At 35.5% G+C, this 72,089-nt stretch overlaps 3 protein-coding genes across 3 annotated transcripts; all 3 read right to left on the bottom strand.

The window, feature by feature from the left end:
• Nucleotides 1-16,205: 16,205 nt before the first annotated feature.
• Nucleotides 16,206-46,664, bottom strand: DEFB114 (defensin beta 114). The gene is made up of 2 exons (XM_047103027.1): nucleotides 46,655-46,664; nucleotides 16,206-16,387 (listed from the first exon to the last, which is right to left on the bottom strand). Exons 1-2 carry the CDS (start codon nucleotides 46,662-46,664, stop codon nucleotides 16,206-16,208), a joined length of 192 nt encoding a protein of 63 aa, XP_046958983.1.
• Nucleotides 46,665-46,754: 90 nt separating this feature from the next.
• On the bottom strand, nucleotides 46,755-47,773 carry DEFB113 (defensin beta 113). The gene is made up of 2 exons (XM_047103026.1): nucleotides 47,716-47,773; nucleotides 46,755-46,981 (listed from the first exon to the last, which is right to left on the bottom strand). Exons 1-2 carry the CDS (start codon nucleotides 47,771-47,773, stop codon nucleotides 46,755-46,757), a joined length of 285 nt encoding a protein of 94 aa, XP_046958982.1.
• An 18,142-nt stretch (nucleotides 47,774-65,915) lies between these two features.
• Nucleotides 65,916-66,068, bottom strand: LOC124529162 (beta-defensin 110-like). The gene has a single exon (XM_047103025.1). It carries the CDS (start codon nucleotides 66,066-66,068, stop codon nucleotides 65,916-65,918), a length of 153 nt encoding a protein of 50 aa, XP_046958981.1.
• Between the last annotated feature and the right edge of the window lie 6,021 nt (nucleotides 66,069-72,089).

Genomic DNA, 72,089 nt, shown 5'->3' with positions numbered 1-72,089 from the left:
AGAATTAAAAGCTCATTTTCCCAAAATATTAATGACCTAGAATAAATGTACTTACAAAGGGAGAAGGTAAAGAAGTAGCCCTGTCATTTAGTTAACAAATGATCATAAAAAATATAGGAGAAGTCAGTTGATGGGAGACAAGGAAAGAGAGAAGAGGTAATTATTTTGATAGAGTTGAGTTTAAGGAATCTATAGAATTTCCCTAAGAGATATCCAATAGGCATATGTGTGCCTTGAGCTAAAGAAAAAAATGAGAGTTAGAAATATAAATTTGGGCATCATTTCAGGTGGTTGAAATAGTGGTTGTAAGTATGATTGCTCCAGAGATTATTTAGAAAAAGGGGACTGAGCATGTACTTCTAGGAACCTTAGAAGTATTTTCTGTTGTGACACACCAGGCCTAAATAATTTAATTATATTTGGGAATAAAATGATAGGAAATAAGAAGAGACTTATTTTTGAAACTTTTCAATGATCTTTATAATTATTATCATATTTATCTAAAGGCTTCAGTTTGCAAAAACATTTTGACTTTAAAAATTTGAAAATATAAATATAGCTACTGTAGTAGTTCATCTTTTAGGCTTACTGATCTTTCTTCATTCTTCATGTGCCTTTGAGTTTTATCACTAAGTTATCCCGGTCTGGCTGTAGAACCCATAGAATTTGTATCACCATGTCAGGTTGTCTCATGCTTCTGGGTCATATGAACAGTGTGTACTAGCCCAAGCTTCCTCCCTTACCCAGGTCATAGATAAGAAACAAAACAGAAACTGAAATGTTGAATTATCCCAGTGCTGTCTCCTTGCCTTAAGAATTGTTTCTTGAGACTTCTCAAACCCACCCACATTTCTCTTTTTTATGTTTTTACATGTGGATAGGTTTCTGATGACTACAATGTGATCTCTGTTCACATATACACCATTTATGCAAGGGCAAGTTTGGAGCATTAAACAATTATAGTATTGTTGAAATGATTAAGGTTGTAATGATTACCATTATTTTTAAGCATTATAATTTTGAGTTTTACTTGGATTATCTCATTTAACCCTCACGTCAAACTTAATTCAGTGGATGCTATTATTATTTTATAGATAAGGACATTGGGGCTGAGAGAGTTGGTAATGATTTTTGTTCAAATAATATAGCTAAAAACATAGTGAAACTGGAACTCAAAACTCAGGCAATCTAACTTCAAAACATGAAGATTTCAGGGTGCCTGTGTAGCTCAGTCAATTAAGTGCCTGACTGTTAATTTTGGCTCAGGTCATGATCTGACAATGTGTGGGATCAAGTCCTGCATTGGGCTCCATGCTGACAGCACAGAACCTGCTTGGGATTCTCTCTCCCCCTTTCTCTCTGCCCCTCCTCTGCTCACTCTCTCCTTCTCCTTCTCCCCCTCCTCCTCCTTCTTCATCTTCTCTTTCTCTCTCTTAAAATAAATAAACTTAAAAAAAAAGGCCTCATCATTGTGATACACTCTTCTCCCACCTTCCTCCCTGACCTAAATTCCTTAATCTTAGAGGAACCTCTTGCTTATTAACCAATATTTTCCACCATTTTGGAAACAAAATGAAAGTATTATTTCCTCATTCAATGTTTAAGTCATTAGCAGATATATACAGGGACAGCAGTTTCACTCATTGTGTAATTTTATTCATTAAAATGCTGAGAATGGGGATACCTGGGTGGCTCAGTCAGTTCAGTGTGTCCTACCCTTGATTTTGGCTCAGGTCATGATCCCAGAGTATTGGGATGGAGCCCTGCGTCAGACTCCATGCTGGACGTGAGGCCTGCTTGGGATTCTTTCTCTCCCTCTCTCTCTTCCCCTCTCCCCCACTCATGCTCTCCCTTTCTCTATGTCTAAAGTTAAAAAATAAAATAAAGTAAAATAAAATAAAATAAAATACTGAGAATAAATTAGGATCAGAAGAATACCAGAAGAAACTGTGCTTTTATTATCAAGCTAATTTTTTTCTACTTTTCATAATAAGTATGCTTATTTCCAGACATGGTTGCACTTTTTATACAGAGAAGATATGCCAGGATAAGACAATAATATTCATATCTTCATTAGATACTTCAGTCTGTTCATACCCTGGCTGGTTAAGGAGTCTGAACCTTCTTCCTGTGAGAAAAGGTGATGGAGAACTTGTGCAAGGTTTCAAGTAAGATTTTAGCACTTGTCTTATGTCATGTTAGCTCTCAAATTGGCCAGGTCCACACAAAAAGCAAATATTCTGTGGCTGTACCCTGGTAAACTAGAAGAGACAAAAAGAAGCAGAACAATAAGCTCTTTTTCTTTCACAATATAAAGAGGATGTCTTCTTATTTATGTACTTCTAAGTTAACACTGAAAAGTACAAACATAGTCTAATAATACACCATGAGAGTTTCTCTTGCAATCTTATTAGTATTTGTTTTATTTGATATCTGTACTATAATTTGGAAATTAAACATTTGCTAGAGTGTCTCAAGCCTGATCTACTACCCCTGTTAGAGCAAGTCTTTATTTCTCTTACACCTGGATCATTTCAACAGTCTTTCATCACATTTCCCTGTGTCTATACTTTCTAAGCATTTTCCATCCCATGGAATTAATAAAACCCTATCCCATATTAAAGCAAAGGCTTAATTGAAGGATTGAGCTGATGTTAGGACTCTTTGCTTGCAGTGAATCAGGTCCCTTAATCCATGACCTGATGGAGGTCCTATTTATTCCATTTCTTTGATCTCTTCCAACTCCTCTCTCATTTGTAGAATTGTTCCTATCAGCTTGGATATCTTTGAATTGAAGATTCCTGATAATATTATTTTTGTTATTTAGCATTCTTCCACCAATTAATAGAGAATTGATATCCAAAATGATCACCTGTTTTGGGGCGCCTGGGTGACTCAGTCAGTTAAGTGTCTGACTTCGGCTCAGGTCATGATCTCACAGTTGGTGGGCTCGAGCCCTCTGTTGGGCTCTGTGCTGACAGCTCGGAGCTTTGAACTGGCTTTGGATTCTCTCTCTCTCTCTCTCCCCCCTTCCCCCACTTGTGTGCTGTCTCTCTGTCTCTTAAAAATAAATAAATGGAAGAAAAATTAAAAAAAACAAATGATGACCCATTTCTAGAGAACCACCCTATACACCTGTATCTCCCGCTATTGTCAGATCTTCAGGAGAAAAACTAGTTCTTCAGATGATGCCATGTGACCAAGAAAGCAACACATACTGTACAAGAGTGGTTAGTAATTCAGTTTCATTTATTACTAATCCTTACACCCACTGTGCTTTATTTTCAGGAATGCTGATTTTTATTTCAGACTTCTACATACAACATTTGGCATTTAGTTTTCTGCAGAAACCAACTGGTTTTTCAAAATCATGGCATTCCTGTCTACATTTGCCTCTCTTGACAAAGCAACTATAGGTGTCTTTCACGGGACATTTCACTGTTAAAAGGGGGAAGAAAAAGGCACAGAAACCATTGAGTCATTGTATATGTTTTAGGGACCCAAACTTGGTATAAATCAATTGTTGACATGAAAATCACTAAAGCGTCTGCATATGCTAAGTTTTCACCCTGGAGTAGGCATTTAAGAAGTCATTTATTTTACTATTTTTCTGGTGATGACAGTTTTGTGGATTCTGCTTCATTCAGTTCTCGCTCCAACTTTTGACTTGATCCACTGGTGGCTAAAGCTTAGTTTTCCATAAGAATTCTAAATAGATATTGTTGGATCCAGAACAGCTTTGGAACAAATATCATATATCCCTGTGGCTATCTACCCACCTACTTGTTTTTTGTTTTTTTTTCCCCTCTGATTCAAATGAAATAAGCACGTAAATTATTTTTGACTTTAGGATTAAACAGTGGGAACACCAACTCATGTTGTTGTTGTTGTTGTTGTTGTTGTTATTGTTTACCCCCATCCAGCTACCAAACACTTCCCAGCACGCATGTCATGCGTGTGGTATCTTTTTAAATTATTATCATTTATTTAAACTCACATTAGTTAACATACACTGTATTCTTGGCTTCATAAACTCATGTTTAAATTGCTATTTTGCTTTTATATTTAGGACTCTTTTTTATGGGGAGAATGAAGACGTTGAGATAAGGATTCTTTGAAAACACACACAAAGATCTGAGGTTAGTCAGGGGGTGCTGAGAGCACTAGTGGTGCCATATCCCAACCAGCCTTAGACATGCAGTGAAGGGAGTGAAACTGGCCAGCGTCTCCTCATGTTTCCTTTACTCAGAGTCCCCTTCTCTATAAAGTCCTCAGGCCAGCACTATCGCAACATATCCCAACTAATGAACCTATTGAAATCATGGGCAGAAGACAATATTTCACCTTTTCAAGAAATGTTTGTATTTTAAAATGGGTCCCTAAGCGAAGGAGATTCTCAAAGTAAAAGCATGAAATATAATGGTGAATTATCTGCCATCAACAGAGAAGGTATGTGAACACTGTTCTTCATCTTTCCCTAAAATCCTATCATATATAGGACCCATCTATGGTAGACTTGGTGGTAATGATAACCCAATATATTTATGCCCTCTGATATCAGTGAAGTTATATTAACTTCCCTCTGTTACTTTGGGTAATTATACTTTGGGGGAAAAAGTTGAAACCATATTATATTGATTTTTGCCCCATATTTGAGTCCATGTGATATCACTGTTCCACCGTATAAATTAATGACGTCTTCTTATTTGTATTGTCTAGAGAGATGTTATTTATTGCCTTTGATGCCAGAGGGAAAAGACATTATCTCACCAGTTTAAAAATGCATCCTCAAATTACACTGTCCTATATGAGGGGTGTGAAACATGTATGTCGACTTAATTGGAATTTACAAATAACAGAATATGACAGCTGTCAAGCATCAGTATGAGAAAAAGAATGGCATTATTTAAGTGGGAATTATAAATTAGCATTTCCCCACTAGTAACAAAAACAACAAATAGCTTCTCACTAGATAATAGCTATTGCATCATCTAAAATTCATATTTATGTACAAGAAGGAATTGCAAATGTTTCAACTTTTTGATGAAACCATGCATACATGCAAGTCTCCTTGGTTTCTGAAGATACTGAAAATGTCATGAAGGTTTTCACATTTTTTTTTCAAAAGCAAGTGACATGTGGGACACATGTAAATCAAGATAACATAACTGGAGGTAATATTTTATTATCCAAATGTGGTCGGTCGCCCTATATACTAGTCTTCTCTATTTTAAGAAAATCTCAGTTTGGTGTTAGTAAAATTAAAACCTTGTTTTAAGTCTTGAGTTTAGGAAGTTGTGATACAATAATAATCCTCGTGATTTTTATCTGAGAAAATTTATTTTAATTATAAGAGAATTCAAATGATTTGAATCTTTTATCCAAAATACTTAGGTATTTGAGTTTTTAAATTTCCTCCAAGCTAGACTGACTTATTGCTAGAACACTTGGTTTCATCTGTGTTCTGTGGGATGGAGTTGGAGTTCAAATAGTAATCTATTGAAGGTCTAGGCCACTTCTAAATCAGAAGTTTCTAGAGGTTTGTTTTGTTTTTGAGTGGAATTATTTTTTAAGGGATGTGTGTTTTCTAGTGTTAAATAACTTTCCTATCTTGAGTAGTCTGAAATGTGACAAAGAAACTCTTTCAATGATCTATATCAAGACACATCCATTTGGCTGCTAATCTAACCTGGGTGATGAGGGCAATGGTTTACAAATGAGGGTACATAACCTAAGAACATGAAATCCAACAGGGTAAATATTGCCTCCATTGTCTTTTACAATACTTGTCAGAGAAAAATTTCTTCTCCCAAAATGAGACACCAAGAGCCTACTTTCCTTTTAAGATGTTTCAATACAATGTAAAAGTAATTATAATATGTAAGAAAAACATAATATATACCATAGTCTACATTAAGTACTTTGCATATTTATATATTATTAATTCTCATGATAATGCTATGAGGAAGCTTAATTGCTATACTTAATTCACAGATGCAGAAACTGAGGCTGAAGGAGTTTAAACAAACTGATAGATTCATGTAACCATTTTGGTGGCAGAAACCAAATCTGACCCCAGGTATCAATAACTCCAAAGGCTATGTTCATTTCATCACCTGATTAATATTAGTTGTTATCTAATTGGACCTGTGGTAATAGAGCCATTAAATTGTTTTTGACTTGTTTTAAATTGTTAAAAACACAAAATGTTTTAAAATGAGAATTCTCAAATAAACCACACAACATGATATAGCCAAATCTATCATTTGGTGTAAGTTAGTGGAAAACCTATTGTTACTATACTATACACAGCATCCCATTATTTCTCAAGGATCCAGATGATTATAATTTAATATCCTATCTAACTTGGCTTTCTGGACAGCCAGCTCACACTGAGAACAAAGCATTTGATCAAGTCCTTAAACTGTCTCCCACAATAATATGACTCACCAGGAGCCTTACTTTTTAGTAAGATCACAAGTCCTTTCTTTGTGATTCACTCCCAGGACCATCACACACCACTCTCTTAGCAGTCACTTCTTTATCTCTAGTTGACATCAACCAAGACTTCCCTCTCCAGAAAGATATTTCACCCCCTCAATTAACACTTCTATTTTACCTAGTGGCAATAGGGCCAGAAGGAAAAATAAAATCAAGAGGACAGGAATCTTCATGACTGAAGAGAATCATTCAAATCAATAGTTCTGGAGTCTTTCAGTAAGAGGCAGCTAGAGAGTATATCTTTTTATATTTCTTTCCCTGTAGAGATATGAATCTACTCATTTCTGTTCATCAAAAGTTAACACTCTTGTTTAGTGGTGCCTGGGACAAAAGTGCTGGACATTGCTTTGCTTTTAGCTTGGGAATGTAAAGGGATTATGACATTCGCAGCAGATTATTATGACTTTTGAATAACTAGTTATGTATCTAATAACTAGTTATCTAAGAAATTCCTTACCACCAGGAATTTCCTACAAGAGAACTGAAAATAATAAGTATGAGAATTTACTCTTTGCTTTTCTGTTTCTGTTTCTTAAAAAGCTATGTAAAGTAAATTACTACTTTACTAAATTTACTAAATTACTAATTTATTACTTTTCCCTTTTCCCCTGAGATCTATGGTCATTATTAAAACCCTTTTCATCATTACTAAAACAAACCTTTGCTGTATATTATATGCAATGTAGGTCTTGGAGACACAATAAATATAAGAGAATTTCATAGTGAATATATACATACACACACACACACACACACACACACACGCACACAGCCAAATAATGTGTGTAAATATGCAAGGTGCCATATAATGACACCACTAATAAATAGTAAGTCATTTTAATGAGAATACATTATTTGGATGATGTCTCTAAGAAGATATTATAGTTATGGTTATATAAAGGAGATGTTTAGCAAAAGATACAAGTCAAAATTTGCTTTACTTTGCTTTGAGCGTTCTTTTGTATAAGATCTGGAAGCAATAGGATTATTGGAAATGTGGTTACAATGAAACATTAAAGAGGAGTGATAACAAAATGCCTAATTTAAGGCATTTGACTTATCTACTCTTAAAGGGTAAGGAAAGTTTCTCTATAAACGATAAAAAATGTAATAAACCTCCTTATGCTTAATTGCTGAACCAAAGAACTTGGAACTCTGCAAGATTATTCAGTGGCTATTATATAGGATATAGGAAACTGTTGAATTCCCAAGACCAGTCTCTGTTTGCAACAAATTTGCAAAAATGAAACCAGGTCCTCTGAACTATCCTTACTATTAGGGTAGATTCAAAGCCTTAATAATTATTCAAAATGAAAGTGGATAGTTTCAGATCTTATGTGACTTTTAGTCCAAAGAATGCTATTAAAGTTTTGGTGCTTGTTCAAGCCTCGTGTTTTTAGGACATATTCCTCATTCTCAGCGTATTAGTTATTAAGAAGGCTACCCACGTTGCTCTAGGGATTACAGAAATGGAAAAAATGAGAAACTAGCTTGAAAGTTAAAAGCCCTGCATTTTTCAATAGCTCCCCCTATTTCAGTCTCCTTTCCTGGACCCTAGCCTCTTTTGCATCTGGAAAGTGTACTTTTCTAGAAGTTAGAGTAACTTAGTTCTTTTCTATATGCAGCTGACTTCCTAAGAAACATTTTGATCAATTCACCTATCTGGGCTTCACATCCATTTTCACTGAATAATAAGGACTAACATTTGTGATTATTTACCATGTACTCTCTGTTTTGAACACTTTGTACACATCAACTTGTTAAATCCTTATAGCATTCTATGAGGATGTAGGTAAAAATATTTCCAACTAATAGATGTGGAAACTCAGACATAAGGAGATCATGTAATTTTCCCAGTTTAGTATAGTTAATAAATGGTAGAGAGGAGAATTGAACTGAGGATGTTGACTACCAGAGTCCCATCTCTTGACCACTTTATACAGTGTTTAATGAAAGGTGTGTGTGACAAAATTTTCTTGAAATCTTCCCAGGAGAAATGTTCTTTTGCTCTGATATATTTCATTGCTTATGACATAAGACATTGATAAAAAATGGTTGTAAATGTAAAATACTAGAAAACTATATGTGATGTTATTATGATGAAGTCATCAAGATAGATAATCCTGCTAATATGGTTTCCAATAAATAATTTTATAATTTCTAGAATAAATCTGTAGAGATCATTGACTATCTTAAGCAATCAGATCACATATCACTTAAGCTGGTATTCATAATGTAAAACATTGTGCTCATCTAATAATTTAATTACTAGTCCATCAAATGTGCTGAATAAAACTGCAATAACAAAGTCTCTTTGTTCTTCAAAAGAAGAAATTTTTTAAGAACCCGGGGAAGTGAGACTCTGTGTGATATCAGAGTTGTAGCATTGATTTCTGATAGTAGAACAGATAAGATCAAGGGGATCTTATAAAGATAAAGTAACCTAAAAAGGAGCATAAAGAAGGATGTACTTTATACTATAAAGTTACAGCAATAAAAATAAGATGGTGTTTCTTAAAAATATAGGCGAATTGATCAATAGGCCCATATATATATTCAAAAGTTTAGTTTTTCATAAATATAGCATCTCAAATCAATGTAGAAAATATGGCATATTCACAAATGATATTAGCAAACTATTAGAAAAAAATAAATTATATACTTCTAGTGCAATTATTTTACTTATTATTTATTTACTTTATTTTACTTAAAGCAAAAATAATCAAATGTGAGATATATCTGTTTCTGTGTGTACATGTATGTATATACCTATAAATGTATTTAAAATATATCAAAATATATATAGAAACATTTTATAATCTGGTTGCAGAGAAGGCCTTTCTAAGCAATAAAAAACTTAGCTACACAAACTCTAATAAAATCAGCCATATACAAATTTATGATTTCTTTATGAATGAAAAACAAGCAAATTTTGCACAAAATATTTGCCACATATTATAGCCAAAGGGTTGATATAAATATGGACATAAATAACAGCTGCAAAATTATTTTAAAAATATGAATAGCACTAAAGAAAACTAAGAGATTGGGGGGGGGCGCCTGGGTGGCTCAGTCAGTTAAGCATCTGACTTCGGCTCAGGTCATGATCCTAGGGTTTGTGAGTTCGAACCCCATGTCGGGCTGTGTGCCAGCTCAGAGTCTGGAGCCTGCTTTGGATTCTGTGTCTCCCTTTCTCTCTGCCCCTCCTCTGCTCACGCTTTCTCTCTCTCTCTCAAAAATAAATAAACATTAAAAAAATTTAAAGAAAACTGAGATATGGTTATGAAAAAGGAAGTCACAGGAGAAGAATATAAATATGATAAACATTTCCAAAAAAGTTAACTCCTAGGATTTAAGAAGATATAAATGAAGACAATTATGAATATTTGTAGACCATTGCATACTGCTTTTTTGTTTTTGTTGTTTTTTAAAGAGCAATCATGAGTTGTGGGCCCATTGTGGAAAAACAGGTAGGTAAGCCTGGCTGTGTATAAATATTAAAAATTCACATACACTTTGGCCCATGAATTACAAAACTTCCCATTCCTTCTGCTTATAGTGTGCATAAAATTGTGCATGAAATTGTATGTGCACAGGTGTCCAATGTAACAATGAGAAATTGGAATAATTGAGCATAACTAGGGAAATTATTAAAAATAAACTCATGACAGTTTCATGCCATGATGAACTATGAAGTCATTACAAGGAAATGAATGTCTGTAGAAAGAGAATCATTTGTAATATCTCCAGTAGTTTGTGAACTTGGGCATATCAAGATAAATTGAAGCCTTTTATAAATTTCTATGAATATCTCTGTATCCATAACATGTCCACCACATGCACCAGGGGATATTTAGATTACCTCTGGACTATTTTGTGTTTCCAGTCTTTCTAGGCAGTTTAAAAGTGATGTGGGGTGAGGGGGGAAAGCAGGTTTCAAAAAGATGCTCCTTGCTTTTCTTAAGATCTCAGATGCTCCCCTGCAAGTAAGTAGTGATTGTACTGAATGTAAAGAAAGAATAAGAAAATGTATTTAATGGTGATACCAAATATGGTGAAGATAGGTATAAACATAACAGATAACAAGTTTTTTCTATCACATTTCATTGCATTAGCATGTAGTATCACACTGATACTCCATCAAGGAAAGACCTTTGCCTGGACCCTGCTATACAGGGCATACTGCCTCACTATGTCTGTACTTTGGAGTAGCTTCCTAGAATTTCTCTGTGTCCCCTGACCATTCAAAGCTGGCAGAGCCATCTGAATGAGGGCCGCTACACCCGGGCTGGACCTGAGTTTTCTGGTTCTGTTTCTTTCTTTAGGCAGTCTCTTGACTCTCCAGGTTCCCCCACAATGTCTAGTATTGAACAGATGTCTTAGGGAGCTCTGGGTTTCAGACCTAAAAGTCATCCTAGGTCCCCCATGTGAGGTTCTGGTTAAGCAAAAGGTCTTGACAGGCAGATTGATTCTGCTGATCCACATGATATAATTGATAATTATTTGTTTTTAAGCCACTAAGTTTGGGGTGATTGCATGGCATTAGATAAATACTAAAAGACTCCTGCTCATTCTCCTATATTCTCAAAATTCTTTATGATATTTTGAGTTTGGATTGAAAGCAGAATTTTCAAGTAGAAATTTTCCAAAGGAAGCTACAAAAAGATCGTGGAGAGCATTAGAGGAAGTAGGATTGTGGGTGGGGGGTTATGAACCGAACTAAAGAAAGCACAGAGAACCCAAAACTAAATCTTGGAGAACATCTATGGATAGAGTGCTGGATGATGAAGGAAAATTACAACAATGATGGAGGAAAATGTCCTGTCAAACTATATAAAGAAATAATTCACACAAACCAAAAAGGAGATCTTTAAGTCACAAAGATTTAGGAAATCTCAAATGAATCACATATAATATGAAAATAATGACATATAAAATACAATTGAATATAACAAATTTTTTTTCTAAATACTTTGAAAAATTATATCAAGAGTAACAGCTACGATACATGACGTTAAAGGAATGTGGTTATACTGGTAGAGAATGTGGGACAAGGAATTTTAGGTTTCAGCTATAAAGGAATTTTCCAATCTAAGATAAATCAAATGTAAAACTGGAAGGATTTTTATGTGGGGTTCTGAACAGTGAATACAAATTCATGTTTAAAAGTACAGAGGGGAGACTCGTACTTTTGAGCAATGTTACATGTCAGAGCATCTGCAGAGGACTTTTTAACAAACTTAGAATGTAGTACATTTATAATTCCCCTTTCTACAGAACTCGGCAGAGAATATGGTTTTTCATATTTTTACAGCTAACAAAGCTGAAGTCCTTGGAAACCAAATAGCTTATCCAATTTAGCACAGCTCTTGAGTGGCAAATTGAAATCTCTACACTTTCAAAGCCATTTGTGTCTTCCTTCTGTTACACCACTATGAAGACTCCATTGAGAAAAATCAAAAGGAGCTGTCACTCTAAAACACAATTAGTGTCCAACAATTTTGTTGAGTGAATGAATGAAAAAAGCAACCTAGCAAGTTCAGTAGAAATCAGCAAGGGAGGAGATTGAGAACTACACTGCCCATAGAGTAGCCACTTCCCACAATGAGGCCAGGGAGAATTTAAAATGTAATTAGTTCCAACTTAAATGTGCGATCAGTGTAAAAATGCACACTGGATTTTGAGTTCTTAATACAAAAAAAGAACATAAAATATTTCATTATTTTTAATATTTATTATCTTTTTATTTATTTTTATTATTTGTTTGTTTGCTTATTTTACAGAGATGGATAGAGAGAACGCACAAGTGGGAGAGAGCGGCTGAGGGAGAGAGAGTCTTAAGTAGGCTCTATGCGTGGGGCTTGATTCCACTACCTCGGCATTATGACTTAAGCCGAAATGAAGAGTCAGATACTCAACTGTCTGAGCCACCCAGGAGCCCTATATTGATTATATCTTTAAAGATATTTTAGGGGCGCCTGGGTGGCTCAGTCAGTTAAGCCTCCGACTTCGGCTCAGGTCATGATCTTGCAGTTGATGAGTTTGAGCCCTGCATTGGGCTCTGTGCTGACAGCTCAGGCCCTGGAGCTGCCTTGGATTCTGTGTTTCCCTCTCTCTCTCTGCCCCTCCCCCAATCATGCTCTGTCTCTCTCTATCTCAAAAATAAATAAACGTTAAAAAAATTTAAAGATATTTTAGATATATTGGGATAAAAGTAATTTCACTAGTTTTTTTCCAATGTAATCACCAGAAAATTTAGTTACATATATGGCTTGTGTATGTGGCTCATATCATATTTCTATTGTACAGCTTTTATATAGACTATACAGGTAAAACAGTGATATGGGACCATGGAAGAAACCTTCTTTTGCACATGGAAGAATTGACAAGACACCAAGAAGATAAAAGATGTGAAAGCATAGGGTGCCTGAGTGTTTCAGTCGGTTAGACATCTGACTTCCGCCCAGGTCATGATCTTGCGGTTTGTAGATTCAAGCCCCAAGCAAGCTGGCAGCTTGGAGCCTGGAGCCTGCTTCAGATTCTGTCTCCCTCTCTCTGCCCCTCCCCCGCTCACACTCTGTCTCTCTCTCAAAATAATAAGTAAACATCAAAAGAAAAATAAAAGGTGTGAAAGCATAGAACCGGCCATCTAGATATCTAGGCTTAATAGTAGCAGGAACATATTCAGCCAGTATTGCTTCCATCTCACATCAACTTGATATTTCTTTTCCCAGATTTACTGAGATATGTTTGAAAAATTACAGTGTACAAGCGAAGGTATAAAATGTGATGATTTGATACACATATATATTGTGAAGTGATTAGGTTAGACCTCTATCCATCTATAGTTACTGTTTGTCTTATTTATTTATTTATTTTGGTGGTGAGACCATTCAGTATCTACTACTGTTTTAGCAACTTGCAAGTATATAATACAGTATTGTTAACTGTAGTCACCATACTGTACACTGGAACCCAGAATTTATTCATCTTATGACTGGAAGTTTGTACATTTTGACAAACATCTCCCATTTCTCCCACCTCCTAGCCCCTGACAACCACGATTCTGTTTCTATTAGTTTGGATTTTTTAGATTCTACATACAAGTGAGATGATACAGTGTTTGTCTTTCTCTGTCTGACTTATCTCACTTAGCACAATGCCCTCAAGATCCATCCATGTTGTTGCAAATGTCCAGATTTCCTTCTTTCTCATGGCTGAATAATATTGTATTGTGTATATATATATGTATATAGCATGATCAGCTCTCCATGGTTTCCTATTGCCCTTTAGAGAACACCTAGCTTCTTTCTCGCAGTCCTCAAGTCCTCCCAGTCTAGCCTCAAGCCACTTCCAGTTGCTTTTCTTATTCCAGATTTGCTGTAATTTTCAGGTTCTTGTGTACTTCCTCAACTCTGTGGCATTGAATGTGCCTTTCCCCTCTCCTTGCCACTTTCTCTTGTGCAGCCACAACATTGGGCTCACTTCTTTTCATCTTTCAGGCCTCCTTTTGTCCCAGAGACTATCTTTGTCCCCATTCTATCTCCTACTCAGATAGGAACCCCATGATTCATCAACTTCCTTCTCCAGTTTCTCAGTCCCTAGCTTTCCTGCTTCTGCTACATGTTAGTGTTCAATGCCTTCACTCCCTGCTATGGTATAAGAATCACACAGGACCCTCAGCCCCCAGCAAAGGTCTGACGCACACACACACACACACACACACACACACACACACACACACACAGTCTTTATCCATCTTCTTTATCCTTTTATTCATAGATAAATACCTAAGTTGTTTCTATATCTTAGCTATTGTGAATAATGTTGCAATGAACATGGGAGTGCAGATACCTCTTTGAGATCCTATTTTTATTCACTTTGGATATAGACCCAGAAGTGGAATTGCTGGGTCATATGGTAGTTCTACTTTTAATTTCCTGGGGAACCTCTACATTGTTTTTCATGGTATCTATACCAATTTCCATACCCATTAGCAGTGCACAGGGCTCTCTTTTCCCCTTGCCAGGACTTGTTGTCACTTGCCTTTTTAATACTAGCCACTTCAAAGGGTGTAAGGTGATAGATTTCTCATTGTGGTTTTTATTTGAATTTCCCTGAAGATGAATAATGTTGAGCAAGTTCTCATGTATCTGTTGGCCATTTGCATGCTTTCTTTGAGAGACGATCTATTCAGTGTTTCTGCCCATTTTTAAATCAAGTTGTTTTTTGAAATTGAGCTGCATAATTTCTTAAATATTTTGCATATTAACCCCTGATATAGATGGTTTGCAAATATTTTCTCTCATTCTATACATTGTCACTTCATTTTGTTGATCTCCACTAGAGTCTTTTGTATTGTTGAAAAATTTTTTTCAATTATAAATATTGAGAAAAAAAAAAAAAAACTCCTGACCCCATTTTGGTCTCTAGCTACCAGTTCTTTTCCTTTGTTCAATTTATTTCCAAACTCTTTAAAATAATTTTTTATATTTTCTCTTAAATTTCCATCCTCTCATTCTCTCTTGAACCAGGTTTTTGCCTCTTCCACTCTCCTGTGATTGCTCTAGCAATGGTTTTCAAAGACTTCCACGTGCTCAATCATTTGGATATTTCTTTGTCTTTATTTTAGTTGCCTTTCTAGAGATAGTTGATTCATGCTTTAAGAGGCATTTTAAGACACTATATTACCTAGTTGTCCCCTAAATATGTTTGGGAACTTGGTAGAATATTGATAAAGGGTTGACATGTTTTTATCCGCAACTTTTATCATTACAGAGACTATTTGTGCTGTCTAGTAATTACATTGTGGATGAAATAACAGATTTTATGCATTTTCCCACCCCATTCAGGACTAAGTACAAAAATGCCCAGTTAAGGTTTTATAAGTCTAGATTCTAGCCAAAGTTCACATTGTATTGGAACGCAGTTAAATAGTATTAGTATTACATAGTATTCAATGAATATGCCTTTGTGAATGAGCAGAACTTGGAGAGAAGAAAGGAATGACCAATGAGTATCACCGTAGTCTACTGTGGCTTAAGCATTCATTTTGTGCTTAGGTTTTCTGTTCCTCAATGTCAATAACATGATGATGACGTTTAGACAATTGATAAGTCTATGGGTATTAATTTTCATGAATCAGATTTCTACTAAGGTCATGGTTAAGTTGGTAAATGTTCAATTGTATAAGTTTAGGTGACTCGTGACAGATCAAAAGTGGTTGTATAAAACTTGTACCCATGGGGCGCCTGGGTGGCGCAGTCGGTTAAAGCGTCCGACTTCAGCCAGGTCACGATCTCGCGGTCCGTGAGTTCGAGCCCCGCGTCAGGCTCTGGGCTGATGGCTCGGAGCCTGGAGCCTGTTTCCGATTCTGTGTCTCCCTCTGTCTCTGCCCCTCCCCCGTTCATGCTCTGTCTCTCTCTGTCCCAAAAATAAATAAAAAAGAAACGTTGAAAAAAAAAATTTTAAAACTTGTATCCATATGTTAGAAAATTAACACCAGATATATCTCTATCATAAACCTCTAGCTTAGAGAAAATAAGAAAGGTCCTACCTCATTCCACGGAATATGTAATTAACATCTAGAGAGGAAGATATCAATATTGGCTTATGTGTTTATTTATTACAGAAATTCAAATTATATTCCTATACCTCTCTGCACTGGTGTATGAACTTCTTTGGTCACAGGTACATCTTCAAGATTAGTCTTCTTCAAACAATCTCTCAATGCAGCAAATTTTACTTGGTGAGAGACATATATCAATTTGCTTTTCATATTTAAAGCAGCGTCTTCTACAGTAACCAAAATTTTGTGAGCACCGATTAGGATCCACCAAGGTACATGTGGCTACAGTAAAAGAAGAGTAACTGAAATTACTGATCTCTTATTTAAGAACATATTATTTCTGATTACAAAGAGGTACTATGTGTACATTGCAACAAACTTAGGAAAATGTCAAAAAATAAGAAAACACTAAAATATTATACATTCCCATATATATATAATACTTAAATATGTTTTAAATTAATCTATATTACATTTTTATGTTATATATTATTCTTCTCAACAAGATTTAAAATTTTTAGAACAACATAATATTCCCTGGAAATATATGACAATTCATCCAATTTTTTTCAATTAGGTCATATTTAAATTTTTAATATTTTAGGATTATGATAAGAAGCAAAATTTTAGTACATATTTTAATATTCACATGACACATATTTAAGATAATTGTGGAAGAGTTAGATCCACACCAACAATATATGTAAATTTTTCCCCCAAATAAAATGGTATCCACTGCAATTTTAGTTTTTATGCTACTGGTATTTGTTTTGAACACTTTTTATTTTTTAATTGTTCATATAATTTTCTTGTTATGTTGTTATATAATTTTTTTAAAAAGAATTCATATGAGTTCTTTTTAAAAAAATTTTAAAGACTTTATTTTTTAGAGCAGTTTTAGATTTATAACAAAATTGAGAGGAAGGTACAGAGATTTCCTATGTACTCCCTGCCCCCATATATGCATAATCTTCCCCATTATCAACATCGTTCACCAGAAGGGTACATTTTTTAGCAAGGATGAACCTACACTGGAAAGTTGGAAACTTTCAAGTTGGAAAGAACTGATGTCTTGAAAATGTTGAGTCTTCCTATCCATAAACATGCTTTTTTTCCTCTATTCATCTAATTATTTGATTCCATTTATTATCATTTTCTAATTTTCTTCATATAGATCATTACATATTTTATTAGACTTATACCTAAGTATTTCATTTTGGGGGGTGTTAATAAATGGTATTGTTTTTAATTTCAAATTCCACTTGCTCATTGTTGTGTATAGGAAAGCAATTGACTTTATATGTTAACCTTGTATCCTATGATCTTACCATAATCACTTATTAGTTCTATCAATTTTTGCTTCATAACTTTATTCTCTGTTATTAGTCACACACTCATTAAGAATTGTTTTGTCTTTTTGAAGAATTACCAAGAGCTCTTCATATTTTAAGGGTAATAACTTTTACCCATTATTTGCAAAACAATTTTTTTCTATAGTTGTTTTTATTTTGTTAATTGTGTTTTTAGATAACAACAGTTTTATTATAAGACAATGCATGCTCATTTTTTAAAATGTAAGACTCTTATAATTAAACATACAGAAATATACAGAGCAGTTAATGTAGTATTCCACCTTCACTATAAGATATTCTTGCATGAAATCTTTTCATTTTTCTATTTTATTTATTATAGTATTTTCTCTTTAAATCAATAATAATTATCAGAAATGTAGTTAACTTGATTTCTCCTAAATCATTAATAATTATCCCCTATTGTTTTTTGAAATATTCTCTTCATGCCTTGAGATGATTTCATGATATTCTTAGTGCTGCTGTACTCTAAATTCTCACAAACTCTAGGCCTATTTTGAACTATTTATTCTATTTGGTAAGCAGATGTGGATACTTGGAACAAAAACAAATAGCTAATCAAGATATATATAGAAAAAATGTGATTTATTATATTTTATTTCTTTATATAGAAATTAAGAAAAAAGTAAAATAAAACTTGCAGAACAGCGCCCAAACACAAATACTCAATGAAGAGTGCTATTGAAAATTAAGCCCTTGGGGCGCCTGGGTGGCGCAGTCGGTTAAGCGTCCGACTTCAGCCAGGTCACGATCTCGCGGTCCGTGAGTTCGAGCCCCGCGTCGGGCTCTGTGCTGACTGCTCAGAGCCTGGAGCCTGTTTCCGATTCTGTGTCTCCCTCTCTCTCTGCCCCTCCCCCGTTCATGCGCTGTCTCTCTCTGTCCCAAAAGTAAATAAACGTTGAAAAAAAAAAAAAAAAGAAAATTAAGCCCTTATGTAAACATCATCCAGATCAGAAAGTAGAACATTGGTGTCATCACTTTGTGCTCCCTTTCAATCATATTCCATTCTACTCTTTCATTTTCAAAATAAACCATTATCTTGACATAATATTTTGTCTAAGTTTGCCGATTTTAAAACTTTATGTGAATGCAATGGCACAGTATATACATCTTCATGTCTGATTTCCTTTGCTGAAGATTTGTTTTTGAGATTCATCTATGTTTTATGTAATTAGTTGTTTCAAATTTATTGTAATGTAGTGGTTTTTGTATATTATTTTGTATAATTATCTCTATTTATTGACCTGATCATATATTTTCTCCTGTAATCTGTTCATGTGGTGACATTGATTTTAGAATTCTGTACTAATCTTGCAATCCATGAATTTCAAGCAACTTTTCTGATATTGCTGGGTTTTGATTCTAGTTATTTTTTAAAAGATTTCTGCATCCATATTCATGAGTGAAGTTGGCCTTTAATTTTCTTTCTCAGGATGTCCTTATCAGTTTTACACCAGGTAATGTGTATCTCACAAAATGAGTTAGAAGAATCCCTTCATTTTATATTCTCTGAAATAGTTTGTATATAATCAGTTACATTTCTTTTTTAAAGTTTGGTAGAATTCAACAGTGAAGCCATCTGTATCAAATATTTTCTTTGTAGGAAGTTTAATTATTATGGGCCCTATTCCATTAATGAGTTTAGAAGTATTTATATTTTCTTTTTCTTTTTTTGGTCAGATTAATTTTGCTGTATTCTTCAGAAATTAGCCATTACAAATAAATTTTTGAATGCATTATCATAGAGTTGTCCATAATATCGTTACAATATAATTTTGCTACCTGTAGCAATGCATTAATATCTCTGATAAAGTTCATTTTTGCCTCCTCTCTTTTTTTTCAGTTTTGGTAAAGCTTTACTGATTTCTTTTTAAGAGAATTTTTAAGTTCTACTCTCTTAGCAACTTTCTTTTTTTTTTTTTAGCAACTTTCAAATATACAATACTATAATTAACTACGGTCACCTTGCTGTAAAGTCCTATGACTTATTCATTTTTAAAGCTTTATTAATTTTACTAGTCTTTCCAAAAACAAAAGTTAGTTTTTATGATTTTGTCTAGTGTCTGCTGATGTCTTATTATATCCTTATAACTTTGGGTTTAATTTGATTTTCTATTTCTAACTTCTTGAATTAAATTTCATTTATATTTTTAAAATTAATTCTTTTTAGATATATGAATATAATGGTAAAAATTTCCTGTAAACACTACTGTTGCTTTATTCCGTGAGCTTTGTGTTATCTCATTTTTATTACCATTAGATAAAATATCTTTAGTACTCATTGATATTTCTTATTTGAATTAGGTCAAGTTTTGTTAGTCTTCATGTTTATATCTTCTTTATTCTTACATTTATGTTGTTGCTTTTCTCTTAAAAAATTTTTTTAATGTCCATTCATTTTTTGAAGACATAGAGAGACAGAGCATGAGCAGGGGAGGGGGAGAGAGAGAGGGAGACACAGAGTCCCAAGCAGGCTCCAAGCTCTGAGCTGTCAGCACATAGCCTGATGTGGGGCTGGAACCCACAAACCATGAGATCATGACCTGAGCTGAAGCTGGACACTTAACAGACTGAGCCACCCAGGCGACCCCATTTTTCCCTTTGTTCCACGTAACTGAGGAAAGTGTGTTATTATCGCCCATTGTTCTAATGTTCTCTGTTTTTTTATATTTCTATCTTTTTTCTTACATATTTCAAGCCAAAGTCATTTGTTGCATTAAATTTATGGTTGCAATATTATCCTGTTGAATTGAATCTTTTATTACCATGAATGTCTCTAGGAATGCATTTTTTTTCTTACTGTCTACTTCATATAATATTAATATAGCTACTTCACCATGCTTTTGTTGGGTTTTTACATCTTTTCCTATCCTTTAGATTTTATAATTTTAAGTTTATTTATTTTTTTTGGAGACAGAGACAGTGTGAGCAGGGGAGGGTCAAAGAGAAAGGGAGAGAAAGAGAATCCCAAGCAGGTTCTGCACTGCCAGCACAGAGCTCGACACAGGGCTCGAACTCACAAAACTGTGAAATCATGACCTGAGCCAAAATGGAGAGTCGGACCTTAGTCACTGAGCCACCCAGGTGCCCCTAGATTTTTATAATTTCTATTTTTTCATATATTAGATATTTCTCATGTAAACTATTCACTATATTCAAAACTATATTCACTATATTCAAAAGATTCACTTTTGTTTTTTAACTGCACATTAATATTTATAATAGCAATATAATGGGTAAAATATATTCTGCTATGTTTTCTGTCTTCTTTTGTATTTATTGGTTACTTTTTGTAATTCCATCTTCTCATTTACTATGTGTAGTTATATTATCTTTTATTATTATTTTACTGTTTATGCTAGAAGTTTCAAATTATCAAAGTCTTATAAAAAAAATTGTTTTTCTGTGTTTCTAAGTTCCATACAGAAAATCATTCTTTCTGGCCAAATAGTGCTTTTAAGAATTCCCTTAATATAGGAGTTCTGATTTTGAAATCTGTTTTTATTGGACTGAAAATAACCTTATGTTACCTTCACTCCTGAACAGTATTTTCATTTGATACAGAATTCTAGATTGCAGTTATTTTCTTTCAGGACTCTGAAGATTTCACTGCATTGTCTTTTGACTTCTTTCCCTATTGTCTTTTTTGAGAAGTCAGCTTCCAATTTAACATATGATTCTTTGAAAGTGATCTGTTGTTTTCTTCAAATTTTGCTTTACTTTATTGTTTTAGGGTTTTGTTTTTGTTTTTGCAGTTAACTATGCTTTTTCTTTCTTCCTTCCAACCTTCCTTCTTTATTTTCTCCCTGCCTTCTTTCCTACTTTCCTTCATCTTTCCCTCCCTTCCTCACTTTTTCCCCCTATTTTCAACCTCTTGTTTCATTCAGGATATTTTCTTCTGGTTCATCTTTCATCGTCATTAAATATCTCACCAATTATGCATAAACTACTATTCAACACACTCATTACATATTTCATTTTGCTTTACATATTTCTCAGTTCGGGAATTTTATTTTTATTCTTTGTTATAGTGTTCACTTCTATGCCAAGTTTTTACTTTGTTTTTATTTATTTAAACAAAAACACAGTTATTTTAAAGTCTGGGTCTGGTAACTTCATCATCTGGATCCCTTGTTCATCTGTTCTCTTGTGCTGATGAAGCATCAGAACTGATTTTTGATAGGATAGTCCTGTTTTCACTTGTTCCTGATTACTTTTGTCACATACATTGTTTTTAAGTTTATTTATTTTGAGAGAGAGCGAGAGAGAGAGAGAGAGCAAGCAGCGAGGTCAGAGAGAGAGGGAGAGAGAGAATCCCAAGCAGGCTCTGCCCTGTCAGCATAGAGTCAGACATGGAGATCGAACCCACGAACTGTGAAATCATGACCTGAGCCAAAATCAAGAGCTGGCTGTTTAACCAACTGAGCCACCCAGGCGACCCTGTCACATACATTTTTAATGAATAATCAAGAAAATAGCTTGAGATCTAGAATGATATTATCTTTCTCCGGAAATGACTTATTATTGTTCCATTTAGTATTGTTCCAGGGCTACCAGCCAACCTTCCTGGATAATCTTAAACCATTTATGGAACTTAAGATAATGTAAAACTGGGCATTCGTTCCTGGGATGACTGGACAGTTGGACTAACGTCCTGTTAACTTAGACCTAGCTTGTAGTTTTTTGGGTTCCTCAGCCAAAACATACAAGTATTTCCATAGTTCTCCCTCCTTCACAGACTGAATTATAATTTTTGCCCCAAAGGTAGCACAAGGCTATCAGATTTCTGCTCTTCAACTTCTTTCTTGCCTTTTTAAGAATAGATAGATGCTTCTAGGGAGAAGAGCTGTTTCAGAGGTTGATCTCAACACAATCTCTTCACTGTAACTTTTAATTGACCAGTTTACTCTGTAATGCCTTTAACCAATTGTTTTATGGTATTTTTTCTTTTTGTCCATATATCCCCCTCAGTACATAGGAGAGGTTATATGAAAAAATTGTTATAATTTTATAGTGTGCTTTAACATCAAGTTGCTATGTGAAACAGACTAAGATTTTATAGTGTGTTGTAACAACAGGTAGAGCAAACAAACCACTATTCTTGTTTTTCAAAATCTTTGTATGGTGCATATGGATAGTTCTAACTGCAGAGTGAAGATGAGCTGGTTGCCATGGACTTTAAGCTTGAATTTGAATGCTGGTATTTGTTAGTTGTGTAACTTTGGGTAAGCTCTAAGAGCCTTAGTTGCATCATCTCTAAAATAGAGACAATGGTACCTCATTCACAGAGTCTTTGTGAAACATAATGAGTTAACATGTAAACAAGTTTACAACAGTGCTTGGAACATAATAGTTTCTCACAGATTAAGAACTGTTATTAATTAATGGTGAACAAAAGACTATAGTTGAAGCTAAATCATTGTTAACTACAACTTTTAGACCAGGCAGTGTGCTCTTTCTGGAGGTAAAGCAAAACACTGAGGCAAAGAGATAAATACACAGGTATGAAAAAAAAGAGCGAGAGAGAGAGAGTGGAAGAGAGAGAGAGAGAGGTTAATTAAGTACCATAATAGAGAAATATATTGGGTCCAATGTGTGAACAGGTTAAGTGTTTGCTTTTGTCATGGTTGTTATATCATAAAAAAGTGATATGAAAATGTAGACCCTAAAAAATTAGTAAGGGTTATTCAAATGAACAGAAGCAGTATAAAAAGGACATGAAACAGGCAGACAAAGTAGTATGATTCTCATCCTAGAGTTGAAAGAGAATATGATATGCTTAGGTTCAAAAACTAATAATAACACAAATAGTTTTCATTCATTGAAACCTACTATGTGTCAGGTATTTTTTTAAATATGTTTTACATGTGATCTCATTTAATTACTCTAAAACTTTGAGGTAGATGCTGTTCAGATACGAAACCTGAGGCTTTTGGGTCACCTGGATGGCTCGAGTTGGTTGAGCGTCCAACTCTTGATTTAGGCTCAAGTCATGATCCCAGGGTCATGAGATCGAGACCCTGTCTGGCTCCAGAACATGCCCCTCTTACCCTGCTCTCTCTCTCTCAAATAAAAAAACAAACAAACAAACAAACAAACAACCTCAGGCTTTCAGTGACCAAATAAATTGCCGACGTTTGCTGCAAAACTAATACATGCTTAACCCAGCTTTCAACATTTTAAATATTTAATCCATGGCCTCTACAAAAAAAGTTGGAAACTGGGGCTCCTGGGTGGCTCAGTCAGTTGAATGTCTGACTTTGGCTCAGGTCATGATCTTGCTATCTGTGAGTTCTAGCCCTGCATCGGGCTCTGTGCTGACAGCTCAGAGCCTGGAGCCTGCTTCAGATTCTGTGTCTCCCTCTCTCTGCCCCTCCCCAACTCGTGCTCTGTCTCTCTCTCTCTCTCTCTGTCAAAAATAAATAAACATTAAAAAAAAAAAAGTTGGAAACTGACATACCGGATATTGTCTCAAACTAGATACTCATGGTAGACTTGGCTGCCTCTAGGACCCTTAATTATTTTATGATTATAGAGGAACCTGAAGATGTGAAAATTGGAGGTTGACTACAGAATGACAAAATGGAATTCTATTAAGATGAATATGTGTACACATACAAAGAATCATTAGTAATAAATACTTGTTAATATACTGTACATATGTTTAACAAATGGGTTTCCAGACTTCACCTGAATGTAGGAAAAATTTTACCTTAGACAAATTTAAATAAAATAATTTTAGCCTCTTTATGTTGAATTATTTGTCAATTCCCTGGACTTTGATGTCTTAACTCAAAGTTAGGTTAGTGGGTATTTTATATCACTTTCTGTTCCCCATCTCTTACCCACCTGTATTCAGGTCTTAGAATTAAATCCTTGTTTTCTTTTGTATTCCTCAAATATTGTTAGTTTGGCAAGAGTTACTTAAATCTTTTCTTATGGTTAGTGCCTGGATCTCTACTATTGAAGAGACTTCATATCAGTTAATAGTACCCTCATATGAATGTATTAATATTTGTGTTTGATTTGTTCCTTGGTTTATTCAAGAAAGTATAATTCTTTAAGTCAGGTGGGTAAAAATATAGAAAGGAATTATGACTAATTTGCAAATTACCTTAACTAATGTAAATTAATTAATTAAACTAATCATTGCCACAAAAGAAGCATTAACATGGGATTTGTCATACATCATATTTCTGGATTAGTGGGGAAGATATTTAGTTATCTGTGAAATCCTAGCCAATTGAAGAAGGTTATTTATTTTAACGAGCTCCACTTTTCTTCCAACATTTTATCATAATTCTCAAGTAACCAAATCAACTTGATTTTAAATTTAATAAACTCTAGGGGCAACTGGGTGGCTCAGTTGGTTAAGCATCTGACTTCAGCTCAGGTCATGATCTTGCAGTTTCACGTGAGTTTGAGCCCCAAGTCAGGCTCTGTGCTGTGAGCTCAGAGCCTGGAGCCTGCTTCAGATTCTGTGTCTCCCCCTCTCTCTCCCCCTCCCTTGCTTACATTCTGTCTCTCTGTCTCTCTCTCAAAAATAAATAATCGTGAACATTTTAAAAATAAAAAAATAATAATAATTGTAATAAACTCTAAGAGCACTGGGACTGATACTGTCTTCTCATAAACATTTCAACACAGGTGAATGTCTCTCCTCCACTATTTTAGACTCAGCTTCCCATTCACCACGCAATATATCATAAAGTTTCCAAGGCCACCATGTTTCTGCCATTCAAGATCCATTTTGACACATCTTAACAACTGGCTCTACAGGGAAACCATCTTGTATTTCTTCTCCTCAACTATTTCCTCTCCCCCTTTTTTGTTTTTTTACTTCTTTTTTTCCCATTTCTCGAAATACTGCAATATGATATTCAAAGTGGTAAATATTTTTCTTACGTTATCTCTGAATCTTTGCAAAACCTTATAAAATTAATTATCTTACCATCCATTGTACAGTTAAAAGAATTAAAGCTTCTCCACGATCACAAAGGAGCCTCAGGTCCTTAATATAAACTCTGATCTATTTGATGGCAAACTCACTCTATAAATCACTATAGTACGCTGTTTTCACTATCTCTGTGGATTATATTACTCTTGTACTAAAACACTGCTTAAAATACTGTTCATTCTGTTTTAACCATCGTCAGCATTGTCGTCTATCAATTTTCTGTAATTCACTTTCCAGCATGGTATCGCTCTGCTTGGATCAAACACTCATCTTACATCTTCACAAAGTATCCACTTAGATTGAACAGTTTTTATAGCTTCTTTAGAGACTTGAAGGTTTTGCCAATAGCCAAACCACACCATTGTGCAATTGGTACTATTACTCTATGAACTCTTTCAAAGCCACTCGCTCTGATACCTTGTATTACTTTTCCTATTTTTTATTCTAGCAAGGGCCAAATATATAGCATTCTGTCCATTTCAGTAGATGTTATAATTTAGTATCTGTTTGAATGATCAAAAAGTAAAGGAAAGTTTGTGGTCATATTCCTAGACCAAGAGTCTTCATTGCATTATTTAAAGCTTTCTGCAAAGCTCAGCAAATGTTGAGTTTGATGGTATAGATCCTGTACATCCGAACCCTTTACATCTGAAGTCCAGCTATCTTCCCATGTGACCTCACTGCTTTTCACTAAATAATCTATTCAGCTTTTACATTAACCTCAGTGCCTTCTATAGAAAACCTGATGAAATATAAGGAACAAATATGCTAGGATCTTGCACTCCAGTATTTATATTCTACTTATCACATATAGTATAATAAGTGTGACCTTGAAAACCTCTGATGTAATTTTCCTCTTCTTAAAAAGAGGCAATAAGAGGTATCTGATAATGTTATCTGGAAGGTCAGATTAGATATCTACATGAGAAGTTATGAAATGGGGTTTGGCACATTCTAGACACTCGTATTTAATTATCTGCCCTTTCTTTCTCTCATCTTCCAGAGTCTAAATACAAGAGTCTTATCCCTAATTTCAAAGCTCTTCATCAGAGAATTCAGGACATTTTCCCAAACCTCTACAATTGCTAGGCCATAATCCCACCATTCTTGCTATTTAAAGCATACTTATATAAATCTTCTAAATCAAGCAATTTATTGAGTTATCTGAATTTAATCAACTATATTTTTAAGTATGCCTAGAGAATTACTGAGTCGTTCTTTTATTTCTGTTTCCTTAGTGTCCAGCATTGTGCTCAGATTACTAGCCACTCATTGTTACGTGGTTATTGCTTGACACGCTAGCCCCATGCACCTCAACATCCTCCCTAATCATATTTGAGGTCCTTACTTCCTCAGTCCCCTTTCATTACTAATAATAAGTATAATAGTAACAACCATAATAATTATAATAGTACCCAAATTGATAGACTAATTTTTAGTTTGTAGGACTAGTTACGGGTACATTATTGCACTAAATCCTAACTGCAGTCTTTTGAGGTACATACAATTAACAAGTACATTTTACAGCAGACATTTTATTCTTAAAAAATTGTGGTTGTTATTGATTCTGCTTACATTTTCTGTTTTATTGTTAAAAACTTCGGTAAATCACTTAAATTCTCTGAGTGGCAAGGTTCACAAGCTATTAAGTAGGAAGCTAGTAATAAAATCTAAATCTTCTAAGTTTGGGGTGCCGGGATGGCTCAGTCAGTTAAGCGTCTGACTCTTGATTTGGGCTCAGGTCATGATCCCTTGGTTGGTGGGTTCAAGCCCCTCACTGGGCTCTGTGCTGACAGTGTGGAGCCTGCTTGGGATTCTTTCTCCCCCTCTCCTGTCTCTGCCCTTCCCAGCTCTCTCTCTCTCTCAAAATAAATAAATAAACTTTCAAGTAAAATAAATCTAAGTTTGAATTAAATTCTCTTTCTGTTACGTGTTGTACCTTTTGAAGTTCCAACTTTCTAGGTCCAAATACGAATACTTCTGCATATCAATTTACATCTTCGTTGTTAGAGAGCCTGGATTACCTCAGAGGATACACCTCTCAAGAAAATCATATAATCACCATGAAGCACTTTATTGCACTACGTATTTTGATTATTTTTAATTGATCCATAAAGCCAATGATGGAGTGCCTGGGTAGCTCAGTCAGTTAAGCAGCTGACTCTTGTTTTCAGTTCAGGTCAGGATCTCATGGTTGGTGAGTTAAAGTCCTGCGTCAGGCTCTGCACTGACAGTGCAAAGCTGCTTGGGATATTATCTCTCTCCTCTTTCGGTCCCTTTCCCACTCATGCTTGCTCTCTCTCTCTCTCTCTCTCCCTCAAAATAAATAAATAAACATTTAAAAAAATAAAGCCATTGCTTAATTTCTTTACTAATGCATTAACTAACTCAACAAGGATTTTTTTGCAGTACTATGCCTTTATTTGACATTTTATTCCTGCTGCGCTTCATTGCCCAGAGTATTCTGAGACTGTAGCCTGGATCAATTTGTAGATTCTGTTATTAATATCACAAGAGATATATTCTGTTATTCTCAATCATTCATCTTCCCTGGGTCCAATTTATTATGAAGCCTTCACTTCTGAAGTTTGCAAATAAATTTTTAAAATTATATTTAAAAAAATAATGTAAATATCTAAAAGAAATCAAGGCCAAAGGATCTACCTGAATCATTTCATTTTATCTACATATTAATTTTCAAATTGAGTTGAGTACATTAGTATAACACTATTCTATATGAGTAAACTGAAATTCAACATAATCAAGAGACTTCTTGAATTGACAAGATTGTTAAGAAACTGCATTTTCTACTTCATAATCTGGTGTTTCTATTTTTAGCTGTAAGCTCTATGTTACATATAAACAAACATCTATTTTACCTGGTAGAATGAAGGTCACATAACACAGAAAATGGAGGAAATAGTAAAAGATCTTCATTCTGCAGAAAGAAGTTGCTGAAAGATTTGGTAACAAAATCTAGAGACTAGCTTTCCAAAAAGCCAAAAGACATTTACTATTTATAGTTTTCTAACGGAAGAAACACTCTTTATCCGGAAATTGTTTTAATTTGGTGTACTTGTCTTTGCACCATTGACTAGGGCTGTGGGTAGAATTACCCAAATTGAGAATACTTGAGATTATTGATCTTTAGAGAGGAATCTTTATGTGGAAGCAGCCTGTACACATGACATCCTTGTATCGATGGTGATCAGTTAAACATCAACATAAAGGACATGCATGGAGTGGGTTTAAGAGAAATACCTACCATTTTAGATGTAAAACAACTGAACATTACCATGTTGGTTAAACTCCTGATTACTTTTCAAAATATATTCTAGTCTCTAATTCGGTATACAATATCATCAATATGTCCATATATCCCAAATTCTGACTTATATTCAGTTATCCCATTGATTTCCCTAAACTATTAATTTACCAAATAACAGATAGGAGGCCTCACTTTTGTCATTAATTTTCGCTATATTCTTTTCAGATGCAACTTGAATATTTAGGGAGCTCTGCTTTTTCCTAGAAAAGCCCAATTAGTCTCCATTATTTTAAGTTTTTTTTATCATAGTAATATAGGTACACAATAAGGATTGAAAAAAAAGATCTTGTAATGAATAGAAATAATTTCCTATTCAATCTCCTTATTTTAGATCTTCTTATTAACATAAGAATTAGGACCCAGCTTAATACTTTGTCCTTGCCTGCCAACTACAGAATGTATCTTTTGGTTTCCCCCAAGAAAAATGTGGATTCAGATCACTTACACTCCTGTGCTGTTCTGTTCCTCAAATATTTGAAAGTTATATTAATTTTTGAAAGTTCTTTAGTTTATCTTCAAATATTTAAACACTTTTTTCCCACCAACGTTAGCCACAACATTCAACTTTCTCTATTTAAAAAAATGATATTAGTTCCCTTGCCAGTTCCTCCAACCTTCCTCCCTACTTTGCACATCTCATTCACCTGTTGTTATACATTGCCTTTTACCTTTGTCTGGGATAATGTTTGCATTCTGAATGGAGGCACTTAAGCTTTATATTGAAATACTGTGTTACAATAAGCAGTATGGATTTTATTGCCTTTTTAATGCACCTAATGTGGCAACACTGTGCTAACCAAAGACAAATGTTGTTGGTTTCAAAGTTAAGTGAATTATTACCATTATTTTACTATTTGTCTTCTTGTTTTCTTTTATTATTATCTCTCTCATTTTTTTTCTCAAATGTTTTCAAGTATTACAGTTTTCATTGTTTAACTTTTGGTTCTGACACTTTGGAAAAATTTTTTTTCCTGTAGTTTTCTTTTAGATGTGAATAAAAAATATAAATAATGGTCAGTCCTCATCCTCAAGTTTATCCCAGTATGAAAGGCTCTTCCTGTGCCTTCTTTGTTCTAAGAGTTTCTGAACCTGTTTAACTGCACTGAATCTACTGTTATTTGTATCTCCTGTATTCTTCTTTTGTTTTTTCTCTCCATCCAGGAATGTTCTTTAAAAAAAAAAAAGATAGGAAATGCAGGAATTTCCATGCAAGGAAATATTTCTATTCTGCCCTCATATGTGATTATTTGGATGTAAAATCTATGTTCAAAATCATGTGAAGTCATTAGCCACTTCTATTATACAGTCTTCCTGATGAGAAATCCAAAATTAGGTTAGCTCCTTTTAAATGGTTTGATTTTTTGTTCTTTCATGACACTTTTTAGGACATTCTCTTTATAATTTGTAACCCAAATTTTATAGTCACACATTTCCTGGTGTGAACTTCTTTTTTTATGAGTTAGATCTAGAACCAGTGAGCCTGTATCTTTAAATCTAGGAATTGTTCTCTTCTCTTTTTATATTTTTTTCCTCTGATGAACACTTTCTCTCCTTATTTGTATATTTATTTTCTCGCTTTAGGGGATTTCTTTTGGTCAAATGCTGAAATATCCCTCTCTAGTTTTGTCTTTACTATCTTATTTTTATGTCTACTTATGTTGCCATTTTATGATTTAAATATCTTTCACTTTTTGGTGTTACTATTTTTTTTAGCAATCATATTTAAGATGTAAGTGCCCTTATCTGTTTCTCTGTTCTTTTGCCATAGAAGCTGTGTTTTTGTTTTGTTGATGTAAGGGCTTTTTGAATCCCTCTCCAAATATATTTAAAAGAGTTTTTTGTTTGTGTTATTCTTTTTTCCTTGAACTATTTTCTCAGTATCTAGAGGTCTGTTTGGTGTTGTTACCTTAGTTACTCATGCCATAGCTTTTACATATTGTTGTAAAACCAGTTCTAGGATGAAGAAATGCGATACCTTGTGGATGTAGATTGGAAAGTTTCCTTTAAAGTGAGCAGAAGGGCTTAGAACTCTCAATGTCTTGGGGGGGGGGGAAGTTCCTTTTTACTGGGACACAAATTTCTATACTAAAAATCTTAGATTTCTCCACATGATTTCTTTATTGGTCATGGTTTTATTTAAACAAAACTAAAAACTCCATTAGGGAAGAACTGTATTTCTCTTGTTTGACACTGAATCTCCAATATGTAGGAATCTTTTTATTAGAGTAGATATAATCCAGATGAATTTCTTTGGCATCTTTGTAAAAAATCAGTTGATTACATATATTGAGTTTGTTTCAACATTTTACATTCTGATTCATTCTGATTCATTCTCTCCTCTATGTCAACACCAAATTCTCTTTTTGAATCTTTATAGTAAAACTTGAAATCAAGTAGTGTCATCTCTACAACTTAGTTCTCAATCTTCAATTCCTGGTTATTTTTGGTCTGGTAAATTTTCACACAAATTTTTAAGTAAGATTGTCAATACCTATTTTAAAAGCCAGCTGGTATTTTGGTTGGGATTTTATTGAATCTGTAGTCCCATATGATGAGATTTAGCATTTTAACATTTCTAATGCTTGATCAATATATATCTCTTCATTATTTACTTCTCTCTTTTTTCTTAAGTTTTCATTTAAACATTTAACTAGTTAGTTAACTAGTATAATATCAGTTTCAGGAGTAGAATTTAGTGATTCATCACTTACATATAACACCCAGGGCTCATCATAAAAAATTCCCTCATTAATACCCATCACCCATTTAGCCCATCCCCCCACCACCTCCCTCCAGCAATCCTCAGTTTGTTCTCTATAGTCAAGAGTCACTTATGGTTTGCCTCCCTCTCTTCTTCTTTTCCCAAACCCTAAGGTTCATCTGTACTGTTTCTTAAATTCCACATATGAGTAAAATCATATGGTATTTGTCTACTCTGACTGACCTATTTCATTTAGCATAATACACTCTAGCTCCATTCAAATCATTGCAAATGACAAGATTTCATTCTTTCTGATGACTGGGTAATATTCCATTCCAATATTCCATTCCACACATATATACATATATACACACACATGCACATTCCACATCTTTATCCATTCAACAGTTGATGGACAGATTGGCTATTGTTGATAATGTGGTTATAAACATCAGGGTGCATGTATCCTATAGAATCTATATTTTTGTATGCTTTGGTTAAATACCTAGTAGTATAATTGCTGGGTTGTAGGGTAGTTCTATTTGTAACTTTTTGAAGAAACTCCATACTGTTTTTCAGAGTGGCTGCACCAGTTTGCATTCCCACCTTTCATTGTTTACTTCTTCAATTCCTCTCAGCAATGTATTTGTCAGTGTATAGGGAAGTAATGCATATATTCTTTGTTTTGAATACTTTCATATGTAGTATTTTTGAGTCCTTTCTTTTTTTTCTTAAAATATTTGGGTTAGTTTTTTTTTATTATTCAAATCCAAGTTAGTTAATATATAGTGTAATAATGGTTTCAGGAGAAGAATTTTGTATTAATCACTTACATATGATACCCAGTGTTCATCCCAACAAGTGCCCTCTTTAATGACCATCACTCATGTAGACTATCTCCCACCCACATCCTTCCAGCAAACCTCAGTTTGTTCTCTATAGTTAATAGTCACTTATGGTTTGCTTTTCTCTATGTTTTTATCTTAATTTTCCCTCTCTTCCCCTATGTTCATCCATTATGTTTCTTAAATTCCACCTGAGGGAAATCATATAGTTGTCTTTCTCCAACAGACTTAGTTCACTTAGCATAATACATTCTAGTTCCATCCACATTGTTGCAAATGGCAAGATTCCATTCTTTTTGATTGCCTAGTAATATTCCATTATATTTATCTCACATCTTCTTTATCCATTCATCAGTTAATGGACATTTGGCCTCTTCCCATATTTTGGCTACTGTTGATAGTGCTGCTGTAAACATTGGGGTGCAAGGTTCCCCTTCAAATCAGCATTTTTGTAATCTTTGGATAAATACCTAGTAGTATAATTGTTGGGTCACAGATTAGCTCTATTGTTTATTTTCTGAGTAACCTCTGTACTGTTTTCCAGAGTGGCCGTACCAGTTTAAATTCCCACCAACAGTGCAAAAATGTTCATCTTTTTCTGCATCCTTGCCAATATCTGTTCTTTTCTGAGTTGTTATTTTTAGCCGTTCTGACAAGTGTGAGGTGGTAGTTCATTAAGGTTTTGATTTGTATTTCCCTGATGATGAGTGATATTGAGCATCTTTTCGTGTGTCTGTTAGCCATCTGGATGTCTTCTTTGTAAATGTGTCTATGCATGTCTTTGCCCATTTCTTCACTAGATCATTTGTTTTTTGGGTGTTGAGTTTGATAAGTTCTTTATAGATTTTCGATACTAACCCTTTATCTGATACGTAAGTTGGAAATATCTTCTCCCATTCGTCAGTTGCCTTTTAGCTTTGTTGATTGTTTCCTTTACAGTGCAGAAGTTTTTTTTATCTTGATAAGGTCCCAATAGTTCATTTTTGCTTTTATGTCCCTTGGCTCAAGAGACATGTCTAGTAGGAAGTTGCTGTGGTCAAGGTCAAACAGGTTGTTGCCTGTTTTCTCTTCTAGGATTTTGATGGTTTCTTTTCTTACATTTAGGTCTTTCATCCATTTTGAGTTTATTTTTGTATATGGTGTAAGAAAGTAGCCCAGGTTCATTCTTCTGTGTGTTGCTGTCCAGTTTTCCTAACACCATTTGCTGAAAAAGACTGTCTTTTTCCATTGGATATTCTTTCCTGCTTTGTCAAAGATTAGTTGGCCATACATTTGTCAGTCCATTTCTCGATTCTCTATTCTGTTCCATTGGTCTATGTGTCTGTTTTTGTGCCAATACCACACTGTCTTAATGATTATGGCTTTGTAATGCAGGTTAAAGTCTGGGATTGTGATGCCTCCAGCTGTGGTTTTCTTTTTCAACCTTACTTTGGCTATTCAGGGTCTTTTGTGGTTCCATACAAATGTTGGAATTGTTTGACTATGTGAAGAATGCTGGTGTTATTTTGATAGGAATTACACTGAATGTGCAGATTGCTTTGGGCAGTATCAACATTTTAACAATATTTATTCTTTCAATTTGTGAGCATGGAATGTTTTTCCATTTCTTTGTATCTTCTTCAATTTCATTCATAAGCTTTCTATAGTTTTCAGCATACAGATATTTTACCTCTTTGGTTAGGAATTTAGGAGGCAAGCTGTCAGTTTTTCCCCATTGAGGGTGATACTAGCTGTTGAGTCTTTTGTATATGACCTTTATGATGTTGAGGTATACTCCTTCTATCCTTACTTTCTTGAGTGTTTTTATCAAGAAAGGTTGCTGTATTTTGTCAAATGCTTTTCCTGCTTCTATTGAGAAGGTCATGTGGTTCTTATCCTTTCTTTTATTAATGTGATGTATCACATTGATTGATTTGCAGATATTGAACCACCCATGCAGCCCAGGAATACATCCCATTTGATAGTGGTGAATAATTCATTTAATGTATTTTTGGATTCAATTTGCTATTATCTTGTTGATGATTTTTGCATCCATGTTCATCAGGGAAACTGGTCTGTAATTCTCCTTTTTAGTGGGTTCTTTGTCTGGTAATGCTGGCCTCATAGAATGAGTATGGAAGTTTTCCTTCCATTTCTATTTTTTTTTTGGAACAGCTTAAAAACGGATATTAACTCTTCCATGTTTGGTAGAATTCCCCTGGGAAGCCAGCTAGCCCTAGACTCTTGTTGGCTGGGAGAATTTTGATTACTGATTCCATTTCTTTACTGGTTATGGATCTGTTCAAATTTTCTATTTCTTCTTGTTTCAGTTTTGGTAGTTTATGTGTTTCTAGGAATTTGTCCATTTCTTCAAGATTGCCCAATTTTTTGGCATATAATTGTTCATAATATTCTCTTATTATTGTTTTGTATTTCTGTGGTGTTGGTTGTGATTTCTACTCTTTCCTTCATGATTTTATTTATTTGGGTCCTTTCCTTTCTCTTTTTGATTATTCTGGTTAGGGGCTATCAGTTTTGTTAATTCTTTCAAAGAACCTGCTCCTTGTCCTTGTTTCATTGATCCATTCTTTTTTTTCCTTTTTGCTATCATTGATTTCTGCTCTAATGTTTATTATTTCCCTTTTTTAGTTGTTTTGGGACTTTATTTTCTGTTCAATTTCCAGCTCCTTTAGATGTAAGCCTAGCTTGTGTATTTGAGACCTTTCTTCCTTCTTTAGGAAGGCTTGGATTGCTGTATACTTCCCTCTTATGATCACTTTGCTGCATCCCAAAGATTTTGGACTGTCGTGTTGTCATTTTCATTAGTTTCCATGTACTTTTTAATTTCCTCTTTAAAATCTTGGTTAACCCATTCATTCTTTTTTTTTTAATATGAAATTTATTGTCAAATTGGTTTCCATACAACACCCAGTGCTCATACCAACAGGTGCCCTCCTCAATACCCATCACCCACTCACCCCTCCTTCCCAGCCCCCCCCCCCCCCATCAACCCTCAGTTTATTCTCAGTTTTCAAGAGTCTCTTATGGTTTGGCTCTCTCCCTCTCTAACTTTTTTTTTCCTTCCCCTCCCCCATGGTCTTCTATTAAGTTTCTCAGGATCTACATAAGAGTGAAAACATGTGGTATCTGTCTTTCTCTGTAAGATTTATTTCACCTAGCATAACACGCTCCAGTACCATCCAGGTTACTACCAAAGGCCATATTTCATTCTTTCTCGTTGCCAAGTAGTATTCCATTGTGTATATAAACCACAATTTCTTTATCCATTCATCGGTTGATGGACATTTGGCTCTTGCCAATTTGGCTATTGTTGAAAGTGCTGCTATAAATGTTGGGGTACAAGTGCCCCTATGCATAAGCACTCCTGTATCCCTTGGGTAAATTCCTAGCAGTGCTATTACTGGGTCATAGGGTAGATATATTTTTCAGTTTTTGAGGAACCTCCACACTGTTTTCCAGAGTTCTGTGCCAGTTTGCATTCCCACCAACAGTGCAAGAGGGTTCCCATTTCTCCACATCCTCTCCAGCAACTGTAGTCTCCTGATTTGTTCATTTTAGCCACTCTGACTGGTGTGAGGTGGTATTTCAGTGTAGTTTTGATTCGTATTTCCCTGATGAAGAGTGACATTGAGCATCTTTTCATGTGTCTGTTGGCTGGCCATCTATCTGGATGTCTTCTTTAGAGAAGTGTCTATTCATGTTTTCTGCCCATTTCTTCACTAGATTATTTGTTTTTCAGGTGTGGAGTTTGGTGAGTTCTTTATAGATTTTGGATACTAGCCCTTCGATATGTCATTTGCAAATATCTTTTCCCATTCCATCGGTTGCCTTTTAGTTTTGTTGATTGTTTCCTTTGCAGTGCAGAAGCTTTTTATCTTCATGAGGTCCCAATAGTTCATTTTTGCTTTTAATTCCCTTGCCTTTGGAGATGTGTCAAGTAAGAAATTGTTGTGGGTGAGGTCAGAGAGGTTTTTTCCTGCTTTCTCCTCTAGGGTTTTAATGGTTTCCTGTCTCACATTCAGGTCCTTTATCAATTTTGAGTTTATTTTTGTGAGTGGTGTAAGCAAGTGGTCTAGTTTCATTCTTCTGCATGTTGCTGCCCAGGTCTCCCAGCACCATTTGTTAAAGAGACTGTCTTTTTTCCATTGGGTGTTCTTCCCTGCTTTGTCAAAGATTAGTTGGACATACTTTTGTGGGTCCAATTCTGGAGTCTCTATTCTATTCTATTGGTCTAGGTGTCTGTTTTTGTGCCAATACCATGTTGTCTTGATGATTACAGCTTTGTAGAAGAGGCTAAAGTCTGGGATTGTATTGCCTTCCGCTTTGGTTTTCTTTTTCAACATTACTTTGGCTATTTGGGGTCTTTTGTGATTCCATACAAATTTTAGGATTGCTTGTTCTAGCTTCGAGAAAAATGCTGGTGCAATTTTGATTGGGATTGCATTGAATGTGTAGATAGCTTTGGGTAGTATTGACATTTTGACAATATTTATTCTTCCAATCCATGAGCATGGAATGTTTTTCCATTTCTTTATATCTTCTTCAATTTCCTTCATAAGCTTTCTATAGTTTTCAGCATACAGATCTTTTACATCTTTGGTTAGGTTTATTCCTAGGTATTTTATGATTCTTGGTGCAGTTGTGAATGGGATCAGTTTCTTTATTTGTCTTTCTGTTGCTTCATTATTTGTATATAAGAATGCAACTAATTTCTGTACATTAATTTTGTATCCTGCGACTTTGCTGAATTCATGTATCAGTTCTAGCAGACTTTTGGTGGAGTCTATCAGGTTTTCCATGTATAATATGTCATCTGCAAAAAGTGAAAGCTTGACTTCATCTCTGCCAATTTTGATGCCTTTGATTTCCTTTTGTTGTCTGATTGCTGATGCTAGAACTTCCAACACTATGTTAAACAATAGCAGTGAGAGTGGACATCCCTGTGGTGTTCCTGATCTCAGGGGGAAAGCTCTCAATTTTTCCCCATTGAGGATGATATTAGCTGTGAGCTTTTCATAAATGGCTTTTATGATGTTTAAGTGTATTCCTTCTATCCCGACTTTCTCGAGGGTTTTTATTAAGAAAGAATGCTGAATTTTGTCAAATGCTTTTTCTGCATCAATTGACAGGATCATATGGTTCTTTTCTTTTCTTTTCTTTTCTTAGTGTGATGTGTCACATTGATTGATTTGCGAATGTTGAACCAGCCCTACAGCCCAGGAATGAATCCCACTTGATCATGGTGTATAATTCTTTTTATATGGTGTTGAATTCGACCTGCTAGTATCTTGTAGAGAATTTTTGCATCCATATTCATCAGGGATATTGGCCTGTAGTTCTCTTTTTTTTTTTTTGCTGGATCTCTCTCAGATTTGGGAATCAAAGTAATGCTGGCTTCATAGAATGAGTCTGGAAGCTTTCCTTCCCTTCTATTTTTTGGAACAGCTTGAGATGGATAGGTATTATCTCTGCTTTAAATGTCCGGTAGAATTTCCTAGGGAAGCCATCTGGTCCTGGACTCATTTGTTGGAAGATTTTTGATAACTGATTCAATTTCTTTGCTCGTTATGGGTCTGTTCAAGTTTTCTATTTCTTCCTGTTTGAGCTTTGTAACTGTGTGGGTGCTTAGGAATTTGTCCATTTCTTCCAGGTTGTCCAGTTTGTTGGCATATAATTTTTCATAGTATTCCCTGATAATTGCTTGTATTTCTGAGGGATTGGTTGTAATAATTCCATTTTCATTCATGATATTATCTATTTGGGCCCTCTCCCTTTTCTTTTTGAGAAGCCTGGCTAGAGGTTTATTAATTTTGTTTATTTTTTCAAAAAACTAACTCTTGGTTTCATTGATCTGCTCTACAGTTTTTTTTTTTTTGTTTTTTGTTTTTTGTTTTTTTAGATTCTATGTTGTTTATTTCTGCTCTGATCTTTATTATTTCTCTTCTTCGGCTGGGTTTGGGGTGTCTTTGCTGTTCTGCTTCTATTTCCTTTAGGTATGCTGTTAGATTTTGTATTTGGGATTTTTCTTGTTTCTTGTTTCTTGTTTCATTGATTGCAATGTATTTTCCTCTCAGGACTGCCTTTGCTGCATCTCAAAGCGTTTGGATTGTTATATTTTCATTTTCATTTGTTTCCATATATTTTTTAATTTCTTCCCTGATTGCCTGGTTGACCCATTCATTCTTTAGTAGGGTGTTCTTTAATCTCCATGCTTTTGGAGGGTTTTCCAGACTTTTTTCTGTGGTTGATTTCAAGTTTCATGGCATTGTTGTCTGAAAGTGTGTATGGTATGATCTAAATTCTTTTATACTTATGCAGGGCTGATTTGTGACCCAGTATGTGATCTATCTTGGAGAATGTTCCATATGCACTTGAGAAGAAAGTATATTCTGTTGCTTTGGGATGCAGAGTTCTAAATATATCTGTCAAGTCCATCTGATCCAATGTATCATTCAGGACCCTTGTTTCTTTATTGATCCTGTGTGTAGATGATCTATCCATTGTTGTAAGTGGGGTATTAAAGTCCCCTGCAATTATCACGTTCTTATCAATAAGGTTGTTTATGTTTGTGATTAATTGTTTTGTATATTTGGGAGCTTCCGTATTCGGTGCATAGACATTTATAATTGTTATCTCTTCCTGATGGATAGACCCTGTAATTATTATATAATGCCCTTCTTCATCTCTTGTTATAGCCTTTAATTTAAAGTCTAGTTTGTCTGATATAAGTATGGCTACTCCAACTCTCTTTTGACTTCCAGTAGCATGATAGATAGCTTTCCATCTCCTCACTTTCAATCTGAAAGTATCCTCAGGTCTAAAACGAGTCTCTCGTAGACAGCAAATAGATGGGTCTTGTTTTTGTATCCATTCTGATACCCTATGTCTGTTGGTTGGAGCATTTAGTCCATTTACATTCAGTGTTATTATTGAAAGATATGATTTTAGAGTCATTGTGATGTCTGTAGGTTTCACGCTTATAGTGATGTCTCTGGTACTTTTTTGTCCTTGCAACATTTCACTCACAGAATTCCCCTTAGGATCTCTTGTAGAGCTGGTTTAGTGGTGATGAATTCCTTCAGTTTTTGTTTGTTTGGGAAGACCTTTATCTCTCCTTCTATTCTGAATGACAGACTTGCTGGATAAAGGATTCTCGGCTGCATATTTTTTCTGTTCATCACATTGAGAATTTCCTGCCATTCCTTTCTGGCCTGCCAAGTTTCAGTAGACAATCCGTCATGAGTCTTATCACTCTCCCTTTATAAGTTAGGGCACATTTATCCCTTGCTGCTTTCAGAATTTTCTCTTTATCCTTGTATTTTGCCAGTTTCACTGTGTTACGTCGTGCAGAAGACAGATTCATGTTACGTCTGAAGGGAGTTCTCTGTGCCTCTTGGATTTCAATGCCTTTTTCCTTCCACAGATCAGGGAAGTTCTCAGCTATGATTTGTTCAAGTACACCTTCAGCCCCTTTCTCTCTCTTCTTCTGGAATTCCTATGATATGGATATTGTTCCGTTTGATTGCATCACTTAGTTCTCTAATTCTCCCCTCATACTCCTGGGTTTTTTTATCTCTCTTTTTCTCAGCTTCCTCTTTTTCCATAATTTTATCTTCTAATTCACCTATTCTCTCCTCTGCCTCTTCAATCTGTGCTATGGCTGCCTCCATTTTATTTTGCACCTCATTTATAGCATTTTTTAACTCCTCATGACTATTTCTTGGTCCCTTGATCTCTGTAGCAATAGATTCTCTAAGGTCCTCTATGCTTTTTTCAAGCCCAGCGATTAATTTTATGACTATTATTCTAAATTCTTGTTCCATTATATTGCTTAAATCGTTTTTGATCAATTCGTTACCTGTCACTACTTCCTGGAGTTTCTTTTGAGGAGAATTCTTCTATTTCATCATCTTGGGTAGTCCCTGTGGTGGCTCCAAACTGCAGGGCACTTCCCCTGTGCTGTCTGGAGTAACTTGTGTTGGTGGGCAAGGCTGCAGTCAGACCTGATGTCTGCCTCCAGCCCACCACTGGGGCCACAGTCAGACTGGTTTGTACCTTATCTTCCCCTCTCCCAGGAGCAGGACTCACTGTGGAGTGGTGTGGCCCCTGTCTGAGCTGCTTGCACACTGCCAGGCTTGTGGTGCTGCTTTAATGGGATTTGGCCATTTATGTATTAGTGGATCCGCAAGGTGCACAGGGGCAGGAGGGGTAGGCTTAGCTCTCTTTGGTATCGGTGATCCCCTGTGGGAGGGAGGCAGACCCGTCGGAGGGATGGATCCACAGAAGCAGAGCGTTGGGTGTTTGCACAGTGCAAGCAAGTTCAAAACACATTCATTTTTTAGTAGGATGTTCTTTAATCTCCAAATACATATGGTCCTTCCAAACTTTTCTTGTGGTTTGTTTCAAGTTTCATAGTGTTGTGGTCTGAAAATATGCATGGTATGATATCAATCTTTTTGTACTTGTTTAGGGCTGACTTGTGACCCAGTGTGTGATCTATTCTGGAGATTGTTTCATGTGCACTTGAGAAGAATGTGTATTCTTCTGCTTGAAGATGAAGTATTCTGAATATATCTGTTAAGTTCATCCTGTCCAGTGTGTTATTTAAAGCCTTTGTTTCCTTGTTGATTTTCTGTTTAGATGATCTGTCCCATTGTTATAAGTGGGGTGTTAAAGTCCCCTACTATTATGGTATTATTATTAATGAGTTTCTTTATGTTTGTGAGTAATTGATTTATATATTTGGGTGCTCCAAATTGAAGGAATAAATATTTACAGTGATTAGATCTTCTTGGTGGATTGATTCCTTAATTTTGGTATAATGCCCTTCTTCCTCGTTTGTTACAGTCTTTGTTTTAAAATGTAGACATAAATATGGCTACTCCAGCTTTCTTTTGACATCCATTAGCATGATAAATGGTTCTCCATCTCCTTACTTTCAATCTGCAGGTGTCTTTAGGTCAAGTATGTATTTCTAGTTTACAGCAATGTAATTTTGATATTTTTCTGTATCAAAGGTATTACTTATTAGTTTACCTTCATTTTTAGATTCCTTAGATTTACTGTATAGACATTTACTGTATAGAATCATGTCAAGTGAAAATAAGTTTGTTTGTTTTTAATTTATAATCTACATGCCTTTGTTTATTTTTCCTGTTGTACTTTCTAAGATTCTCTTACAACTTGGAATTCAGATGGTGAAAGTGATTATTTTTACCTTGTCCTTGATTTTAGAGGAAATGCATTCAATCCCATCTTTGACCATAAGAATGATGATAGCTGTAGGTGTTTCATAGATGTCTTTTTCAGGTTGGGAATGTTCTCTTCTATTTCTGGTTGCCAAGACTTTTTATCATAAATGGTTATGACATTTATTCTAAGTATTTGTTTGAATCTTTTGAAATAATGATTTTGTTTTTTACTTTTGCAATATACAGGATTATGCTAACTTATTTTTTAGCGTAAAACTAAATTTACATTTTATTTGATAATATTATGTTTAGAATATTTGTAGTTTCCTTGAAATTTCTTTCTTTTTTTTTTTTCTTCAAGTTTTGATATGGGTGATGCTGGTTTCCTAACACCATTTGAGAAATGTTCTCCCTTATACTATCATACAAATGACTTGTTTATAATGAGTATATAATGTATATACTTTCATTATTAAATGTTTAGAAGAATTCAGCAGTGAAGCCATATATATCTGATATTTTGTATGTGGGAAGTTTTGTAAATATACATTATTAAAAATGGATATAGAATTATTCAAGTTGCAAATTTTTTCTTAAGTGACTCTTGGTGGTTTACATCATTTGAGGAATTATTCCTTTCCATAACAGTTACCAGAATACTGGTATAGTGTTGTTTATTAGAGTCTCTTACTCTTATGTTAATATCTTTTACATCTGCTGTGATTTCTCCTCTTCATTCTTGATATTGGTCATTTGTGCATTTTCTCTGTCCCTTTTTTTTTTATCGATGTGGCTAGAGATTTCTAAAAATCAATTTTTATCTTTTTAAAAAACTAGCTTTTGTTTTTATTTATATTCTCCTACTGGTTTTCCATTTTATATTTAAATAATTGATGATCTTATTTTATTATTTCCCTCCTTTTGCTGAGTAAAAATAAGGGTTTCATTGAGGTATGTAGTTTATAAAATTGTTTTTAATTTGCCTTTCTTTTTTTAAAATTATTTTTTTCTTTTCCTAAATCCTTAAAATGGAAGCTTAAATCATCGATTTAAAACATTTCTTATTTTTTAATATAACCATTAAAAATACTCTGGTTATAATCTTGGGCTCTCTTTTTGTCTATATCTCTTTGTGTATGTCAGTGTCTCTGTCTCTCGTTCCCTCCATTTCTCTCTCTCTCTCTCTCTCATCACTTGTACAGGGGAAGCAAGGTGCTATGTTGGGATAATCTTTATGGAATGGCCCAGATGATGTGGTTCGAATCCATGACTCTATTTAATAACTTGTGAAAAACTGAAGCTCTATGTTCAATAGCTCTCAAGAATGAAATGTGGGACACTTGGGTGTCTCAGTTGGTTAGGCATCTGACTTCTGGCTCGGGTCATGATCTCATGGTTCGAGTTCCACACCAGGCTCTGGGCTAACATCTTGGAGCCTGGAGCCTGCTTCAGATTCTGTCTTCCTGTCTCTGTGCCTTTCCCCACTCACATTCTCTCTCTCTTTCTCTGTCTCTCTCTCTCTCAAAAATAAATAAACATTAAACAAAATTATTAAAAAAAAGAATTAAGCCTGGAAACAGCCACATGAGTGAGCTTAGAAGCAGATCCTTTGACCCCCGTGAAGTATTGAGATGTCTATAGCTACAGTTATCTGCTTCAGTGCAATCTCAACAAAGATCTTGGGACAGCAGCACCATGCTAAGCTGTTTCTGGAATCCGACTCATAGAGTCTATGAGATAATAAAGGTTTTAAGGTTTTACCTCTTGCAGTAATTTGTTATGCAGAAAAAAAATCAATGTAATATCCTGTCTTATATTCTCTGTCTTTTAATTGTCACATTTACATTTAATGTGCACACTTATTGAAATTATAATATGGTTGTGTTTAAAATTGCCACATTGTTGGGGCACCTGGGTGGCTCAGTCACTTGAGTGTCCAGCTCTTGATTTCAGCTCAGGTCATGATCTCACATTTCATGAGTATGAACCCTGCTCAAACAACCCTACTGTAAGCACAGAGACTGCCAGGGATTCTCTTTCTCCCCTTCTCTCTCTTCCCTTCTCTTCCCTCTCAAAAATAAACTTTAAGGCAAACAAACAAAAAACTGCCACCTTGTTATTTGTTTTCTGTTTTTTCTCCCTGCCTTTGTTCTCTTTCCCTTTCTTTATCTGTATATTTTTTATGATTACATTTTATCTACCCCATTGGTTACATATATTTTTGTTCTTCTTCAGGGTTTATAATATAGCTCTCTAACTTTCATTATAATGTAAGTCTTATAATTCTATACTAATATTTCCTCTTTCCCATAATTCATAATGTGGGCTATTCTCATTCTTTGTGCAATGCAATCAAGTGCACAATATATTATTACTTTTCTTTTAAGCAGTAAATTATCTTTAATAGAGATTAAATACTGAGGGAAAGAATATTTTACATTTACCCACAAATGTACAAATTCCATGGTCAGTTGATTCCTTTTTGTAGATCCAAATTTCTGTCTTGCATACTCTACTGTTACTGAAAGAATGCTGTATATTTCTCAAGAAAGGTCTTCTGACCTTTACCATGTTGTAGCATGACTTCATACTTCATTCCATTTTTTGCCAAAATAATATTCCATTGTATGGGTTTTCTACACAAGTTTATCTATCAGTTTATAAATATTTGGGTTGTTTTCACCTTTTGGCTGTTATGAATAATGCTGCCATGAACATTTGTGTGCAAGTTTTTGCATTACATTTTTAATTTCTCTTGCATATATGTCTGAGAGTAGGATTGCAGAATCAAATGTAAACTCCAGCCTTAACTGTTTCAGGAACTGGCGGAATATTTTCCCAAGTGTTTGCGCCAATTTACATCCACACTAGCAGTGTATGAGAGTTCCAATTTCTTCATATCATACCCAACATTTGTTTATGTGTTTTATGTTCATTATACCTCTTTTAACGGGTGGGAAGTGGTAACTCATTGTGGTGCTGATTTCCATTTCCTTGATGGCTATTAAGGTTAAACACCTTTCCATATGCCTGTTGAACATTTGTATATCCTCTTTGGATATACCTTGGAGAAATGTCTATTCAACTCCGCTGTCCATTTTATAATTGGATTAGAGTGTTTTTATTATTGAGTTGTAGATACTCTATATATTCACAGCTACGTTGATCAGAAGGCTGCAGATTGTCAAGGCTACTTGTGGAGCTGAGGAGAGTTGGAAAGTAATGAATGGGACAGTTTAACTGCCACAAAGTTAGCTGTTTGTATTGAGATTCAGAATGTTTTATTTTGTTTTGTTTTGGTTTGGTTTCTTTTTAAGTTTTTTAACGTTTATTGATGTTTAAGAGACAGAAAGTTACAGAGCATGAGCAGGGGAAGAGTAGAGAGAGAAGGAGACACAGAATCTGAAGCAGGCTCCAGGCTCTGAGCTGTCAGCACAGAGCCCAACACAGCGCTCGAACCCAAGAACTGCAAGGTCATGACCTGAGCAGAAGTTGGCTGCTTAGCCAACTGAGCCACCCAGGTGCCCCTGTGTTGGTTTTTGTTTTGTTTTGTTTTGTTTTGTTTTGGTTTTTGTTTTTTTAAATAAATTCTCCTTGGATTTTTGCAAATCTGTGGTTAATTTGGATAGCTCTCGAAAAATTGGTTTCTTGCCACTGGTTTGCTGCTTTATGAAGGGAAAGAATTCTGAATCTTTCTATCCCATAATTTCAGAAATCTTGCCTATGCTTCATTATGTATTTTTTCTTTTTTAAAAACTTTTATAGTTTAGAAGTTATACACACTTCTAGTTAGTATTACTGTGCTACCCTGAAACTTTATGGTTTAAAACAGAAACCATTTTATTATGTTCATTGATTCTGTGGATCAAAAGTTAACACAGAGCATAGTAGGTGTGTGTGACCTCTTTTCTTCTCTATCTGAGACCTCATCTGGGAAGATATGAAGGCTGGGAGTGAGTTCTCTTTGGCTAGCTTCTCCTTCTTACCCTCTTATGGAATCCAACTCCATCCAATCCAATTTAATGTTTATTGGATTTTATGCAATTCCTTTAAATGCTATTCTTTAGGATTTTGGCTTTTTTTTCTGCTTCTTCTTATCAATCTGTAATCGTCTTTTGGGTGATTTTTATCTCATTGCTTCAGTTAATGGCTCCTGAAATCTATATTTGAAGCACATTTTTCTTTACCAAACTTCACACCTGTATATGGCCAAAAAGTCTAAGCTCAACATGTCATAAATGTTCCTTTCCAAATCGATGTCTTTAGCTCTATTTCCTAATGAATGATCACATTGTTCAGCAGTTTCTCCAAGTAAGAAAACTCGGAATTATCCTCTCGTCTTAATCCCCAAGTTCATTGGACTTCTTTCATTTTCTTTAAATCAGAATTCTCACTTAAATTTTTATATTTTTCCAGGTATGTGCTGTAGCTATAGGTAAAAAATACACTCAGTGGAGACTTTAAATTCTACACATCAAGTATTTGTTGATGGAAATCTTTACAATTCATAAGAAAGTCATGTCAGCATTAATTCAATATTATGGTAGAATTAATGTGGAAAGTGGAAAACCAGAAATACAATGAGTTCACTGAAGATGGGGACAGGATAGAAGTATTAAATACTGAATTATAAGATGAAGAAGTTGGAGAAAATTCTTAAGAACCAGAAGAGAAGATCTTGAAATGGCTGCCTATGTTCAGAATTAATTATGATACAAGGTTAGCTCTAGAATTAGAAATGGTTTTTCTTTGTTTTCTTCAGAGATTTTTTTATTCTTCCAAACTTTTTTTAACACTTTATAGCAAGAAAAAAAATGCTTTAACAATGTTTTTAACTTCCTTTTATTCTCATCACATTTTATTCCTATTGAGTTTTGTTTGATTGTTCTTACTCATAATTATACTACTAATACTGTCTTTTATGTGTTAAGGTATTTATGACTTTGTGTAGAGACTCAAGCACATTTTTGCTGAAATTATGAAAAAGTAGCATAAATCATGACTGATGACTGACACCTAAAAGATCATGGGAAATAACTAGGCTACTGCACAGGGTAAATAAACACGCCAGAGATAAATAGAAGTATGAAAGATGCAAGGCATTTGTCATGTGGGTAGAGAAGAACTTAAGCCAGTTTTAAAAAACAGGCTACCCCTCTTTATTCCTCTTGTACTAGCTAACATTGAACTTACCAGCTGCCATGATATAGTTGTGTAATCCAGAAGGCCAAAAGACACTCACGTGAAAATAGATTCAAAAAAGTAAGAAAGTTCATTTTTATTAATAGTGGTGTTACAATTTAATTTTGTGTGGTATAGTGGACTTATCATTTACTCTGTATGAACTAGTAGTGATGTGTTTAGTGACTGGCTTTTGGTAGTCCCGTACAACACAGCAGGGCTCAGTATTGCAGTAATTATATATGTATTCCCAACTGTTGCATGAAGTCTTGCAGGCACCACGGACAAGGTAACATTCTCTTTTTCTGTCTACATCTTCTTTTGTTTTTTTCTGTGAAACTAGGAAAAAGTATATATGATCATAAATACAAATTTACTCCCCTTGCATAGATAACTGGATAGATAAATAAAGCTGTTTCAAGTATAGAATGAAACCATCTGCTTTCTAAAATCATGTCCAGGCAACTGTATTAAAAAGATAGATTTTATCCCCTACACATTTTTACAATATGAATATTTATCCAACAATATTTCTTTTGCCTAGCTTTTAAAAAATAGAATATCATTAAATATCTAATCTGCACATGCTTCCTCAAGAGTAAAGTGAAAAGGATGTCGAAAAAATAATCTACCTGTTTTGTGTTCTAAATAGCCATCCACCTCCAACATCCCTTCTCCCCCACAAGTTACTGGACCAGTTGTAGAAAGCTTAATTTTGACAACAGCTATAGTATTAGTTCATTAAATTACATTTAAAAAGAGAAGGCAGTAGGAAGTGTGTAAGAAGTTATAGTCTCATCAAACAAAATAACAAACAGATTTAATTCTTAATTCTACATCTTGGGAATTTTTCTTTTTTCTTTTTCTTTTCTTTTTTTTTTTTTTTGCCTTTATCCTCTCAACCGTCAGTTCCACTCATTTCTTCTTTCATGCAAAAGAGAGTCAATTGCATTTTAAGTTCATGTGGAATCTCCTAACAATTTACTTGTTTTTTTTTTCTTTTCTTGCCAGAGTAAAGCATTTATAAAAAAGCATTTTGTTCTTCCCTCCTTTTCCCTATTAGCAAATATTACCTGATGGACCACAAGACACAGTGAAGACAAAGGTCAGGAAAATACAAAGTATCTTCATTGTTGATATTGTTACTTCGGTGAAGTTGAGGTAGACGTCAAAATGTCTGAAGGTTGTGCTATTCTTTGATAAAAGATAGATGAACTCTTGTTTTTATAGCCTTCTCAGGGTGATTACCATTCTGATTAATGCTGCCTTTCAAGATTGAGCACATATTCATGTATTGTGTAATAGCAACAAACAGAATAGTGGACTTAGATCTGTTATGACCTCAACGAGCCAAATGTGAACTCATTTTCAATTATACAAGAAATAGTAGGGTGAAAGTCATTTTAATTTTTTTAAATGTTTTTTTTTTTTTTTTTTTTTTTTAGTTTGAGAGAGACAGAGCAGGGGAGGGGCAGAGAGACAGGAAGGGAGAAAATCCCAAGCAGGCTTTGTGCTGTCAGTGCAAAACCTGACATGGAGCTCGATCTCACAACCGTGAGATCATGACCTGAGCTGAAATCAAGAGTTGGCTACTTAACTGACTGAGTCACCGAGGTGCCCCTAAATTTTTTATTTGAAAGCATATAATCAACCTTACCTATATTTTCAGTCACATGCTTTTTTGAGTGTCTATTATGTGCCAGGCATACAGTGTTCTAGCATTTTATATAGATTACGTAAGTAGCTTAATCTTCATGACAAATTCTATGACATAGGAACTTCTTGTTTTCCAGTTAAGGCACAAAGGGGTTATGTAAGTGCTTCAAATCAGACACGCAGTGGCTGGTAAAGCAGAGGTGGACTCCAAGCTAATGTGATGCCAGAGTCTATGCTCTCACTTTTTCCACTCTCATAACTGAGTAAGTAAAAGGGTGTTTATCATGTGAAGTTATTCTCTGTATACATGGCCTACCCCAGACAGTTTCTGGGATGCAATTTTTCTATAGAAAGAAAATATTTCTATAACACAGTTTTAGCACTATTAACATTAAAAATTACCATAGTGATTCTATAAGAATAATAATTCCTTACATGTAGTAACTTATTCATAGGGCTTCATCATTCACAGGGGAAAGCAGTGTGCTAAAAGTTCAAAGAGCCCTGGATTTAGAGGCAGAAATAATCCTGGCTCCTGGCTCTTCTGTTTACTAGCTATAGATTTGAGACCAATATTCACTAACTGAACCTCAAGATTCTCTCTTTGAAGCCTGGATTGGTAAAACCAGTTATACTTAGAGGTTTAAGGTAAGAATTAAATATGCGCTTTATAAGATAATTTACATATACATATAAATACTTTGGCTGGATGTGAAAATCCAAAAAGATATATCCTTACAATTTAATGATTTATGTTCTAACTCTTTCTGTCATTGGGGAAAAACAAATTAGTCTATAGTCTATAATCTGGGTTTTAAAAGTAATCTAGTTTGTTAATTCTCTGCTTCATTTCTTATCAAAAGGTGCTTATATATTTACGGACACATCATGGAAAATCTATTTTCTTAATATCTTCTTACTAAACACACCAAAAAAGACACCTTATTTATTTATTTATTTATTTATTTATTTATTTATTTATCTTCAATTAGTGAGTGTTTTTCTATTTTTTAATAATTCATTTCTTTTTTTAATTTACATCCAAGTTAGTACAACAATAGTGTAACAATGATTTCAAGAGTAGATTCCTTAATGCCCCTTACCCATAGCCCATCCCCCCTCCCATAACTCCTCCAGCAACACTGTTTGTTCTACATATTTAGGAGTCTCATATTTTGTCCCCCTCCCTGTTTTTGTATTATTTTTGCTTCCCTTCCCTTATGTTCATCTGTTTTGCATATTAAAGTAATCATATGAGTGAAGTCATATGATATTTGTCTTTCTCTGACTGACTAATTTCACTTAGACTAAAACCCTCCAGTTCCATCCATGTAGTTGCAAATGGCAAGATTTCCTTCTCAAAAAAGGACACTTTAAACTGCTGGAGATTTACTAGGACCTATTGTATATAAGCAGAACTAACTAACAGATGTGAAAAATAGAATAAAAAAAATAATGAAATATGGAAACACATTAGCATAGTGATGGCATGAATAAGAAGATGACCTAGCTCATACATTATAGCTGTGTCCATTCCATCCGTCTAAAGTAAGCCACTCCTATCAGGCTGGACATCAGCCAAACTCTTATAGATTGGATAGTCTTCTTTTATCTCTTTGTTGAAATGTGCCATTGTACCTAATGACATGTGAATCACACAAAACAAAGACAAGAATCTGAATGATTCTTGTCTCAATTCTAGCAAGGAAGTAATAGAAGTAGAACCAAACTAGATGCATAGGAGAGAACATATTGATTTATTGCTTAAAATAAATGTTGTAGGTCTTTTTTTTTTTTTTAATTTTTTTTTCAACATTTATTTATTTTTGGGACAGAGAGAGACAGAGCATGAACGGGGGAGGGGCAGAGAGAGAGGGAGACACAGAATCGGAAACAGGCTCCAGGCTCTGAGCCATTAGCCCAGAGCCCGACGCGGGGCTCGAACTCACGGACCGCGAGATCATGACCTGGCTGAAGTCGGACGCTTAACCGACTGCGCCACCCAGGCGCCCCAAATGTTGTAGGTCTTTATTTGAGACAGATCCAGATTCTAGATTTCTACTAATTAAAAAAAAATGTTTTTAGGGAGAAAAACAGAAACAAAGTATGGAGAAAAAGACAAAAATGGAATTGCAAGTAGTGATTAAGAAAAAGAGAAGGTAACAGACGGGTTATGATTTTTTTATTTTATTGTTTTTATTTTATTTTATTTTTTAAGGGGGAGAGAATTGACCTGAGGTAAATGAACCAAACGGTAAGATGAGTGACTCCAACATACTTTCTCTTAAGTAAGAATTTTGGATTCTTAGATGAGAAAATGTCTTTACTTTTTTTTTTTTTGCAAGGTTAGATGATTAAAGCTAATAACTATATGTTTCAAAGCCACAGATCAGGACCCTTGAAGTTGTAGGTTCTTGGTGAAAAGCATGTGGCTAGGCTTTAGGGATTTGATGTTGATATGTGCTCACCAAGGGAGCATTTCCAGGCCAAGGCCTATGTGTTGAGAATGCTAGAAAAGTGTATGATGTTAAGAAGAGAGCAGGTCAAGAGACAATAAAAATGAAATGCTATTTTCCTACAGGAGTTTGCAATAAAAACTTGGCACTTTCTACCACTCCACATAAAGCCTTGATTTGTTGCTCTGGCACTGAGGCTTAGCTTTCACAAAGTTCCAGGAAATAAGAGCCTACAACAGCACTAAGGTCTCTTTCATTGTAAAACTATGATGCCATTTCCATTCTTGGTTCTTCACTACCAGACACCATGAATTATTTTGCCACCAATCCCCAACATCCTATATTTCATTTCACTGATGGCTTCAAAGCTTAATTTTATACACCAGTGGGCAGATTGATTGGCACTTTTGGAAATTTTCAAATTGGTAAGAATCATGAGACCTCTTTACAGATGAGGACAAGGAGAATTAAATTACTAAAAACCAAAAGATTTCTTAGATGTCAGTGGCTGGATCTTCTGCTACATTTTCTACATCTTTCCACTATAAAAAGCTCTTATGCCACCTGTATTAATTATTGATGGTTCATACATTGAGAAGCCATGAGTCCCAGAAGCTTAGCCTCTCTGTCCTGTCTGATCCTGCTGCACATTGAAAACATCTATTAAATGCTTATTATGTGCAAGGCACTTTTCTGTGTAATTTATAAGTAGAGTGTGTTTAAATCTCATGAAAGTCTTAGAAAGTAGGAATAATCTTTAGCCCCATTTTCAGATACGAGGAAACTGGCACATAGAGACTTAAGGAACTTATCCAAAGTCAACCACTAACTAGTAAAGTTGTCAGAATGAAATTGAAAATGGTCTACTTTTAGAGCCCACACTCTAAACCATTATTATTATGCAGGAACTTTGTAGAGAAAACACTCATGGGAGATTATTTTTAGGAGAATCTAGAGAAACGTTGGAGAATAGCAGAAACTGATCTTTCCTTTCATCCCAGCAACTATCTTTCCAACCAAATCCGAGTCTCCCTTGACATTTTAAGGAGTAGAGGAGACCATGGCCTATTATGAATTCTCACCGAGGATGAGTCAAAAACAAGTTCTCATGCAGAACTCTGGTGCAACTTGCAGCTATTGTTCTATAGTAAGCCATAAATGGCTGTGAAAGGCAGTGGTATAAATTTTATTTATTTATTCATTTTTACGTTTTTATTCAAATTCCAGTTAGTTAACATACAGTGTAATAATAGTTTCAGGTGTACAAGGTAGTGATTCATTACTTGCATATATCACCTGGTGTTCATCACAACCAGTGCACTCCTTAAACCCCATTGCCTGTATAGCCATCGCCCCCTCCTCTCGTAACCATCAGTTTGTTCTCTATTGTTAAGAGTCTTAAACTTTAAATTTTAAGTCAACCTTAAAGATAACTATTAGAATATATGGTCTCATGAGATAATGTTATCCAGTATCTGTTGGCTTGTATGCTCTGTCTTGGTCTGGAGAACAAATTTATAGTTCACCAAACATTTTTTGTACTACCCCATTACTCAAGAATCATCTTTCAAAAAAATGACCACATATATGATTTAGAAATATTAACCTGAAACTGTATCCAGTAACCATTGCTTAAACAATGCTTAAGGTGTTTAAGCAATACTTGCTTAATGAAAATATATTTCTTGTTGTTAGTGATGCCTCCTCTTAATATGTGTTTATTAGACCATCACTGAATTTAATGGTTATAGACCAATGGCATTCTGTAACTGTCAGAATGTGCTTATTACTTTCTGGTATTATATATCAGTGAGCTATCTCACACTAAGGATGTGGTAGGGTCCCCACCCCAGGGGGAAAAAAAAGGAAGAAAAAAAGAAAAAAAAAAAACCTCAAGATAACCTGGCTATGCACATACATGACAACATCCTCCATGAACTTATAACATGAGACCACTTAATCAGACTACATGTTTGTGTGTGTTACCATATATGAGAGACAAAGAAGTAGAAAATCCATATAAAAAACTACACCATGTGGCATTCAGCTCTGTTCTTTGGGTACGAATCCAACTGAGCAGTGCCAGCAGGAATAAAGTTGCTTCCTGGAAAGAAAAGCCTCAGTGTCATGACTCTCTGTGCGAGAATCCTGCTACAAGGAAATTAGTGTAGTGATCAAAGTTTTACATTTTAATTTTGAAAATAGAGTATTGATTATCTACTGTGATACATGTTATTATTTGCCTCATCTTCTTACATCTGAGTGAATTTTAAGTTATAAATTCAAGAGTCATTAATATTCATTTCACATGTTTTGCATATGATCCACTTCTCTGTGTCAATTCTAATTTTACTCAGATGAAGACTTATCTCCTCACTGAATACATGTTACTTTAAACTCACTCAACTGTAATATTCTTTCTTCAGAAGGATTTTTGATGTGTGTGTGTGTGTGTGTGTGTGTGTGTGTGTGTTTGCTTGTGTATTTTATGTATTGATATGTGATATTCAGGACTCATTATCAAGCATTTCCATCACATCTTTCAAGTCCTTCACCCTTTTACCCAGAATCACAGTTGATTTGTCTTATTCTTGTCTCTGCTGCTCATGTCATCTTATCAGAGATTCTGAAAGCTTTTTTGGTGTCTAATCTAATAATAGTGACCTTTACTTTATTCCAATTTTTTTTTTGGTGTTCCTCATTTGCCTTTATTTGAAATTAGCTTGGTTCATTAATGGCTTTTTTTATTATTTACTCCTATAGTATGGTATGAGTATTATTACTATTACTGCTCTTATTATTATTAACTGCTACTTCCCACTGGAATGTAAATTTCATGAGGGTAGGGATTTTGACAGCTATACAGTGAAGTTTAGGATAGAAGAGTCATTTAATACGTACTTGCTGAATGGAGATTGAGATACAATTATAGTAGCAATTGCAATGTTTATCATTTATCTAACTAAAAAAAAATTAGAAAATGGCACTTCTGAGAAAGTGAATGTCAGAATACACAGTTCAGTTTCTTTTAAAAAAATTGTTTTTAATGTTTATTTTTGAGAGACAGAGAGAGTGTATGAGCAGGGGAGGGGCAGAGAGAGAGACACACACAGAATCCGAAGCAGGTTCCAGGCTCTGAGCTGTCAGCCCAGAGTCCGGTGCGGGGCTCGAACCCACCAACTGTGAGATCATGACCTGAGCCGAAGTCGGATGTTTAGCTGACTGAGCCATCCAGGCACCCTCACAGTTCAGTTTCTAATCCCAAGAGATGAGAGACCAATTCACAGAGTTTTTATCCATTTCTTTCCCTTTTTGTGGGTATGGAAGATGATGAGGGGAAAATAAACTAATGTTCTGTCTTCCTAAGCTTTAAAAATTAATTGTGATTTACCCTTCCACATACAGCTTGTATAAAGGAGAGCCAAGAGAGAGTTTCTGGAAAAATTGGTAGACTATACACAAAGCGTATTCTTTACAATTCCACTTTCTATTTTATGATTTACATGTAACAAAAGGTTTCTTTCTCAATAGATGCCCAATAAGTAATAGTGAATATGTGTTGAACACTTGCTAAATATAATACCTGAACGTTTTACATTTATTATCTCAGTTAAACACAACAACAACCTTATGAAGTAGTTGTGTTATCATCATTGCACAATGAGGCAAACGAGGCTTAGAGGTATTCATTTAGTATCCTGTTAAAGTCCCTGTAACAGGGACTTTATAGTGCTAGTAACTAACCATTGGTGACATTAGACTTTAAAGCAGTCTGATTCTTGAACCTAAGGTCTTCTTACCTGCTACACTAGAATCAATGAATTTGAGAATGAACAAATCTCTGAAAAGGCAATACTGAGTTTCTTTAATTTCTTTATGTCTCCGTTTATAGCATGGAGCTAAAGCTATTAACCTTTAGTAAATGGTAATTGACTGACTGACTAAAAATAAATGGTGAATTCATGACCAGGAAAAGCAGAAGAATTAGCTGAATCAGTGGTTCTCTGAACATCATAATTTTTAGAATCATTGGAATAATAAAAGAAAAGAAAGAAAAGGGGCACCTGGGTGGCTCAGTTGGTTAAGCATCCAACTTTGGCTCAAGTCATGATCTCATAGTTCGTGAGACCCACATCAGTCTCGCTGCTGTCAGCACAGAGCCTGCTTCCAATCCTCTGTCCCCCTCTCTTTCTGTCCCTTACCCATCTCTCTCTCTCTGTCAAAATTAAATAAATAAAACATTAAATAAATAAAATATATATTTAGAAAGGCCTCCTTATTTATTTTCTTTTAAATTTTTGTTTAAAGTTTATTTATTTTTGAGACAGAGAAAGACATAGCATGAGCAGGGGAGGGGCAGAGAGAGAGGGAGACACAGAATCCAAAGCAGACTCCAGGCTCTGAGCTGTCCGCACAAAGCCCGTCGCGGGGCTCGAACTCACGGACCGTGAGATCACAACCCGAGCTGAAGTCGGACACTTAACAGACAGAGCCACCCAGGCGCCCCGAGGCCTCCTTATTTAAAACAAAACAAAAAACAAAACAAAACAAAACAAAACAAAAAAAACACACATTCTTAGGCACCACCCCTGAATAGTCTCATTCTGTTATTCAGGGGTGTGGTTCAGAAATTTGCACTTTTAAATGAATCCCCTCAAACCTTTCCTATGCTTAGGCAGGTCTGATGCTACCGATTTATTATTTCTTAAATTTTTTTTTAAGTTTAGTGCAACTGGGGGAAGGGCAGAGAACAAGGGAAAGAGAAAATATCAAGCAGCTCTGTGCTGCCAGTGCAGAGCCTAATGTGGGGCTTGAAAACGTGAAATCCTGACCTGAGCCAAAACTAAGAGTTGGACGCTTAACCGACTGAGCCACCTAGGTGCCCCATCAAACCCCTGATTTAGTCACACTCACCTCTTGTCACAGTAAACTCATCTATATCATCTCTTCCCTTTGTACAATCAGTCTCATCATGGCCTTCGCTCTATTTATGTCCTTCCTGGAATGCAGAATGAAGCATGGTTCTCTCCCCACCAGGCCCAGGAAAACATGAAGACCCTTCAGTGGGCATGTCCAAACCCTCTATTGAGGCTGTGTAATACTATGGACAGACCTCAGTGTGGATGACACTTTACTACTTTCTGGCCATGCGGCCCTTGTGCAAAGGGGTGTTTCCATTCTGAGTCTAACTTTATTAGGGGTATTGGAAATAAAAATAGTCACCTGTATAGGTGATGTGAGGATAAATGACAAATATGAGTACTTGATCTGACCTAAATTAATGCCTCTTCCCTTTTCTCTCTGACCCTCTATGTTTTACTGTGCTCCAGCAAACTAATATGAGGTCACACAGTAAGAATGCATTTTAGGAGCTGAAACCAAACTGAAGAATATAGAAAGCTGTCATCCATATGCTCACATCCCTTGAAAAGTGGTCCACAGACTCTCAGAAATGAACAAACAAGACTTATAAAGTATTTCTCTGGTATGCAGTTCTCTACTTCTGGTCATTCATACCCCTGACAAATCACCTTCATCAGGACCCCTCGACTAGACTGACTAATCTTCAGAGTAGAACGATCCTATTCTCTGACATTAGCAAAACCTGGAGTTGAACCTCAAGCATGCTTTTATTAAGTGATCTTTTTTGAGATCCAGTTTCCTTAGTTATAAGATGGTGTTTTAATATCAAGTATAAGTCAAACTTACTGACTTCTACTGCATGTTAAATGACATAATGCACAAACCTGACAAAGAAGATACTTATTAATAACTTTAGAAGTTACAGGGAAATAATCAGGGAAATACAAATCAAAACCACTTCACACTGGTCAGAGTGGCTAAAATTAACAACTCAGGAAACTACAGATGCTGGCAAGGGTGTGAGGAAATGGGAACCCTCTCGCACTGTTGGTGGGACTGCAAACTGGTGCAGCCACTCTGGAAAATAGTGTGAAGGTTCCTCAAAAAATTAAAAATAGAACTACCCTATGACCCAGCAATAGCACTACTAGGAATTTATCCAAGGGATACAAGAATGTTGATGCATAGGGGCACGTGTACCCCAAGGTTTATAGCAACACTTTCAACAATAGCCAAATTATGGAAAGAGCCTAAATGTCCGTCAACTGATGAATGGATAAACATGTAGTTTATATGTACAATGGAATACTACTTGGCAATGAGAAAGAATGAAATCACGCCATTTCCAGCAATGTGGATGGAACTGGAAGGTATTATGCTGAGTGAAATAAATTAGTCAGAGAAGGACAGATATCATATGTTTTCACTCATATGTGGATCTGGAGAAACTTAACAGAAGACAGTGGGGGAAGGAAAGGGGGAAAATAGTTACAAACAGAGAGGGAGGGAGGCAAACTGTAAGACTCTTAAATACAGAGGATAAACTGAGGGTTGATGGGGAGAAAGGGCAAGGGAGAGGGGAAAATGGGTGATGGGCATTGAGAAGGGCACTTGTTGGGATGAACACTGGGCATTGAGGAGGGCACTTGTTGGGATGGGTATTGTATGTAAGTGATGAGCCATGGGAATCTACTCCAAAAACCAAGAACACACTTTAAACCCTGTATGTTAGCCAATTTGACAATAAGGTATATTAAAAAAAAAATACTGAGTTTTTACTATTCATTGGTACAACTCAAGACACAGATAACTCACTAGGCAAGATAAGCCTGGTCACAGCCATAACCTGGGACTTAATTTTCAGGTTGGATTGCTCTTCTCAAATTTAAGAGTGTTAGGAGGGAGAGAGACTATCAAGAGAGACACTGTAATAAATGATCAACGATGAAGTCTACTGCCCTGAAAAGAGGGTGGCCTACAAAGGGGGTCCTTTGCAGAGACACGAAGTTAGATGTTCCTGACAGCATAAGGTGGGTGAGGAACAAAATGCAAGCCGATGACCTAGCGCTTGGTGAGGGATGGCGTGACCAGTAGCAGGGGAGGTCAGGGAGTGGGAGGCGATCCGTCTCATCCGGCTTTTTTTTTTTTTTTTAATTTAATTTTTTTTTATATATATGAAATTTATTGACAAATTGGTTTCCATACAACACCCAGTGCTCATCCCAAAAGGTGCCCTCCTCAATACCCATCACCCAACCTCCCATCCCTCCCACCCCCCATCAACCCTCAGTTTGTTCTCAGTTTTTAACAGTCTCTTATGCTTTGGCTCTCTCCCACTCTAACCTCTTTAGCCATTTAAGAGTTTATGAGTTCACTTTGGCTCCTAGAACTGTTTGGAAGGGAGCAGGAGCGAGGGTAGGGAGGGAAGTAAGTTTGGAGACTACTTCAGTGGTCTGTGAGGGAAAAGATGGTGGCTCAGATGAAGTGTCTCATCAGCTGCCTCTCCATTGTTCTCCCTGCACTTTACTCCTCCCACGGTTTTACTCAGTTATCCTCTCTGGGAACCTGCCGAAACTCCTACCTCTAAGATCTGACCACAGATAAGGAGAGCCTGTGCCTGGCATTTTAACCTCTTGCCAGATCACTGATCATTGGTAAGTGTCTGTCCTCTCCTCGCTTCTGGTTGCCTTGGGTTGAACTCCCTGTGCTTCCTTAAGGAACAATCTGACAACATGTTATACAGAGCCATGTGGGAGTTTAGAGCAGAAAGTGTTCCTTTTATCTCATGATACCTGTGCACTTGAGGGGACATGGATATCCTCCAACAATGTTGCCATCTAACATGCTGGAAAAAAAAAACAAACCAAAAAAACAAAGATTCCACCATGGAGAAATTGCAGGTTAGTTGAGAGATGAGAATAAATGCTTCAGGGGCAAGGGAGGGAGAAGAAAAAGGAGGAAGAGAGAGGGGCGGAATAACATAGAGCTTGACTGGTAGGTGGATGCAATTCTAGCGTGCTGTTAGGATTGTGTCTCTTGAACTCAAATGTGCATGTGAATACCCTGGGTTCTCATGGGAAAGTAGGTTCTATGTCAGCAGATATGGGACAGGGCAGAGATGTTCCATTACTTACAAGCTCTCTCATGCTATAAATGCCCTTGGTCTGTGGAGCACCCTGAGTAAGGAGGCCCTTGTGCACATGTCTAAGCAGGCACTCATTCAGCAGGGTTGTGCTTCAGGTCCTCTCTCACACAGGTGTCCTGTGAAGAGAGCTCCGCAGGGTGCAGTGATAATGGGAGAGCAGAGGTACACTGGTGCAATGACAATTGTTGTTTCATCCATCATCAATGTATGTTTTATTGTAGTGGAAGTTGAAACAGGTGCAGAAATATAACATGGGCTTTGGTTACACAGTTTTTAGGAAAATGAAATTCTTCAGTTACTCTCTCCCCTCCAGTCAGTGAGGTGAGTAGCAGTTCAGAGCGGGGAAAAAAAATCAATTGGAGAAGGGTACAGATTTCTTCAGATTTTTTTCTTATAATATGCAAAGGAAAACCTTTAACAAGAGTTGGTAGTGGAGAAGAGATATTACCAGTGAAAATAAAATAGTGATTTAAATTTAAGTTTCTATATCAGGTGAAGGTTAAAGATATTAAAAGTTAAAGGATTACTGTTTGACAATAATCTTAGAGCTAGCTCCCAACTCTTTCAATCCTAATGTTCTCAGTCACAAATTTAGCCCTGTCCTTCTGAATTAATCCTGGATTCTTTATCAGCCCTATTACTTGGTTCATATATAGTCACCTGGATAGAACTTCAAGAACGCCCTTTTTTTGGTTGTTATTTTTAGCAGAAATGTGTGTCAAAAAGAAGAAAATGTTAGAAATAAATTCCCATGGTAGGTGTGGTTTCTTAAAGCAAGAAACAATGAGATTATATATATATATATGAAGCTCTCTAGAGTTTGGGAAAAGAGATATATCCATATTTATAGTTCATCCATGTGGCTCACAGTTCGGTTTACTGAATCTTAGAAGATTATCAAATCTGTGGCTTACCAAGGAGGACGACAGCTGGAAAACTCCCCCAACATACTTCAGAAAAACTAAAGAGAACCTTCATTGTGTCATCCAAAGCTTAGTGGTTTTCAAGGATGTTAAGTTTGTTATTGATTCCCTGGCAGTCTGCTGGGTAGTGGTTTTAAGTGTTTGATCTCTGAATCTCCGGTTTTCATTGAAAAAACTTAATTACCCTTGTTTTTTAAACTATCTTCCCAGCTAGCATAGTTACTTGTGGAAATTGGAACTACGTGGGTGATATTTGTTGGATAACCTGTCTCTGAGTCATAGACATTCTACTTTGGGACATCAGCCCACAGGTCTCCTCTGTCCTCCACAGGGTCCTTCTGTGGCTTTTGCATTCTGTTTGATGTCCAATTATGTTCTCCTTTGAAGTGGCTCGTCAATCTTCACCACGTTGTGAGTTGACTTACTACTCTGCTGTGTGTTCATGGCCCTGACAGTCATTGCTATTTCAGTGATTTTGTACCTGTCATCTTCTCAGATCAGGGGATCACCTCTCCCCACTGCTTCTATTGCTACCACTGCTGCTCCGGCTAAAGTCTAGGCTCTTCTTCTCCTGACCAGCTTAATGACTCATTTTTCAAGCTCCCCAAATGGGGTATCTATACATTCTTCATTTCCTACACATCCTCAGTGTGACAACTATAACATTTCATGTCACTATCATAAACAGTGTTTTTTTTTCCAATTCTCTGCCTTGCATAGAACTGTGACCATGTCTCTCACAACCTAGTTGTAGAAGAGCAAGACCTTTGCTGGGTTCCTTGGACTTTCCCTGCCTCCACCCTACACTGGGCTGCCTCACCTCTGGCCTTTGTCACTCTAGCTTTTGGTTTCCTCTTTTGTCTGGTATATCGAGTTAGCTCATTCTGATGAACACAAGTAGTAACAATTTTAAAATTGCACTTTGTCTAAAACTTCTGGCTATTCAGTAAGGGTTCTGAATTCCCTCTCTGTCTGCCCTGTTACCAGAACCAGAAATCTCTGAGGGTTTTTTTTTCTTTTTTAATATTCGAAGTATTGTTTTGCCCAATGATGTGAAGTCTCAAGCATGAATGTGGAAAGGCGATCTATTTAAAAGCCAGGACCTTTACATGAAACATTCCCGAAAAAGATAAGAAAAGGGGTCTAACTTTGGACTTTTCTTATCAAAGGAAAATTCCTTACAGCTTGGCTTCCCATGTAAATGGGAACTTGTCAGGCCAAGAAAAATGATTAATATGCCCAAGAATATAATTTCTTATTATATGTTACAACATTGGCATCTCGTAATAAATAATTTAGGCTCAAATTGCCAGTGAGTATCCTAAGGCTGATATACATTACGGCAGTGAAGAAATACTTTGCGGTAAAGCAGAAGTTCAAAGAGAACCATGGTGAAACTGTGCAAGGTATAATGGTTGGTTTTGAAGATCTCTGTGAAAGCACCCTGCATGACACCAGCCCCAGCCTGGCAGCCAAAGGTAGAGAGTTACTAAAATGCTTTGCCTTCTGTGGCAGTGAAGGACTTTTGATCACCGTGCAGTCTCTCTAGGCCATTATTTGGAAAAATCAGCAACTAGAGGACATGAAAATGTAGAGTTTTTGAGAGTCATGCCCACTGAATTGCTATCAGGAAGAAAGGGATATTGGTTTTCTTTTACAACATTAAAAAAATTCACAGTTGCCAAAATGTGACCTGAATCTAGGCAGGCTTGTGTATTTACATCTGTGTATGTGTGTGTGAGGGTAGAGGATCAAAGCATATGTTTTTTTATCACCCTATACCATTCTTATATGTGTGTGTATATATATGTGTATGTATATATGACACACAGTTGTTGGTGCTGCATCCTTTAGAGCACTGAATCCCTCCTTTTCGTTGCATAGCTACTCTTTTTAGATTAGCTTAGATTTAGATTAGACTCCCAAATCCCTGAACTATATAATTTATATTTATTTATTCATTTCAGTTTCAAGTTTTTACTTAAATTCTAGTTAGTTAACACATAGTGTCACATTAGTTTCTGGTGTAGAATTTAGTGATTCATCACTTACATATAACACCCAGTGTTTATCACAAGTGCCCTCCTTAATGCCCATCACCCAATTAACCCTTCCCCCACCCATCTCCCTCCAGCAACCCTCAGTTTTTTTCCCTATAGTTGTCCGTTTGATGGTTTGCCTCTCTCTCTCTCTCTCTCTCTCTCTCTCTCTCTTTTTGCCCTCTGTTTATCTGTTTCATTTCTTAAATTCCACATATGGTATTTGTCTTTCTCTGACTGGCTTATTGCACTCAGCATAATACACTTTAGCTCCATTCATGTTGTTGCAAATGTCAAGATTTCATTCTTTTTGATGGCTAGGTAATATTCCATTGTGTATATGTACCACAGTTTATCTATTCTCCAGTCAATAGACATTTGGGATATTCCCATAATTTGACTATTGTTAACACTACTATAAATATCAGGGTGCATGTGTCACTTCAAATCAGTATTTTTGTATCCTTTGGATCAACACCTACTAGTGTAGTTGCTGGATCATAGGGTAGTTCTGGTTTTAACTTTTTGAGGAATCTCCATACTGTTTTCCAGAGTAGCTGCACCAGTTTGCATTTCCACCAAAAGTGCAAGAGGGCTCCTCTTTCTCTGCATCCTCACCAATACCTGTTGTTTCCTCTGTTGTTAATTTTAGCCATTCTGACAAGTGTGACGTGATATCTCATCATGGTTTTGATTTGCATTTCCCTGAGGATGAGTGATGTTGAGCATCTTTACATATGTCTGTGAGACATCTGGATGCCTTCTTTGGAAAAATGTTTATTCATGTCTTCTGCCCATTTCTTAACTAGATTGTTTGTTTTTTTTTTGGGGGGGGGTGTGGTGTTGAGTTTCATAAGTTCTTTATAGATTTTGGAACCTAACCCTTTATCAGACATGTCATTTGCAAATATTTTCTCCCATTCTGTCAGTTGCCTTTTAGTTTTATTGGTTGTTTCCTTTGCTGTGCAGAAGCTTTTATCTTGATGAGGTCTCAGTAATTCATGTTTGCTTTTGTTTCCCTTGCCTCTGATAAAGTGTCTAGTAAGAAGTCACTATGACCGAGGTCAAGGAGGTTACTGCCACTGTTTCTCTAGGATTTTGATAGTTTCCTGTCTCACTTTTAGGTATTTCATCCATTTTGAATATATTTTTGTGTATAAAAATGTAAGAAAGTGGTCCAGTTTCATTCTTCTGCATGTCAGTGTCCAGCTTTCCCATCACTATTTGTTGAATATCCAACGGATATTCTTTCCTGCTTGGTCAGAGAGTAGTTGGCCATATAGTTGTGTGTCCATTTCTAGGTTTTCTATCCTGAACTACATAATTTAGAAAAGAAGTGTAGTTGTTTCCTTAGAAGTGATTTTTTAAATGGAATCACAAATCTGAAAAAGACAAAACTATGGACACAATTAAGGATAACATTAAAAACAAATCACAGAGTCATAAATAGGTGAACATAAGAGGATGCTTAGAGAGGAAACCCTCCCCACTACAGGTTAGGAAAATGAGATTCAACGTGATGAGAAGGCTTACCTAAGGAACTTGAATCAGTTACATATTGTTACTGGTAAAAAAAAAAAAAAGACAGAATTCAGGATCATTTGACAGAAAAATCAATGCATCTCCGGAAATACTCATTTAACAGCTATTTATTGAACATATACCAGAGAATTTTCAAGGAAGTGGTGGTATATTATGGCACATATTAAGAAGTATAAATCATGAATCACAATAAAAAATTCAAGTAAAAAATTACTTAAACACTTTTATTTATGTACAGTACTTAAACAGTTCAGGAGAGGCATGTCTGCTAACACAACCAATTTGGAGGTATATCTCTTAGATTAAAAAATGTTACTAAGAAGTAGCTCTCCTACAAAGTATCACATTCAGTACTCACAAAATCAGTTTCACTTACATTTAGAAGGGTAGTACAAATAATACTCAGGTCACTAGTGGACATGATATTTCTGAAGTATGCTGAAGAAAATGTCCAATTAGTACAAATTAGTCTACCGATAATAAAGCAATAATAAAGAAAAAGAACAGGTAAACTGAATTTTTTCTATCTGTAAGCTATCACCATGGAGAGGTATATGGTACTAAAAATTATATCTAAAATTTTCTCCAACTAGGTAGTGTCCAGCAAGAGTAGAATATAAATAAATGTTGCTGAGTGATAGTTATGGTATTAATCTAATGATCCTTTGATGTCTACAGTATTATAATTCAAGATACAAAGTAATTATTCCTACAATTCAGCAGTATAAATATTCATATAAACATTTCTACATTACCTCATGGAATTCTGACCTTATGGAACAATGTTATTAAAAAAAAAGAGAGAAAAAACCATTGCATCGTAGAAAATTTCTTAGTAGAAAAGAATTAAAATACTTTCCCTCTTAGGTTGCTTAGGAGGCTCAGTCAGTTGAGCATCCCACTCTTGATTGCCACACAAAGTCATGATCCCAGGGTCATGAGATTGAGTGCCATGTCAGGCTTCACGCTGAGTGGAGCCTGCTTAAGATTCTCTCTCTCTTCCTCTGCCACTCTCCCCCACTCATGTGCTCTCTCTCTCTCTCTCTAAAATAAAAAAAAATAAGATAAAAAACATTCCTTTTCATATCATAGGTTGTTAAAATGAAGGGACAGAAAATTCTCACCTCTCAGGGCTTACTAAGTATGGGAAAAGTTCAATTCTTAGTGTTATCTTCAAAGAGCTAGTAGTCAGAAAGAATACTGTACTTTCACAAAAACAATAGTATTTTTCTAGACATAACAGTCCAGACATCCATTGTGTCTTGATTAAATGAAGTCATAATATGTATCACTATGTATGAATATATGTATACATTATAACTTAAATATGTCAGGGTAGAGTAGCCTAAACAGTTGTAAGCACAAAGGTGTATGTTACAATAATAACCTCCTGTTACACAAAATGGCACCTTCTCACTAAATGCCCCACAGCAGCACAATTTCTGGAAATACAAAAGCCGCCCTCTCCTCAGTGAGGATCTCTAGGGCAAATAATATGATCTTCAGGGTGGGGTAGCCAGGGGAGCCCTCATTTTTGCTACCACACAGTCATTCCTTTCAATGTCTTTATCTTTCCTGGGCTCACCCTGATATTCCCCAAGTTATCCCATGTGTGTATCAGCTGCAAAGTCATGGGCTCTGCTTTTGAAAAGTGAAATTTTCTGATACCTAAACTTCTCTAACATCGCCCTTTTAGATAAAACTAATCCTGCTAGATTTCATGGTGGACCTTGGAGATAGGTGTTCTGAGCAGTTGGTCAGGTTCATTCATCAACTTACTGAGCTGCCCTGCAGCTCTACATTGCTTGTGACATTCCAGTTCCTTCTCCAACAAAATTAAAGATTCCTTCAATCTGACATATTCTTTAGGAGCAGCCGACTGAGCTGGCCAAACATAGTCCTAAATTGTTGGAACAAGAATTGTTATTACTGAGCTTCCTTGTGGGATTTCATTTGATTAAATGATTGCATGGATAAGAGGGAAGCTGTTCTCAAAAACCTTAATATTTATCCCTCTTCAGTGTCATGAATAGTATTTCATTGCGCTACTGAGGGAACTGTTTTGTTTTGTTTTGTTTTGTTTTCCTGAGGGAACTACTACTAAAGTGTGTCATCTCAAATTGTCACCTCATAGGAATTGGTTAAATGCATATGAAAAATCAGTAAGTAAGCCAAGATTGGAAGGGTTCACATTTGAAAGAGAGAAAACATGCATTTGCTTTTAAGAAAGATTTAAAACTACATATGGAGATTTTTGGTGTGGAAGAAAGCATCTATGAAGATAACCACGATTTTCATAGTAAAACTGGCAATAAAGTCCTATACATATATTTAGAAAGGAAACAGAGTAACTCAGATAAGTAGCATGAATATCTGGTTGGCAACATGTCCATAATGGGATTATAAGCACAATTAGAGTCTGATCCTCTGTTTAATTAATACATTCATCCATCTGAAATTCAAAGAAAGTGGGAAATAAATGGAATACAAACTAAATTATTTTTATTTATGTAAACAGTGGTACTGAGGATTTAAAAGGGAATACTTCTTTAAACGTTGCAAACGTTTTCTTTCTACCCACTCTCGTGTCGGTAAGATGAATCTCTGTTCCAGACTTCGACGCTCAATAGTACTTCTGTTTTCCAGAGTTCATATGCAGCACTGATTTCTCCATTTAATGCAGTATCCATAATCATACTCATCATCATTACAAAATGTTTTACATATTCCTTTCAATTTTTTGCATCTTTCAAATCTATACATTGACTCAAAGTTACTTCTGGCTGCAATCAAGAAAGACATCTAAAGTCATCAACCTCATTTTTCACTTGGGAGTCTTGTTACCTAGGGAAGACAGAAAATCTGTTTTGGTCATGAGATCATGCATGTGGCAGATGGAGAGTCTGGTATGCCAGGTAGTGTTATAGCACAATTTAGCAGTTGTTGCAGAAAGAGACTGAGCTACAAACATCTTACTGTCCTTATCTTTCAGCCCATATCAGTACTCACCTTCCTATCTTTTTTTCTTATTTTATTAACACCAGATTTGCTCTCCCATGCTTTCATTAAGATGAGGTTTGTAGTTCTTTAAAAACCTATCATTTTTATTTTCATGTTTTTTTTTTCAATTTTTTAAGCTTACTCTGACTGCCTCTTCACAGTATCATTTGTTCAATGCTTTCTTCTCCATTCCAGATCTTACTCTTAATTGAAATCTTCTTTCGTTATATTAGAGCAAATGAATATATCCCTTTCACCAGTCTATAGTAATAATGAATGAATAACATAACTAAGTACTTAATTATATGTATTTTTCTTAAACATGTGTCATGATATTTTTATTCTTGTGGCCAATATGTCAACCACATGTGACAGTTATGACTTCCTCTGATTCTTTGTTATCTCCTATCCAGTATATCCTGATAATTGTAATACAGTAGACATGGAAATACTTACTGATAGTTTATTGAGGAAACAACACCATATTAGATGTGCACATGGAAACACAGTTTTGATATACATTTAGTATTTAGTAAAAAGAGAATCCTCATGTTAATCTTCTAGTTTGCTGTGTCATCTAAGACAATGCAAAGAAGGATATCCTGAGATTCCAAACTCACAGCTTTGGGTTCACACATTAAACTATAGTAAATGGAAGCAAATATTTTAGTTACTTAGGATTTTATTTTTCTTAATGATTCTATTGTACTGTAACTAATGCCTTTAGAAAAAAGAGACTTGTGTGTCAGGCTTATTTCTGCCCCTCCTCCCCCCCCCCAATTTTATCATAGTATTTACTTATCTTGGATAAGTCTTTCCACCTATCTGCATGATGGAATATAATAAACATGGCTATTGCAAATATATTTTGAATATTAAATTTTCCACGTGTGTGTCAGGAAAAACAAAGCAAAATAATTTTATTAAAATTTAGAGAATAAACTGAATAGAATTTAGATTAACATTATATAATGTTAACTTATAGAACCTAATTGTCTGCATAAAACCAAAATGAAATTCAGAATGGTGTTTCATTTCTATGGGGCAGGTATTTGAGTACCTAGTATTCTCTAAGCATTTGGTTGGGAATTAGTCAGAAAGCTCAAATGTAGCAAATGTAGAAAATACTTCAAATGGACTAACTTTATTGTTGTCAATAAAGTTAGTAGAAAAGGAAAGGAAGTTACGTGTAAAGTGCAAGAGATTGTCAGGAAGGTTTTGACATGTGAATATATGTATTTCCTTTGGGAATGGGAAGCTAATTTATGATGACAGAACCCCTGGTCACCGGTAAATTTTGGTGAAATCTAAAGTTCCTTCAGACCCATATTTGATATAACTAAAAATAGAGAAGTACATTTGCATGGTTGCATTTTACTTTTTTTAAAAACTTTTGCTGGGATAGGTACTTTTTTTTTTTTTTTTAATTTTTTTTCAACGTTTATTTATTTTTGGGACAGAGAGAGACAGAGCATGAACGGGGAAGGGGCAGAGAGAGAGGGAGACACAGAATCGGAAACAGGCTCCAGGCTCTGAGCCATCAGCCCAGAGCCTGACGCGGGGCTCGAACTCACGGACCGTGAGATCGTGACCTGGCTGAAGTCGGACGTTTAACCGACTGCGCCACCCAGGCGCCCTGGGATAGGTACTTTTTAAGCTAATCAACATTCCTGAGACCCTAATATCTTGTCAACCCACAACATCATGTTGACTTTTAAGATATGTTAAATTCAGAAAAGAGAAATATGGATTTATAGTGATCATTAGTAACATGAAAATATACTACTGTTGTTTTTACTTTCTTATTATTTTAAAGAATATAAATGTTTTAAATCATGAAAACACCTATAGCAGTGCATGATCTGGAAATAAAAGGTTTGCAGTACAAAATTGCTTCCATACTTCTTACTTATTTGCAAATAATATGTCATTTTAGAATCACAGCTCTGTGAGGTGAACATTATAAAAGAAAATAACACAACCTCATCGTGTTGTTGTGAAAATTGGATATGTAATATGTTATAAACTGTACAGTGCCATACAAATATTATCCATGAGTGTATAGCTATGTGAGGTGACTTAAACTCATTGATAACCACATAAAAATAAAAATGAATGACTGTTCGGAGGAAGGATGCATAGCATCTCTTTTATCTATAAATATCTCTGCACATTTTAATATCACTGGAGAAATGAGTCTATGATGACTAATTTTCCTGATAAGAGACATATGTAAACACTAGTTGGAGGATGGATAAGGGCTATATATTTTGGACAGGTTTCTGATAATCTGGGCAAGAGTGGAGTGCTACAAATATGGTGTATATCTATTGTGGACCCCAGCCCCATAACAAATCCTGCATACACATGGATACAGAAATCTCTGTTGGGAACCAGTGGTTAAAAGCTCAATGGCCTCCCCACAGTTTGTTAAATGTTATTTTTCCCATGCTCTGGGGCGGGGTGGGTGTTCTTCCTCCTGGGTGAAATATCTGGCATATATCTCCCCATCTCCTAGCAAATAACTTCTCTGCAGATGACTTCTCTGTTTACTTCATGATGCAAATAGCAAGGCTGAGTTGAAAGTAGGAAGGGGAGTCTCTTATGTTTTGGCTCCCTCCCTCTCTAACCATTTTTTTTCCTTACCCTCCCCCATGGTCTTCTGTTAAGTTTCTCAGGATCCACATAGGAGTGAAAACATATGGAATCTGTCCTTCTCTGTATGACTTATTTCACCAATTTGACAATGAATTTCATATTAAAAAAAATGAGACACAGACCTCTGGACATTGGTGTTTGAGGATGTGATGCTGTAACTGTAAAAAAAAAAAAAAAGAAAGAAAGAAAGAAAGAAAGAAAGAAAGAAAGAAAGAAAGAAAGGGAAACATTAAAAAAAAGAGAGAGAGAGAAAAAAAAAGAAATAAGGAGGCACCTGGGTGGCTCAGGTCATGATCTCACAGCTCAAAGGCTGGTGAGTTCAAACCCCTCATTGGGCTCTTTGCTGACAGCCAGAGCCTGGAGCCTGTTTCAAATTCTGTGTTTCAAATTCCCTCTCTCTCTGCCCCTTCCCTGCTCATGCTCTGTCTCCCTCTCTCCTCAAAAATAAATAAACAAAATTAAAAAAAAAAGAAGTAGGAAGAGGTATTTTGGATGATGTCTACTCTTACTGGGTCCAAGTTAAAATCAAGGTAGGAGCAAGGCCATAGTCAGAAGTTTCTAAAATATGTTTGAAACAGTATGCTCTTTCAGAATCAGATAGTACATTTCAATCCTATATGCTGTATTTATTAGCTGTGATAGATTGGGCAAAGGGTTTTGTCCACTGGATCTTGATTTCCTCATAAAATTGAGGTGTTTTTAAATAGAATTTTTAAAAATATAATGAGATAAAATATGTAAACTTCTCTTATAATGTTAAAAGATGAATAAACTTTCAAAAATCATACTTGTTTTTATTTTCGATTTGGATTTACATTTTAAAGTAACCCCAGATGAAACAGTGTTATTAACATATATGCCCCTGGTATAGTGTAAACACAGTCCTTTTTTTTTTAATTTTTAATTTTTCACTTTTTCTTTATTTACTTTGAGAGAGAGAGAGAGGGAGGGAGGGGCAGAGTGAGAGGGAGAGAGAATCCCAATAAGGCTCCATGCTACCAGCAGGGAGCCTGATGAGGGGCTTCAGCTCGTGAACTGTGAGATCATGACCTGAGCTGAAACCAAGAGTGAAGATGCTTAACCGACTGAGCCACCCAGGCTCCCAAAACCTCTAGTCTTCAATCTATGTTAGGTCAGGTCCACTGTGTGCCTTGTTCACCGATTTATTACAGTATGTAGTAAAATGCTTGAAACATACATACTCAATAAGTGTGTAAATAACTGACAAAATGATTGAGTGAATAGTATGATTTCAGATATAGATATTTAATGGGTGTTCTATACTGAAAGACTCTCTGGACTTTATCACAATCTCTCCATCCGTTATTTCCTATGTCAACTGAGCAAATGACCTAACCTTTGTACTAATTTCTTCAACTGTAAAATGTATTTAATGTCTACTTCAGAAGGTTGTGTGGCAAATGAGATAACAGATATAGACATATTCTGTAGCCCCACAAGTAGTATAAGTTTTATTGTCATTGGTATGAGTTGCTTATAAGTTTGTGTCAGGTTTCAGAGGAAACCTTTATTAATTCACTGATTTTCTTTACTTTTGCTATTAAATGAAGAAAATACCTTCTCTCGTGATTCATACCACACACCTTTAAGTAGGCAGCTATTCGCACTCAGCCCCGTGCTAGATGCAGATGCAAAAAATGAATACAATAATTAAGCTCCTTGCCCCCAAAAGTAAACCAGTGTTCGTTGGGAAATGATGACATAAAAATGGTACAATATCACTTGTAAAGACAATCCTAAGGAATTAATAAAAATCTTCTCCAAGCATAAAATTAAAAGCTGTAAACTGCAAAAGTATATTTTACTATTACTACCACCACAGCCATTAGGAAAACCTATGCTTTGTTAAGCATTCGTTAAATTTTAGGCTCTTTACTAAATAAGTTGTGTGCATTATCTGATTTAATGCTCTACTCACTTTGGGATAGGTATGATCATTCTCATTTCACCCATAAGAACAATTGAAGTAAAGAACTTTGCACAGAGTTTCACGGGGAGTAAAAGGGGTGGGAGAGGCTTCAAAGTTAGTTATGTTGGACTCCAAACAAGTGTATGTTCAATCATTTCACGGAAGATGTGACTTTTAGTTGCACCTTGAGAAGCCAATAGCATATTTTTGAGGAATTAGGGGAAGCACTTAGAATATATGTATTCTAAACGTGGATGTTGTGAGATATATGTAGAATGGTGTGACTTTTAGCATGAATGGAGTGATATGGACATGGACTTCAGAAAACGCAGGGAAGGAAAAACTGGGCACGGGTGGCAAAAGACCTCCACAGCTGATGAGTTGAATATTCTGATGAGCAGAATTCTCATGAATTCCATATTCTCTATGGAAACGTTAAGCATCATCTTCCCTTTAAGGAAGGGATTGGAGAAAATTTTGTAGCAGAGAGGCTGGGTGAACATTGTTAGAATATTCTAAATAAGAAATAATGAGAAAGATAATTAAGTTCATGGGGTTTCAAATAAAGGGGGAGATATTTGTGAATTTGAAGCAGCCCAACGAAGTAACTTTTGGATTTGGGGCAAGAATACCAGGAAGTAGAGCAGTAACAAGTGTGTTAGCCCTTAATCCTGTGCAGTTGATAATAACAATCAATGAAGCAGAAAATAAAAAGAGGAGGACAGACTTTAGCCTTTGTGAGTAAGATGAGCTCTGTTTTGGACATATTGGGATTAAAAAAAATGGAGGCCAGTCAGATAAGTTCCATAACTATAAATAAAAAAACATTTTGATTTGGGAAGGAGATTCAAGAAAAATATTTGTTGATAGCAGAAGTCATTGCACTGAACAAGGTAATCTCAGGGAAACATATAAAATAAGAAGAAAAGGGATTCAGGGACACAGCAGTAGAGACCCCTGAATTTAAGAGACCATCAAGAAGCACCTGGGTGGCTCAGTTGATTCAGCGTCCAACTCTTCATTTTGGCTCAGGTCATGATCTCACAGTTCGTGAATTCAAGCCCTGAGTCAGGCTCTGGTGCCTGCTTGGGATTCTCTCTCTTTCTTTCTCCTGCTCGTTCTCTCTCTCTCTCTCTCTCTCTCTCTCTCTCAAAATAAATAACTAAACTTTTTTAAAAAAGGGATTTATATAAAAAATGAGACCACCAAATAATTGTCAAACGTTGTCAGAACAG

Source organism: Lynx rufus, unplaced genomic scaffold, assembly GCF_022079265.1.
Source record: "Lynx rufus isolate CCGP_SWC_20201006 ecotype Redwood Valley unplaced genomic scaffold, mLynRuf1.p SCAF_6, whole genome shotgun sequence".
NCBI classification, from domain to species: Eukaryota; Metazoa; Chordata; class Mammalia; order Carnivora; family Felidae; genus Lynx; species Lynx rufus.
Note: the sequence above shows the minus strand (reverse complement) of the source record. Positions and strands in the feature narration are given on the sequence as shown.

What these genes read in the sequence shown, in the direction of transcription:
- LOC124529162 (XM_047103025.1), bottom strand. Translation starts at nt 66,068, where the DNA reads ATGTCTTTCTTGATTGCAGCCAGAAGTAACTTTGAGTCAATGTATAGA.
- DEFB113 (XM_047103026.1), bottom strand. Translation starts at nt 47,773, where the DNA reads ATGAAGATACTTTGTATTTTCCTGACCTTTGTCTTCACTGTGTCTTGT. An exon ending in TGTGTCTTGTGGTCCATCAG is followed by an intron (nt 46,982 to 47,715) that starts GTAATATTTGCT and finishes ACTTTTTCCTAG; the next exon opens with TTTCACAGAAAAAAACAAAA.